The sequence below is a fragment of the Stegostoma tigrinum genome, chromosome 34 (genome assembly GCF_030684315.1).
Source record: "Stegostoma tigrinum isolate sSteTig4 chromosome 34, sSteTig4.hap1, whole genome shotgun sequence".
Classification (NCBI taxonomy): Eukaryota; Metazoa; Chordata; class Chondrichthyes; order Orectolobiformes; family Stegostomatidae; genus Stegostoma; species Stegostoma tigrinum.
Genome location: NC_081387.1, coordinates 30,337,940 through 30,402,696, shown reverse-complemented (window position 1 = coordinate 30,402,696; position 64,757 = coordinate 30,337,940).

Genomic DNA, 64,757 nt, shown 5'->3' with positions numbered 1-64,757 from the left:
TGTTTCAGCCCCTCTGTTTCTCGCTCTCTGTTTCTCGCCCTCTGTTTCAGCCCCTCTGTTTCTCGCCCTCTGTTTCAGCCCCTCTGTTTCTCGCCCTCTGTTTCTCGCCCTCTGTTTCAGCCCCTCTGTTTCAGCCCCTCTGTTTCAGCCCCTCTGTTTCTCGCCCTCTGTTTCCCGCCCTCTGTTTCTCGCCCTCTGTTTCTCGCCCTCTGTTTCAGCCCCTCTGTTTCAGCCCCTCTGTTTCAGCCCCTCTGTTACACCCCCTCTGTTTCAGCCCCTCTGTTTCTCGCCCTCTGTTTCAGCCCCTCTGTTTCAGCTCCTCTGTTTCAGCCCCTCTGTTTCTCGCCCTCTGTTTCAGCCCCTCTGTTTCAGGCCCTCTGTTTCACCCCCTCTGTTTCAGCCCCTCTGTTTCACCCCCTCTGTTTCAGCCCCACTCTTTCTCGCCCTCTGTTTCTCGCCCTCTGTTTCTCGCCCTCTGTTTCAGCCCCTCTGTTTCAGCCCCTCTGTTTTAGATCCTCAGTTTCAGCCCCTCTGTTTCAGCCCCTATGTTTCAGCCCCTCTGTTTCTCGCCCTCTGTTTCAGCCCCTCTGTTTCAGCCCCTCTGTTTCACCCCTCTGTTTCTCGCCCTCTGTTTCTCGCCCTCTGTTTCTCGCCCTCTGTTTCTCGCCTTCTGTTTCTCGCCCTCTGTTTCAGCCCCTCTGTTTCAGCCCCTCTGTTTCTCGCCCTCTGTTTCAGCCCCTCTGTTTCAGCCCCTCTGTTTCACCCCCTCTGTTTCAGCCGCTCTGTTTTAGCCCCACACTTTCTCGTCCTCAGTTTCTCGCCCTCTGTTTGTCGCACTCTGTTTCAGCCCCTCTGTTTCAGCCCCTCTGTTTCAGCCCCTCTGTTTATGCCCCTCTGTTTCAGCCCCACTGTTTCAGCCCCACTGTTTCTCGCCCTCTGTTTCAGCCCCTCTGTTTCTCGCCCTCTGTTTCAGCCACTTTGATTCAGCCCCTCTGTTTCAGCCCCTCTGTTTATGCCCCTCTGTTTCAGCCCCACTGTTTCAGCCCCTCTGTTTCTCGCCCTCTGTTTCAGCCCCTCTGTTTCTCGCCCTCTGTTTCTCGCTCTCTGTTTCTCGCCCTCTGTTTCAGCCCCTCTGTTTCTCGCCCACTGTTTCAGCCCCTCTGTTTCTCGCCCTCTGTTTCAGCCCCTCTGTTTCAGCCCCTCTGTTTCAGACCCTCTGTTTCAGCCCCTCTGTTCCTCGCCCTCTGTTTCAGCCCCTCTGTTTCAGCCCCTCTGTTTCTCGCCCTCTGTTTCTGCCCCTCTCTTTCAGCCCCTCTGTTTCAGCCCCTCTGTTTCTCGCCCTCTGTTTCTCGCCAACTGTTTCAGCCCCTCTGTTTCAGCCCCTCTGTTTCAGCCCCTCTGTTTCAGCCCCTCTGTTTCAGCCCCTCTGTTTCTCGCCCTCTGTTTCTCGCCCTCTGTTTCTCGCTCTCTGTTTCTCGCCCTCTGTTTCAGCCCCTCTGTTTCAGCCCCTCTGTTTCACCCCTCTGTTTCTCGCCCTCTGTTTCTCGCCATCTGTTTCTCGCCCTCTGTTTCTCGCCTTCTGTTTCTCGCCCTCTGTTTCAGCCCCTCTGTTTCAGCCCCTCTGTTTCTCGCCCTCTGTTTCAGCCCCTCTGTTTCACCCCCTCTGTTTCAGCCGCTCTGTTTTAGCCCCACACTTTCTCGTCCTCAGTTTCTCGCCCTCTGTTTGTCGCCCTCTGTTTCAGCCCCTCTGTTTCAGCCCCTCTGTTTCAGCCCCTCTGTTTCAGCCCCTCTGTTTCAGCTCCACTGTTTCAACCCCTCTGTTTCTCGCACTCTGTTTCTCGCCCTCTGTTTCAGCCCCTCTGTTTCAGCCCCTCTGTTTCAGACCCTTTGTTTCAGCCCCTCTGTTTCAGCCCCTCTGTTTCAGCCCCTCTGTTTCTCGCCCTCTGTTTCAGCCCCTCTGTTTCAGCCCCTCTGTTTCATCCCTCTGTTTCTCGCCCTCTGTTTCTCGCCCTCTGTTTCAGCCCCTCTGTTTCAGCCCCTCTGTTTCTGCCCCTCTGTTTCAGCCCCTCTGTTTCTCGCAATCTGTTTCTCGCCCTCTGTTTCTCGCCCTCTGTTTCTCGCCCAATGTTTCAGCCCCTCTGTTTCAGCCCCTCTGTTTCAGCCCCTCTGTTTCAGCCCCACTGTTTAATACCCTCTGTTTCTCGCCCTCTGATCAGCCCCTCTGTTTCTCGGCCTCTGTTTCTCGCCCTCTGTTTCAGCCCCTCTGTTTCAGCCCCTCTGTTTCAGCCCCTCTGTTTCAGCCCCTCTTTTTCAGCCCCTCTGTTTCAGTCCCTCTGTTTCAGCCCCTCTGCTTCCGGCCCTTTGTTTCAGCCCCTCTGTTTCTCGCCCTCTGTTTCAGCCCCTCTGTTTCAGCCCCTCTGTTTCAGCCCATCTGTTTCAGCCCCTCTGTTTCTCGCCCTCTGATTCAGCCCCTCTCTTTCAGCCCCTCTGTTTCAGCCCCTCTGTTTCAGCCCCTCTGTTTTAGACCCTCTGTTTCAGCCCCTCTGTTTCAGCCCCTCTGTTTCAGCCCCTCTGTTTCTCGCCCTCTGTTTCAGCCCCTCTGTTTCAGCCCCTCTGTTTCACCCCTCTGTTTCTCGCGCTCTGTTTCTCGCCCTCTGTTTCTCGCCCTCTGTTTCTCGCCTTGTGTTTCTCGCCCTCTGTTTCAGCCCCTCTGTTTCAGCCCCTCTGTTTCTCGCCCTCTGTTTCAGCCCCTCTGTTTCAGCCCCTCTGTTTCACCCCCTCTGTTTCAGCCGCTCTGTTTTAGCCCCACACTTTCTCGTCCTCAGTTTCTCGCCCTCTGTTTGTCGCCCTCTGTTTCAGCCCCTCTGTTTCAGCCCCTCTGTTTCAGCCCCTCTGTTTATGCTCCTCTCTTTCAGCCCCACTGTTTCAGCCCCTCTGTTTCTCGCTCTCTGTTTCTCGCCCTCTGTTTCAGCCCCTCTGTTTCTCGCCCTCTGTTTCAGCCACTCTGATTCAGCCCCTCTGTTTCAGCCCCTCTGTTTATGCCCCTCTGTTTCAGCCCCACTGTTTCAGCCCCTCTGTTTCTCGCCCTCTGTTTCAGCCCCTCTGTTTCTCGCCTTCTGTTTCTCGCACTCTGTTTCAGCCCCTCTGTTTCAGCCCCACTGTTTCAGCCACTCTGTTTCACCCCCTCTTTTTCAGCCGCTCTGTTTCAGCCCGTCTTTTTCAGCCCCTCTGTTTCTCGCCCTCTGTTTCAGCCCCTCTGTTTCTCGCCCACTGTTTCAGCCCCTCTGTTTCAGCCCCTCTGTTTCAGCCCCTCTGTTTCTCGCCCTCTGTTTCTCGCCCTCTGTTTCAGCCCCTCTGTTTCTCGACCTTTGTTTCAGCCCCTCTGTTTCTCGCCCTCTCTTTCAGCACCTCTGTTTCAGCCCCTCTGTTTCAGCCACTCTGTTTCCGCCCCTCTGTTTCTCGCCCTCTGTTTCAGCCCCTCTGTTTCTCGCCCTCTGTTTCAGCCCCTCTGTTTCAGCCCCTCTGTTTCTCGCCCTCTGTTTTAGCCCCTTTGTTTCAGCCCCTCTGTTTCTCGCCCTCTGTTTCAGGCCCTCTGTTTCAGCCCCTCTGTTTCAGCCCCTCTGCTTCAGCCCCTCTGTTTCAGCCCCTCTGTTTCTCGCCCTCTGTTTCTCGCCCTCTGTTTCAGCCCCTCTGTTTCTCGACCTTTGTTTCAGCCCCTCTGTTTCTCGCCCTCTGTTTCAGCCCCTCTGTTTCAGCCCCTCTGTTTCAGCCCCTCTGTTTCAGCCCCTCTGTTTCTCGCCCTCTGTGTCAGGCCCTCTGTTTCTCGCCCTCTGTTTCAGCCCCTCTGTTTCAGCCCCTCTGTATCAGCCCCTCTGTTTCAGCCCCTCTGTTTCTCGACCTTTGTTTCAGCCCCTCTGTTTCTCGCCCTCTGTTTCAGCCCCTCTGTTTCAGCCCCTCTGTATCAGCCCCTCTGTTTCAGCCCCTCTGTTTCTCGCCCTCTGTTTCAGCCCCTCTGTTTCTCACCCTCTCTTTCAGCACCTCTGTTTCAGCCCCTCTGTTTCAGCCACTCTGTTTCCGCCCCTCTGTTTCTCGCCCTCTGTTTCAGCCCCTCTGTTTCTCGCCCTCTGTTTCAGCCCCTCTGTTTCAGCCCCGCTGTATCAGCCCCTCTGTTTCAGCCCCTCTGTTTCAGCCCCTCTGTTTCTCGCCCTCTGTTTCTCGCCCTCTGTTTCTCGCCTTCTGTTTCACGCCCTCTGTTTCAGCCCCTCTGTTTCAGCCCCTCTGTTTCACCCCCTCTGTTTCAGCCCCTCTGTTTCAGCCCCTCTGTTTCAGCCCCACTCTTTCTCGCCCTCTGTTTCTCGCACTCTGTTTCTCGCCCTCTGTTTCAGCCCCTCTGTTTCAGCCCCTCTGTTTCAGACCCTTTGTTTCAGCCCCTCTGTTTCAGCCCCTCTGTTTCAGCCCCTCTGTTTCTCGCCCTCTGTTTCAGCCCCTCTGTTTCAGCCCCTCTGTTTCATCCCTCTGTTTCTCGCCCTCTGTTTCTCGCCCTCTGTTTCAGCCCCTCTGTTTCAGCCCCTCTGTTTCTGCCCCTCTGTTTCAGCCCCTCTGTTTCTCGCAATCTGTTTCTCGCCCTCTGTTTCTCGCCCTCTGTTTCTCGCCCAATGTTTCAGCCCCTCTGTTTCAGCCCCTCTGTTTCAGCCCCTCTGTTTCAGCCCCACTGTTTAATACCCTCTGTTTCTCGCCCTCTGATCAGCCCCTCTGTTTCTCGGCCTCTGTTTCTCGCCCTCTGTTTCAGCCCCTCTGTTTCAGCCCCTCTGTTTCAGCCCCTCTGTTTCAGCCCCTCTTTTTCAGCCCCTCTGTTTCAGTCCCTCTGTTTCAGCCCCTCTGTTTCCGGCCCTTTGTTTCAGCCCCTCTGTTTCTCGCCCTCTGTTTCAGCCCCTCTGTTTCAGCCCCTCTGTTTCAGCCCGTCTGTTTCAGCCCCTCTGTTTCTCGCCCTCTGTTTCAGCCCCTCTCTTTCAGCCCCTCTGTTTCAGCCCCTCTGTTTCAGCCCCTCTGTTTTAGACCCTCTGTTTCAGCCCCTCTGTTTCAGCCCCTCTGTTTCAGCCCCTCTGTTTCTCGCCCTCTGTTTCAGCCCCTCTGTTTCAGCCCCTCTGTTTCACCCCTCTGTTTCTCGCGCTCTGTTTCTCGCCCTCTGTTTCTCGCCCTCTGTTTCTCGCCTTGTGTTTCTCGCCCTCTGTTTCAGCCCCTCTGTTTCAGCCCCTCTGTTTCTCGCCCTCTGTTTCAGCCCCTCTGTTTCAGCCCCTCTGTTTCACCCCCTCTGTTTCAGCCGCTCTGTTTTAGCCCCACACTTTCTCGTCCTCAGTTTCTCGCCCTCTGTTTGTCGCCCTCTGTTTCAGCCCCTCTGTTTCAGCCCCTCTGTTTCAGCCCCTCTGTTTATGCTCCTCTGTTTCAGCCCCACTGTTTCAGCCCCTCTGTTTCTCGCTCTCTGTTTCTCGCCCTCTGTTTCAGCCCCTCTGTTTCTCGCCCTCTGTTTCAGCCCCTCTGTTTCTCGCCCTCTGTTTCTCGCCCTCTGTTTCAGCCCCTCTGTTTCAGCCCCTCTGTTTCAGCCCCTCTGTTTCTCGCCCTCTGTTTCCCGCCCTCTGTTTCTCGCCCTCTGTTTCTCGCCCTCTGTTTCAGCCCCTCTGTTTCAGCCCCTCTGTTTCAGCCCCTCTGTTACACCCCCTCTGTTTCAGCCCCTCTGTTTCTCGCCCTCTGTTTCAGCCCCTCTGTTTCAGCTCCTCTGTTTCAGCCCCTCTGTTTCTCGCCCTCTGTTTCAGCCCCTCTGTTTCAGGCCCTCTGTTTCACCCCCTCTGTTTCAGCCCCTCTGTTTCACCCCCTCTGTTTCAGCCCCACTCTTTCTCGCCCTCTGTTTCTCGCCCTCTGTTTCTCGCCCTCTGTTTCAGCCCCTCTGTTTCAGCCCCTCTGTTTTAGATCCTCAGTTTCAGCCCCTCTGTTTCAGCCCCTATGTTTCAGCCCCTCTGTTTCTCGCCCTCTGTTTCAGCCCCTCTGTTTCAGCCCCTCTGTTTCACCCCTCTGTTTCTCGCCCTCTGTTTCTCGCCCTCTGTTTCTCGCCCTCTGTTTCTCGCCTTCTGTTTCTCGCCCTCTGTTTCAGCCCCTCTGTTTCAGCCCCTCTGTTTCTCGCCCTCTGTTTCAGCCCCTCTGTTTCAGCCCCTCTGTTTCACCCCCTCTGTTTCAGCCGCTCTGTTTTAGCCCCACACTTTCTCGTCCTCAGTTTCTCGCCCTCTGTTTGTCGCACTCTGTTTCAGCCCCTCTGTTTCAGCCCCTCTGTTTCAGCCCCTCTGTTTATGCCCCTCTGTTTCAGCCCCACTGTTTCAGCCCCACTGTTTCTCGCCCTCTGTTTCAGCCCCTCTGTTTCTCGCCCTCTGTTTCAGCCACTTTGATTCAGCCCCTCTGTTTCAGCCCCTCTGTTTATGCCCCTCTGTTTCAGCCCCACTGTTTCAGCCCCTCTGTTTCTCGCCCTCTGTTTCAGCCCCTCTGTTTCTCGCCCTCTGTTTCTCGCTCTCTGTTTCTCGCCCTCTGTTTCAGCCCCTCTGTTTCTCGCCCACTGTTTCAGCCCCTCTGTTTCTCGCCCTCTGTTTCAGCCCCTCTGTTTCAGCCCCTCTGTTTCAGACCCTCTGTTTCAGCCCCTCTGTTCCTCGCCCTCTGTTTCAGCCCCTCTGTTTCAGCCCCTCTGTTTCTCGCCCTCTGTTTCTGCCCCTCTCTTTCAGCCCCTCTGTTTCAGCCCCTCTGTTTCTCGCCCTCTGTTTCTCGCCAACTGTTTCAGCCCCTCTGTTTCAGCCCCTCTGTTTCAGCCCCTCTGTTTCAGCCCCTCTGTTTCAGCCCCTCTGTTTCTCGCCCTCTGTTTCTCGCCCTCTGTTTCTCGCTCTCTGTTTCTCGCCCTCTGTTTCAGCCCCTCTGTTTCAGCCCCTCTGTTTCACCCCTCTGTTTCTCGCCCTCTGTTTCTCGCCATCTGTTTCTCGCCCTCTGTTTCTCGCCTTCTGTTTCTCGCCCTCTGTTTCAGCCCCTCTGTTTCAGCCCCTCTGTTTCTCGCCCTCTGTTTCAGCCCCTCTGTTTCACCCCCTCTGTTTCAGCCGCTCTGTTTTAGCCCCACACTTTCTCGTCCTCAGTTTCTCGCCCTCTGTTTGTCGCCCTCTGTTTCAGCCCCTCTGTTTCAGCCCCTCTGTTTCAGCCCCTCTGTTTCAGCCCCTCTGTTTCAGCTCCACTGTTTCAACCCCTCTGTTTCTCGCACTCTGTTTCTCGCCCTCTGTTTCAGCCCCTCTGTTTCAGCCCCTCTGTTTCAGACCCTTTGTTTCAGCCCCTCTGTTTCAGCCCCTCTGTTTCAGCCCCTCTGTTTCTCGCCCTCTGTTTCAGCCCCTCTGTTTCAGCCCCTCTGTTTCATCCCTCTGTTTCTCGCCCTCTGTTTCTCGCCCTCTGTTTCAGCCCCTCTGTTTCAGCCCCTCTGTTTCTGCCCCTCTGTTTCAGCCCCTCTGTTTCTCGCAATCTGTTTCTCGCCCTCTGTTTCTCGCCCTCTGTTTCTCGCCCAATGTTTCAGCCCCTCTGTTTCAGCCCCTCTGTTTCAGCCCCTCTGTTTCAGCCCCACTGTTTAATACCCTCTGTTTCTCGCCCTCTGATCAGCCCCTCTGTTTCTCGGCCTCTGTTTCTCGCCCTCTGTTTCAGCCCCTCTGTTTCAGCCCCTCTGTTTCAGCCCCTCTGTTTCAGCCCCTCTTTTTCAGCCCCTCTGTTTCAGTCCCTCTGTTTCAGCCCCTCTGCTTCCGGCCCTTTGTTTCAGCCCCTCTGTTTCTCGCCCTCTGTTTCAGCCCCTCTGTTTCAGCCCCTCTGTTTCAGCCCATCTGTTTCAGCCCCTCTGTTTCTCGCCCTCTGTTTCAGCCCCTCTCTTTCAGCCCCTCTGTTTCAGCCCCTCTGTTTCAGCCCCTCTGTTTTAGACCCTCTGTTTCAGCCCCTCTGTTTCAGCCCCTCTGTTTCAGCCCCTCTGTTTCTCGCCCTCTGTTTCAGCCCCTCTGTTTCAGCCCCTCTGTTTCACCCCTCTGTTTCTCGCGCTCTGTTTCTCGCCCTCTGTTTCTCGCCCTCTGTTTCTCGCCTTGTGTTTCTCGCCCTCTGTTTCAGCCCCTCTGTTTCAGCCCCTCTGTTTCTCGCCCTCTGTTTCAGCCCCTCTGTTTCAGCCCCTCTGTTTCACCCCCTCTGTTTCAGCCGCTCTGTTTTAGCCCCACACTTTCTCGTCCTCAGTTTCTCGCCCTCTGTTTGTCGCCCTCTGTTTCAGCCCCTCTGTTTCAGCCCCTCTGTTTCAGCCCCTCTGTTTATGCTCCTCTCTTTCAGCCCCACTGTTTCAGCCCCTCTGTTTCTCGCTCTCTGTTTCTCGCCCTCTGTTTCAGCCCCTCTGTTTCTCGCCCTCTGTTTCAGCCACTCTGATTCAGCCCCTCTGTTTCAGCCCCTCTGTTTATGCCCCTCTGTTTCAGCCCCACTGTTTCAGCCCCTCTGTTTCTCGCCCTCTGTTTCAGCCCCTCTGTTTCTCGCCTTCTGTTTCTCGCACTCTGTTTCAGCCCCTCTGTTTCAGCCCCACTGTTTCAGCCACTCTGTTTCACCCCCTCTTTTTCAGCCGCTCTGTTTCAGCCCGTCTTTTTCAGCCCCTCTGTTTCTCGCCCTCTGTTTCAGCCCCTCTGTTTCTCGCCCACTGTTTCAGCCCCTCTGTTTCAGCCCCTCTGTTTCAGCCCCTCTGTTTCTCGCCCTCTGTTTCTCGCCCTCTGTTTCAGCCCCTCTGTTTCTCGACCTTTGTTTCAGCCCCTCTGTTTCTCGCCCTCTCTTTCAGCACCTCTGTTTCAGCCCCTCTGTTTCAGCCACTCTGTTTCCGCCCCTCTGTTTCTCGCCCTCTGTTTCAGCCCCTCTGTTTCTCGCCCTCTGTTTCAGCCCCTCTGTTTCAGCCCCTCTGTTTCTCGCCCTCTGTTTTAGCCCCTTTGTTTCAGCCCCTCTGTTTCTCGCCCTCTGTTTCAGGCCCTCTGTTTCAGCCCCTCTGTTTCAGCCCCTCTGCTTCAGCCCCTCTGTTTCAGCCCCTCTGTTTCTCGCCCTCTGTTTCTCGCCCTCTGTTTCAGCCCCTCTGTTTCTCGACCTTTGTTTCAGCCCCTCTGTTTCTCGCCCTCTGTTTCAGCCCCTCTGTTTCAGCCCCTCTGTTTCAGCCCCTCTGTTTCAGCCCCTCTGTTTCTCGCCCTCTGTGTCAGGCCCTCTGTTTCTCGCCCTCTGTTTCAGCCCCTCTGTTTCAGCCCCTCTGTATCAGCCCCTCTGTTTCAGCCCCTCTGTTTCTCGACCTTTGTTTCAGCCCCTCTGTTTCTCGCCCTCTGTTTCAGCCCCTCTGTTTCAGCCCCTCTGTATCAGCCCCTCTGTTTCAGCCCCTCTGTTTCTCGCCCTCTGTTTCAGCCCCTCTGTTTCTCACCCTCTCTTTCAGCACCTCTGTTTCAGCCCCTCTGTTTCAGCCACTCTGTTTCCGCCCCTCTGTTTCTCGCCCTCTGTTTCAGCCCCTCTGTTTCTCGCCCTCTGTTTCAGCCCCTCTGTTTCAGCCCCGCTGTATCAGCCCCTCTGTTTCAGCCCCTCTGTTTCAGCCCCTCTGTTTCTCGCCCTCTGTTTCTCGCCCTCTGTTTCTCGCCTTCTGTTTCTCGCCCTCTGTTTCTCGCCCTTTGTTTCAGCCCCTCTGTTTCAGCCCCTCTTTTTCAGCCCGTCTGTTTCTCGCCCTCTGTTTCTCGCCCACTGTTTCTCGCAAGCTTTTTCAGCCCCTCTGTTTCAGCCCCTCTGTTTCAGCCCCTCTGTTTCAGCTCCTCTGTTTCTCGCCCTCTGTTTCAGCCCCTCTGTTTCAGCCTCTCTGTTTCAGCCCCACTGTTTCAGCCCTTCTGTTTCAGCCCCTCTGTATCAGCCCCTCTGTTTCAGCCCCTCTGTTTCAGCCCCTCTGTTTCTCGCTCTCTGTTTCAGCCCCTCTGTTTCAGCCCCTCTGTTTCTCGCCCTCTGTTTCTGCCCCTCTCTTTCAGCCACTCTGTTTCAGCCCCTCTGTTTCTCGCCCTCTGTTTCTCGCCCTCTGTTTCAGCTTCTCTGTTTCACCCCCTCTGTTTCAGCCCCTCTGTTTCTCGCCCTCTGTTTCTCGCCCTCTGTTTCAGCCCCTCTGTTTCAGCCCCTCTGTTTCAGCCCCTCTGTTTCAGCCCCTCTGTTTTTCCCCCTCTGTTTCAGCCCCTCTGTTTCTCGCCCTCTGTTTCAGCCCCTCTGTTTCAGGCCCTCTGTTTCAGCCCCTCTGTTTCACGCCCTCTGTTTCAGCCCCTCTGTTTCAGCCCCTCTGTTTCACCCCCTCTGTTTCAGCCCCTCTGTTTCAGCCCCTCTGTTTCAGCCCCACTCTTTCTCGCCCTCTGTTTCTCGCTCTCTGTTTCTCGCCCTCTGTTTCAGCCCCTCTGTTTCAGCCCCTCTGATTCAGACCCTTTGTTTCAGCCCCTCTGTTTCAGCCCCTCTGTTTCAGCCCCTCTGTTTCTCGCCCTCTGTTTCAGCCCCTCTGTTTCAGCCCCTCTGTTTCATCCCTCTGTTTCTCGCCCTCTGTTTCTCGCCCTCTGTTTCAGCCCCTCTGTTTCAGCCCCTCTGTTTCTGCCCCTCTGTTTCAGCCCCTCTGTTTCTCGCAATCTGTTTCTCGCCCTCTGTTTCTCGCCCTCTGTTTCTCGCCCAATGTTTCAGCCCCTCTGTTTCAGCCCCACTGTTTAATACCCTCTGTTTCTCGCCCTCTGATCAGCCCCTCTGTTTCTCGGCCTCTGTTTCTCGCCCTCTGTTTCAGCCCCTCTGTTTCAGCCCCTCTGTTTCAGCCCCTCTGTTTCAGCCCCTCTTTTTCACCCCCTCTGTTTCAGTCCCTCTGTTTCAGCCCCTCTGTTTCCGGCCCTCTGTTTCAGCCCCTCTGTTTCTCGCCCTCTGTTTCAGCCCCTCTGTTTCAGCCCCTCTGTTTCAGCCCATCTGTTTCAGCCCCTCTGTTTCTCGCCCTCTGTTTCAGCCCCTCTCTTTCAGCCCCTCTGTTTCAGCCCCTCTGTTTCAGCCCCTCTGTTTTAGACCCTCTGTTTCAGCCCCTCTGTTTCAGCCCCTCTGTTTCAGCCCCTCTGTTTCTCGCCCTCTGTTTCAGCCCCTCTGTTTCAGCCCCTCTGTTTCACCCCTCTGTTTCTCGCCCTCTGTTTCTCGCCCTCTGTTTCTCGCACTCTGTTTCTCGCCTTGTGTTTCTCGCCCTCTGTTTCAGCCCCTCTGTTTCAGCCCCTCTGTTTCTCGCCCTCTGTTTCAGCCCCTCTGTTTCAGCCCCTCTGTTTCACCCCCTCTGTTTCAGCCGCTCTGTTTTAGCCCCACACTTTCTCGTCCTCAGTTTCTCGCCCTCTGTTTGTCGCCCTCTGTTTCAGCCCCTCTGTTTCAGCCCCTCTGTTTCAGCCCCTCTGTTTATGCCCCTCTGTTTCAGCCCCACTGTTTCAGCCCCTCTGTTTCTCGCTCTCTGTTTCTCGCCCTCTGTTTCAGCCCCTCTTTTTCTCGCCCTCTGTTTCAGCCACTCTGATTCAGCCCCTCTGTTTCAGCCCCTCTGTTTATGCCCCTCTGTTTCAGCCCCACTGTTTCAGCCCCTCTGTTTCTCGCCCTCTGTTTCAGCCCCTCTGTTTCTCGCCTTCTGTTTCTCGCCCTCTGTTTCAGCCCCTCTGTTTCAGCCCCTCTGTTTCAGCCCCTCTGTTTCAGCCCCTCTTTTTCAGCCGCTCTGTTTCAGCCCGTCTTTTTCAGCCCCTCTGTTTCTCGCCCTCTGTTTCTCGCTCTCTGTTTCTCGCCCTCTGTTTCAGCCCCTCTGTTTCTCGCCCACTGTTTCAGCCCCTCTGTTTCTCGCCCTCTGTTTCAGCCCCTCTGTTTCAGCCCCTCTGTTTCAGCCCCTCTGTTTCAGCCCCTCTGTTTCTCGCCCTCTGTTTCTCGCCCTCTGTTTCAGCCCCTCTGTTTCTCGACCTTTGTTTCAGCCCCTCTGTTTCTCGCCCTCTCTTTCAGCACCTCTGTTTCAGCCCCTCTGTTTCAGCCACTCTGTTTCCGCCCCTCTGTTTCTCGCCCTCTGTTTCAGCCCCTCTGTTTCTCGCCCTCTGTTTCAGCCCCTCTGTTTCTTGCCCTCTGTTTTAGCCCCTTTGTTTCAGCCCCTCTGTTTCTCGCCCTCTGTTTCAGGCCCTCTGTTTCAGCCCCTCTGTTTCAGCCCCTCTGCTTCAGCCCCACTGTTTCAGCCCCTCTGTTTCTCGCCCTCTGTTTCTCGCCCTCTGTTTCAGCCCCTCTGTTTCTCGACCTTTGTTTCAGCCCCTCTGTTTCTCGCCCTCTGTTTCAGCCCCTCTGTTTCAGCCCCTCTGTTTCAGCCCCTCTGTTTCAGCCCCTCTGTTTCTCGCCCTCTGTGTCAGCCCCTCTGTTTCTCGCCCTCTGTTTCAGCCCCTCTGTTTCAGCCCCTCTGTATCAGCCCCTCTGTTTCAGCCCCTCTGTTTCTCGACCTTTGTTTCAGCCCCTCTGTTTCTCGCCCTCTGTTTCAGCCCCTCTGTTTCAGCCCCTCTGTATCAGCCCCTCTGTTTCAGCCCCTCTGCTTCTCGCCCTCTGTTTGAGCCCCTCTGTTTCTCACCCTCTCTTTCCGCACCTCTGTTTCAGCCCCTCTGTTTCAGCCACTCTGTTTCCGCCCCTCTGTTTCTCGCCCTCTGTTTCAGCCCCTCTGTTTCTCGCCCTCTGTTTCAGCCCCTCTGTTTCAGCCCCGCTGTATCAGCCCCTCTGTTTCAGCCCCTCTGTTTCAGCCCCTCTGTTTCTCGCTCTCTGTTTCTCGCCCTCTGTTTCTCGCCTTCTGTTTCTCGCCCTCTGTTTCTCGCCCTCTGTTTCAGCCCCTCTGTTTCAGCCCCTCTTTTTCAGCCCGTCTGTTTCTCGCCCTCTGTTTCTCGCCCACTGTTTCTCGCAAGCTTTTTCAGCCCCTCTGTTTCAGCCCCTCTGTTTCAGCCCCTCTGTTTCAGCTCCTCTGTTTCTCGCTCTCTGTTTCTCGCCCTCTGTTTCAGCCCCTCTGTTTCAGCCCCTCTGTTTCACCCCTCTGTTTCTCGCCCTCTGTTTCTCGCCCTCTGTTTCTCGCCCTCTGTTTCTCGCCTTCTGTTTCTCGCCCTCTGTTTCAGCCCCTCTGTTTCAGCCCCTCTGTTTCTCGCCCTCTGTTTCAGCCCCTCTGTTTCACCCCCTCTGTTTCAGCCGCTCTGTTTTAGCCCCACACTTTCTCGTCCTCAGTTTCTCGCCCTCTGTTTGTCGCCCTCTGTTTCAGCCCCTCTGTTTCAGCCCCTCTGTTTCAGCCCCTCTGTTTCAGCCCCTCTGTTTCAGCTCCACTGTTTCAACCCCTCTGTTTCTCGCACTCTGTTTCTCGCCCTCTGTTTCAGCCCCTCTGTTTCAGCCCCTCTGTTTCAGACCCTTTGTTTCAGCCCCTCTGTTTCAGCCCCTCTGTTTCAGCCCCTCTGTTTCTCGCCCTCTGTTTCAGCCCCTCTGTTTCAGCCCCTCTGTTTCATCCCTCTGTTTCTCGCCCTCTGTTTCTCGCCCTCTGTTTCAGCCCCTCTGTTTCAGCCCCTCTGTTTCTGCCCCTCTGTTTCAGCCCCTCTGTTTCTCGCAATCTGTTTCTCGCCCTCTGTTTCTCGCCCTCTGTTTCTCGCCCAATGTTTCAGCCCCTCTGTTTCAGCCCCTCTGTTTCAGCCCCTCTGTTTCAGCCCCACTGTTTAATACCCTCTGTTTCTCGCCCTCTGATCAGCCCCTCTGTTTCTCGGCCTCTGTTTCTCGCCCTCTGTTTCAGCCCCTCTGTTTCAGCCCCTCTGTTTCAGCCCCTCTGTTTCAGCCCCTCTTTTTCAGCCCCTCTGTTTCAGTCCCTCTGTTTCAGCCCCTCTGTTTCCGGCCCTTTGTTTCAGCCCCTCTGTTTCTCGCCCTCTGTTTCAGCCCCTCTGTTTCAGCCCCTCTGTTTCAGCCCATCTGTTTCAGCCCCTCTGTTTCTCGCCCTCTGTTTCAGCCCCTCTCTTTCAGCCCCTCTGTTTCAGCCCCTCTGTTTCAGCCCCTCTGTTTTAGACCCTCTGTTTCAGCCCCTCTGTTTCAGCCCCTCTGTTTCAGCCCCTCTGTTTCTCGCCCTCTGTTTCAGCCCCTCTGTTTCAGCCCCTCTGTTTCACCCCTCTGTTTCTCGCGCTCTGTTTCTCGCCCTCTGTTTCTCGCCCTCTGTTTCTCGCCTTGTGTTTCTCGCCCTCTGTTTCAGCCCCTCTGTTTCAGCCCCTCTGTTTCTCGCCCTCTGTTTCAGCCCCTCTGTTTCAGCCCCTCTGTTTCACCCCCTCTGTTTCAGCCGCTCTGTTTTAGCCCCACACTTTCTCGTCCTCAGTTTCTCGCCCTCTGTTTGTCGCCCTCTGTTTCAGCCCCTCTGTTTCAGCCCCTCTGTTTCAGCCCCTCTGTTTATGCTCCTCTCTTTCAGCCCCACTGTTTCAGCCCCTCTGTTTCTCGCTCTCTGTTTCTCGCCCTCTGTTTCAGCCCCTCTGTTTCTCGCCCTCTGTTTCAGCCACTCTGATTCAGCCCCTCTGTTTCAGCCCCTCTGTTTATGCCCCTCTGTTTCAGCCCCACTGTTTCAGCCCCTCTGTTTCTCGCCCTCTGTTTCAGCCCCTCTGTTTCTCGCCTTCTGTTTCTCGCACTCTGTTTCAGCCCCTCTGTTTCAGCCCCACTGTTTCAGCCACTCTGTTTCACCCCCTCTTTTTCAGCCGCTCTGTTTCAGCCCGTCTTTTTCAGCCCCTCTGTTTCTCGCCCTCTGTTTCAGCCCCTCTGTTTCTCGCCCACTGTTTCAGCCCCTCTGTTTCAGCCCCTCTGTTTCAGCCCCTCTGTTTCTCGCCCTCTGTTTCTCGCCCTCTGTTTCAGCCCCTCTGTTTCTCGACCTTTGTTTCAGCCCCTCTGTTTCTCGCCCTCTCTTTCAGCACCTCTGTTTCAGCCCCTCTGTTTCAGCCACTCTGTTTCCGCCCCTCTGTTTCTCGCCCTCTGTTTCAGCCCCTCTGTTTCTCGCCCTCTGTTTCAGCCCCTCTGTTTCAGCCCCTCTGTTTCTCGCCCTCTGTTTTAGCCCCTTTGTTTCAGCCCCTCTGTTTCTCGCCCTCTGTTTCAGGCCCTCTGTTTCAGCCCCTCTGTTTCAGCCCCTCTGCTTCAGCCCCTCTGTTTCAGCCCCTCTGTTTCTCGCCCTCTGTTTCTCGCCCTCTGTTTCAGCCCCTCTGTTTCTCGACCTTTGTTTCAGCCCCTCTGTTTCTCGCCCTCTGTTTCAGCCCCTCTGTTTCAGCCCCTCTGTTTCAGCCCCTCTGTTTCAGCCCCTCTGTTTCTCGCCCTCTGTGTCAGGCCCTCTGTTTCTCGCCCTCTGTTTCAGCCCCTCTGTTTCAGCCCCTCTGTATCAGCCCCTCTGTTTCAGCCCCTCTGTTTCTCGACCTTTGTTTCAGCCCCTCTGTTTCTCGCCCTCTGTTTCAGCCCCTCTGTTTCAGCCCCTCTGTATCAGCCCCTCTGTTTCAGCCCCTCTGTTTCTCGCCCTCTGTTTCAGCCCCTCTGTTTCTCACCCTCTCTTTCAGCACCTCTGTTTCAGCCCCTCTGTTTCAGCCACTCTGTTTCCGCCCCTCTGTTTCTCGCCCTCTGTTTCAGCCCCTCTGTTTCTCGCCCTCTGTTTCAGCCCCTCTGTTTCAGCCCCGCTGTATCAGCCCCTCTGTTTCAGCCCCTCTGTTTCAGCCCCTCTGTTTCTCGCCCTCTGTTTCTCGCCCTCTGTTTCTCGCCTTCTGTTTCTCGCCCTCTGTTTCTCGCCCTTTGTTTCAGCCCCTCTGTTTCAGCCCCTCTTTTTCAGCCCGTCTGTTTCTCGCCCTCTGTTTCTCGCCCACTGTTTCTCGCAAGCTTTTTCAGCCCCTCTGTTTCAGCCCCTCTGTTTCAGCCCCTCTGTTTCAGCTCCTCTGTTTCTCGCCCTCTGTTTCAGCCCCTCTGTTTCAGCCTCTCTGTTTCAGCCCCACTGTTTCAGCCCTTCTGTTTCAGCCCCTCTGTATCAGCCCCTCTGTTTCAGCCCCTCTGTTTCAGCCCCTCTGTTTCTCGCTCTCTGTTTCAGCCCCTCTGTTTCAGCCCCTCTGTTTCTCGCCCTCTGTTTCTGCCCCTCTCTTTCAGCCACTCTGTTTCAGCCCCTCTGTTTCTCGCCCTCTGTTTCTCGCCCTCTGTTTCAGCTTCTCTGTTTCACCCCCTCTGTTTCAGCCCCTCTGTTTCTCGCCCTCTGTTTCTCGCCCTCTGTTTCAGCCCCTCTGTTTCAGCCCCTCTGTTTCAGCCCCTCTGTTTCAGCCCCTCTGTTTTTCCCCCTCTGTTTCAGCCCCTCTGTTTCTCGCCCTCTGTTTCAGCCCCTCTGTTTCAGGCCCTCTGTTTCAGCCCCTCTGTTTCACGCCCTCTGTTTCAGCCCCTCTGTTTCAGCCCCTCTGTTTCACCCCCTCTGTTTCAGCCCCTCTGTTTCAGCCCCTCTGTTTCAGCCCCACTCTTTCTCGCCCTCTGTTTCTCGCTCTCTGTTTCTCGCCCTCTGTTTCAGCCCCTCTGTTTCAGCCCCTCTGATTCAGACCCTTTGTTTCAGCCCCTCTGTTTCAGCCCCTCTGTTTCAGCCCCTCTGTTTCTCGCCCTCTGTTTCAGCCCCTCTGTTTCAGCCCCTCTGTTTCATCCCTCTGTTTCTCGCCCTCTGTTTCTCGCCCTCTGTTTCAGCCCCTCTGTTTCAGCCCCTCTGTTTCTGCCCCTCTGTTTCAGCCCCTCTGTTTCTCGCAATCTGTTTCTCGCCCTCTGTTTCTCGCCCTCTGTTTCTCGCCCAATGTTTCAGCCCCTCTGTTTCAGCCCCACTGTTTAATACCCTCTGTTTCTCGCCCTCTGATCAGCCCCTCTGTTTCTCGGCCTCTGTTTCTCGCCCTCTGTTTCAGCCCCTCTGTTTCAGCCCCTCTGTTTCAGCCCCTCTGTTTCAGCCCCTCTTTTTCACCCCCTCTGTTTCAGTCCCTCTGTTTCAGCCCCTCTGTTTCCGGCCCTCTGTTTCAGCCCCTCTGTTTCTCGCCCTCTGTTTCAGCCCCTCTGTTTCAGCCCCTCTGTTTCAGCCCATCTGTTTCAGCCCCTCTGTTTCTCGCCCTCTGTTTCAGCCCCTCTCTTTCAGCCCCTCTGTTTCAGCCCCTCTGTTTCAGCCCCTCTGTTTTAGACCCTCTGTTTCAGCCCCTCTGTTTCAGCCCCTCTGTTTCAGCCCCTCTGTTTCTCGCCCTCTGTTTCAGCCCCTCTGTTTCAGCCCCTCTGTTTCACCCCTCTGTTTCTCGCCCTCTGTTTCTCGCCCTCTGTTTCTCGCACTCTGTTTCTCGCCTTGTGTTTCTCGCCCTCTGTTTCAGCCCCTCTGTTTCAGCCCCTCTGTTTCTCGCCCTCTGTTTCAGCCCCTCTGTTTCAGCCCCTCTGTTTCACCCCCTCTGTTTCAGCCGCTCTGTTTTAGCCCCACACTTTCTCGTCCTCAGTTTCTCGCCCTCTGTTTGTCGCCCTCTGTTTCAGCCCCTCTGTTTCAGCCCCTCTGTTTCAGCCCCTCTGTTTATGCCCCTCTGTTTCAGCCCCACTGTTTCAGCCCCTCTGTTTCTCGCTCTCTGTTTCTCGCCCTCTGTTTCAGCCCCTCTGTTTCTCGCCCTCTGTTTCAGCCACTCTGATTCAGCCCCTCTGTTTCAGCCCCTCTGTTTATGCCCCTCTGTTTCAGCCCCACTGTTTCAGCCCCTCTGTTTCTCGCCCTCTGTTTCAGCCCCTCTGTTTCTCGCCTTCTGTTTCTCGCCCTCTGTTTCAGCCCCTCTGTTTCAGCCCCTCTGTTTCAGCCCCTCTGTTTCAGCCCCTCTTTTTCAGCCGCTCTGTTTCAGCCCGTCTTTTTCAGCCCCTCTGTTTCTCGCCCTCTGTTTCTCGCTCTCTGTTTCTCGCCCTCTGTTTCAGCCCCTCTGTTTCTCGCCCACTGTTTCAGCCCCTCTGTTTCTCGCCCTCTGTTTCAGCCCCTCTGTTTCAGCCCCTCTGTTTCAGCCCCTCTGTTTCAGCCCCTCTGTTTCTCGCCCTCTGTTTCTCGCCCTCTGTTTCAGCCCCTCTGTTTCTCGACCTTTGTTTCAGCCCCTCTGTTTCTCGCCCTCTCTTTCAGCACCTCTGTTTCAGCCCCTCTGTTTCAGCCACTCTGTTTCCGCCCCTCTGTTTCTCGCCCTCTGTTTCAGCCCCTCTGTTTCTCGCCCTCTGTTTCAGCCCCTCTGTTTCTTGCCCTCTGTTTTAGCCCCTTTGTTTCAGCCCCTCTGTTTCTCGCCCTCTGTTTCAGGCCCTCTGTTTCAGCCCCTCTGTTTCAGCCCCTCTGCTTCAGCCCCTCTGTTTCAGCCCCTCTGTTTCTCGCCCTCTGTTTCTCGCCCTCTGTTTCAGCCCCTCTGTTTCTCGACCTTTGTTTCAGCCCCTCTGTTTCTCGCCCTCTGTTTCAGCCCCTCTGTTTCAGCCCCTCTGTTTCAGCCCCTCTGTTTCAGCCCCTCTGTTTCTCGCCCTCTGTGTCAGCCCCTCTGTTTCTCGCCCTCTGTTTCAGCCCCTCTGTTTCAGCCCCTCTGTATCAGCCCCTCTGTTTCAGCCCCTCTGTTTCTCGACCTTTGTTTCAGCCCCTCTGTTTCTCGCCCTCTGTTTCAGCCCCTCTGTTTCAGCCCCTCTGTATCAGCCCCTCTGTTTCAGCCCCTCTGCTTCTCGCCCTCTGTTTCAGCCCCTCTGTTTCTCACCCTCTCTTTCCGCACCTCTGTTTCAGCCCCTCTGTTTCAGCCACTCTGTTTCCGCCCCTCTGTTTCTCGCCCTCTGTTTCAGCCCCTCTGTTTCTCGCCCTCTGTTTCAGCCCCTCTGTTTCAGCCCCGCTGTATCAGCCCCTCTGTTTCAGCCCCTCTGTTTCAGCCCCTCTGTTTCTCGCTCTCTGTTTCTCGCCCTCTGTTTCTCGCCTTCTGTTTCTCGCCCTCTGTTTCTCGCCCTCTGTTTCAGCCCCTCTGTTTCAGCCCCTCTTTTTCAGCCCGTCTGTTTCTCGCCCTCTGTTTCTCGCCCACTGTTTCTCGCAAGCTTTTTCAGCCCCTCTGTTTCAGCCCCTCTGTTTCAGCCCCTCTGTTTCAGCTCCTCTGTTTCTCGCCCTCTGTTTCAGCCCCTCTGTTTCAGCCTCTCTGTTTCAGCCCCACTGTTTCAGCCCTTCTGTTTCAGCCCCTCTGTATCAGCCCCTCTGTTTCAGCCCCTCTGTTTCTCGCCCTCTGTTTCAGCCCCTCTGTTTCAGCCCCTCAGTTTCAGCCCCTCTGTTTCTCGCCCTCTGTTTCAGCCCCTCTGTTTCTCGCCCTCTCATTCAGCACCTCTGTTTCAGCCCCTCTGTTTCAGCCACTCTGTTTCCGCCCCTCTGTTTCTCGCCCTCTGTTTCAGCCCCTCTGTTTCTCGCCCTCTGTTTCAGCCCCTCTGTTTAAGCCCCGCTGAATCAGCACCTCTGTTTCAGCCCCTCTGTTTCAGCCCCTCTGTTTCTCGCCCTCTGTTTCTCGCCTTCTGTTTCTCGCACTCTGTTTCTCGCTCTCTGTTTGTCGCCCTCTGTTTCTCGCCCTCTGTTTCAGCCCCTCTGGTTCAGTTCCTCTGTTTCAGCCCCTCTGTTTCAGCCCCTCTGTTTCTCGCCCTCTGTTTCAGCCCCTCTGTTTCTCGCCCTCTGTTTCAGCCCATCTGTTTCAGCCCCTCTGTTTCAGCCCCTCTGTTTCAGCCCCTCTGTTTCTCGCCCTCTGTTTCAGGCCCTCTGTTTCAGCCCCTCTGTTTCAGCCCCTCTGCTTCAGCCCCTCTGTTTCAGCCCCTCTGTTTCTCGCCCTCTGTTTCTCGCCCTCTGTTTCAGCCCCTCTGTTTCTCGCCCTCTGTTTCAGCCCCTCTGTTTCTCGACCTTTGTTTCAGCCCCTCTGTTTCTCGCCCTCTCTTTCAGCACCTCTGTTTCAGCCCCTCTGTTTCAGCCACTCTGTTTCCGCCCCTCTGTTTTTCGCCCTCTGTTTCAGCCCCTCTGTTTCTCGCCCTCTGTTTCAGCCCCTCTGTTTCAGCCCCTCTGTTTCTCGCCCTCTGTTTTAGCCCCTTTGTTTCAGCCCCTCTGTTTCTCGCCCTCTGTTTCAGGCCCTCTGTTTCAGCCCCTCTGTTTCAGCCCCTCTGCTTCAGCCCCTCTGTTTCAGCCCCTCTGTTTCTCGCCCTCTGTTTCTCGCCCTTTGTTTCAACCCCTCTGTTTCTCGACCTTTGTTTCAGCCCCTCTGTTTCTCGCCCTCTGTTTCAGCCCCTCTGTTTCAGCCCCTCTGTTTCAGCCCCTCTGTTTCAGCCCCTCTGTTTCTCGCCCTCTGTGTCAGCCCCTCTGTTTCTCGCCCTCTGTTTCAGCCCCTCTGTTTCAGCCCCTCTGTATCAGCCCCTCTGTTTCAGCCCCTCTGTTTCTCGCCCTCTGTGTCTCGCCCTCTGTTTCTCGCCCTCTGTGTCTCGCCCTCTGTTTCAGCCCTTCTGTTTCATCCCCTCTGTATCAGCCCCTCTGTTTCAACCCCTCTGTGTCTCGCCGTCTGTTTCCCGCCGTCTGTTTCTCGCCCTCTGTTTCTCGCCCTTTGTTTCAGCCCCTCTGTTTCAGCCCCTCTGTTTCAGCCCCTCTGTTTCATCCCCTCTGTTTCTCGCTCTCTGTTTCAGCCCCTCTGTTTCAGCCCCTCTGTTTCAGCCCCTCTGTTTCAGCCCCTCTGTTTCTCGCCCTCTGTTTCTCGCCCTCTGTTTCAGCCCCTCTGTTTCTCGACCTCTGTTTCAGCCCCTCTGTTTCTCGCCCTCTGTTTCAGCCCCTCTGTTTCAGCCCCTCTGTTTCAGCCCCTCTGTTTCAGCCCCTCTGTTTCAGACCCTCTGTTTCTCGCCCTCTGTTTCTCGCCCTCTGTTTCAGCACCTCTGTTTCAGCCCCTCTGTTTCAGCCCCTCTGTTTCAGCCCCTCTGTTTCTCTCCCTCTGTTTCTCGCCTTCTGTTTCTCGCACTCTGTTTCTCGCTCTCTGTTTGTCGCCCTCTGTTTCTCGCCCTCTGTTTCAGCCCCTCTGTTTCAGTCCCTCTGTTTCAGCCCCTCTGTTTCAGCCACTCTGTTTCTCGCCCTCTCTTTCAGCCCCTCTGTTTCTCGCCCTCTGTTTCAGCCCATCTGTTTCAGCCCCTCTGTATCAGCCCCTCTGTTTCAGCCCCTCTGTTTCTCGCCCTCTTCATCTCGCCCTCTGTTTCAGCCCCTCTGTTTCAGCCCCTCTGTTTCTCGCCCTCTGTTTTAGCCCCTCTGTTTCAGCCCTCTGTTTCTCGCCCTCTGTTTCAGACCCTCTGTTTCAGCCCCTCTGTTTCTGCCCCTCTGCTTCAGCCCCTCTGTTTCAGCCCCTCTGTTTCTCGCCCACTGTTTCTCGCCCTCTGTTTCAGCCACTCTGTTTCTCGACCTTTGTTTCAGCCCCTCTGTTTCTCGCCCTCTGTTTCAGCCCCTCTGTTTCAGCCCCTCTGTTTCAGCCCCTCTGTTTCTCGCCCTCTGTGTCTGCCCCTCTGTTTCTCGCCCTCTGTTTCAGCCCCTCTGTTTCAGCCCCTCTGTATCAGCCCCTCTGTTTCAGCCCCTCTGTTTCTCGCCCTCTGTTTCTCGCCCTCTGTTTCTCGCCCTCTGTGTCTCGCCCTCTGTTTCAGCCCCTCTGTTTCATCCCCTCTGTATCAGCCCCTCTGTTTCAGCCCCTCTGTGTCTCGCCGTCTGTTTCCCGCCGTCTGTTTCTCGCCCTCTGTTTCTCGCCCTTTGTTTCAGCCCCTCTGTTTCAGCCCCTCTGTTTCAGCCCCTCTGTTTCAGCCCCACTGTTTCATCCCCTCTGTTTCTCGCCCTCTGTTTCAGCCCCTTGTTTCTCGCCTTCTGTTTCTCGCCCTCTGTTTCAGCCCCTCTGTTTCAGCCCCTCTGTTTCAGCCCCTCTGTTTCAGCCCCTCTTTTTCAGCCGCTCTGTTTCAGCCCCTCTTTTTCAGCCCCTCTGTTTCTCGCCCTCTGTTTCTCGCTCTCTGTTTCTCGCCCTCTGTTTCAGCCCCTCTGTTTCTCGCCCACTGTTTCAGCCCCTCTGTTTCTCGCCCTCTGTTTCAGCCCCTCTGTTTCAGCCCCTCTGTTTCAGCCCCTCTGTTTCAGCCCCTCTGTTTCTCGCCCTCTGTTTCTCGCCCTCTGTTTCAGCCCCTCTGTTTCTCGACCTTTGTTTCAGCCCCTCTGTTTCTCGCCCTCTCTTTCAGCACCTCTGTTTCAGCCCCTCTGTTTCAGCCACTCTGTTTCCGCCCCTCTGTTTCTCGCCCTCTGTTTCAGCCCCTCTGTTTCTCGCCCTCTGTTTCAACCCCTCTGTGTCTCGCCGTCTGTTTCCCGCCGTCTGTTTCTCGCCCTCTGTTTCTCGCCCTTTGTTTCAGCCCCTCTGTTTCAGACCCTCTGTTTCAGCCCCTCTGTTTCAGCCCCTCTGTTTCATCCCCTCTGTTTCTCGCTCTCTGTTTCAGCCCCTCTGTTTCAGCCCCTCTGTTTCAGCCCCTCTGTTTCAGCCCCTCTGTTTCTCGCCCTCTGTTTCTCGCCCTCTGTTTCAGCCCCTCTGTTTCTCGACCTCTGTTTCAGCCCCTCTGTTTCTCGCCCTCTGTTTCAGCCCCTCTGTTTCAGCCCCTCTGTTTCAGCCCCTCTGTTTCAGCCCCTCTGTTTCAGACCCTCTGTTTCTCGCCCGCTGTTTCTCGCCCTCTGTTTCAGCACCTCTGTTTCAGCCCCTCTGTTTCAGCCCCTCTGTTTCAGCCCCTCTGTTTCTCTCCCTCTGTTTCTCGCCTTCTGTTTCTCGCACTCTGTTTCTCGCTCTCTGTTTGTCGCCCTCTGTTTCTCGCCCTCTGTTTCAGCCCCTCTGTTTCAGTCCCTCTGTTTCAGCCCCTCTGTTTCAGCCACTCTGTTTCTCGCCCTCTCTTTCAGCCCCTCTGTTTCTCGCCCTCTGTTTCAGCCCATCTGTTTCAGCCCCTCTGTATCAGCCCCTCTGTTTCAGCCCCTCTGTTTCTCGCCCTCTTCATCTCGCCCTCTGTTTCAGCCCCTCTGTTTCAGCCCCTCTGTTTCTCGCCCTCTGTTTTAGCCCCTCTGTTTCAGCCCTCTGTTTCTCGCCCTCTGTTTCAGACCCTCTGTTTCAGCCCCTCTGTTTCTGCCCCTCTGCTTCAGCCCCTCTGTTTCAGCCCCTCTGTTAATCGCCCTCTGTTTCTCGCCCTCTGTTTCAGCCCCTCTGTTTCTCGACCTTTGTTTCAGCCCCTCTGTTTCTCGCCCTCTGTTTCAGCCCCTCTGTTTCAGCCCCTCTGTTTCAGCCCCTCTGTTTCTCGCCCTCTGTGTCTGCCCCTCTGTTTCTCGCCCTCTGTTTCAGCCCCTCTGTTTCAGCCCCTCTGTATCAGCCCCTCTGTTTCAGCCCCTCTGTTTCTCGCCCTCTGTTTCTCGCCCTCATTTTCTCGCCCTCTGTGTCTCGCCCTCTGTTTCAGCCCCTCTGTTTTATCCCCTCTGTATCAGCCCCTCTGTTTCAGCCCCTCTGTGTCTCGCCGTCTGTTTCCCGCCGTCTGTTTCTCGCCCTCTGTTTCTCGCCCTTTGTTTCAGCCCCTCTGTTTCAGCCCCTCTGTTTCAGCCCCTCTGTTTCAGCCCCTCTGTTTCATCCCCTCTGTTTCTCGCCCTCTGTTTCAGCCCCTTGTTTCTCGCCTTCTGTTTCTCGCCCTCTGTTTCAGCCCCTCTGTTTCAGCCCCTCTGTTTCAGCCCCTCTTTTTCAGCCGCTCTGTTTCAGCCCCTCTTTTTCAGCCCCTCTGTTTCTCGCCCTCTGTTTCTCGCTCTCTGTTTCTCGCCCTCTGTTTCAGCCCCTCTGTTTCTCGCCCACTGTTTCAGCCCCTCTGTTTCTCGCCCTCTGTTTCAGCCCCTCTGTTTCAGCCCCTCTGTTTCAGCCCCTCTGTTTCAGCCCCTCTGTTTCTCGCCCTCTGTTTCTCGCCCTCTGTTTCAGCCCCTCTGTTTCACGACCTTTGTTTCAGCCCCTCTGTTTCTCGCCCTCTCTTTCAGCACCTCTGTTTCAGCCCCTCTGTTTCAGCCACTCTGTTTCCGCCCCTCTGTTTCTCGCCCTCTGTTTCAGCCCCTCTGTTTCTCGCCCTCTGTTTCAGCCCCTCTGTTTCAGCCCCTCTGTTTCTTGCCCTCTGTTTTAGCCCCTTTGTTTCAGCCCCTCTGTTTCTCGCCCTCTGTTTCAGGCCCTCTGTTTCAGCCCCTCTGTTTCAGCCCCTCTGCTTCAGCCCCTCTGTTTCAGCCCCTCTGTTTCTCGCCCTCTGTTTCTCGCCCTCTGTTTCAGCCCCTCTGTTTCTCGACCTTTGTTTCAGCCCCTCTGTTTCTCGCCCTCTGTTTCAGCCCCTCTGTTTCAGCCCCTCTGTTTCAGCCCCTCTGTTTCAGCCCCTCTGTTTCTCGCCCTCTGTGTCAGCCCCTCTGTTTCTCGCCCTCTGTTTCAGCCCCTCTGTTTCATCCCCTCTGTATCAGCCCCTCTGTTTCAGCCCCTCTGTTTCTCGACCTTTGTTTCAGCCCCTCTGTTTCTCGCCCTCTGTTTCAGCCCCTCTGTTTCAGCCCCTCTGTATCAGCCCCTCTGTTTCAGCCCCTCTGTTTCTCGACCTTTGTTTCAGCCCCTCTGTTTCTCGCCCTCTCTTTCAGCACCTCTGTTTCAGCCCCTCTGTTTCAGCCACTCTGTTTCCGCCCCTCTGTTTCTCGCCCTCTGTTTCAGCCCCTCTGTTTCTCGCCCTCTGTTTCAACCCCTCTGTGTCTCGCCGTCTGTTTCCCGCCGTCTGTTTCTCGCCCTCTGTTTCTCGCCCTTTGTTTCAGCCCCTCTGTTTCAGACCCTCTGTTTCAGCCCCTCTGTTTCAGCCCCTCTGTTTCATCCCCTCTGTTTCTCGCTCTCTGTTTCAGCCCCTCTGTTTCAGCCCCTCTGTTTCAGCCCCTCTGTTTCAGCCCCTCTGTTTCTCGCCCTCTGTTTCTCGCCCTCTGTTTCAGCCCCTCTGTTTCTCGACCTCTGTTTCAGCCCCTCTGTTTCTCGCCCTCTGTTTCAGCCCCTCTGTTTCAGCCCCTCTGTTTCAGCCCCTCTGTTTCAGCCCCTCTGTTTCAGACCCTCTGTTTCTCGCCCGCTGTTTCTCGCCCTCTGTTTCAGCACCTCTGTTTCAGCCCCTCTGTTTCAGCCCCTCTGTTTCAGCCCCTCTGTTTCTCTCCCTCTGTTTCTCGCCTTCTGTTTCTCGCACTCTGTTTCTCGCTCTCTGTTTGTCGCCCTCTGTTTCTCGCCCTCTGTTTCAGCCCCTCTGTTTCAGTCCCTCTGTTTCAGCCCCTCTGTTTCAGCCACTCTGTTTCTCGCCCTCTCTTTCAGCCCCTCTGTTTCTCGCCCTCTGTTTCAGCCCATCTGTTTCAGCCCCTCTGTATCAGCCCCTCTGTTTCAGCCCCTCTGTTTCTCGCCCTCTTCATCTCGCCCTCTGTTTCAGCCCCTCTGTTTCAGCCCCTCTGTTTCTCGCCCTCTGTTTTAGCCCCTCTGTTTCAGCCCTCTGTTTCTCGCCCTCTGTTTCAGACCCTCTGTTTCAGCCCCTCTGTTTCTGCCCCTCTGCTTCAGCCCCTCTGTTTCAGCCCCTCTGTTAATCGCCCTCTGTTTCTCGCCCTCTGTTTCAGCCCCTCTGTTTCTCGACCTTTGTTTCAGCCCCTCTGTTTCTCGCCCTCTGTTTCAGCCCCTCTGTTTCAGCCCCTCTGTTTCAGCCCCTCTGTTTCTCGCCCTCTGTGTCTGCCCCTCTGTTTCTCGCCCTCTGTTTCAGCCCCTCTGTTTCAGCCCCTCTGTATCAGCCCCTCTGTTTCAGCCCCTCTGTTTCTCGCCCTCTGTTTCTCGCCCTCATTTTCTCGCCCTCTGTGTCTCGCCCTCTGTTTCAGCCCCTCTGTTTCATCCCCTCTGTATCAGCCCCTCTGTTTCAGCCCCTCTGTGTCTCGCCGTCTGTTTCCCGCCGTCTGTTTCTCGCCCTCTGTTTCTCGCCCTTTGTTTCAGCCCCTCTGTTTCTCGCCCTCTCTTTCAGCACCTCTGTTTCAGCCCCTCTGTTTCAGCCACTCTGTTTCCGCCCCTCTGTTTCTCGCCCTCTGTTTCAGCCCCTCTGTTTCTCGCCCTCTGTTTCAACCCCTCTGTGTCTCGCCGTCTGTTTCCCGCCGTCTGTTTCTCGCCCTCTGTTTCTCGCCCTTTGTTTCAGCCCCTCTGTTTCAGACCCTCTGTTTCAGCCCCTCTGTTTCAGCCCCTCTGTTTCATCCCCTCTGTTTCTCGCTCTCTGTTTCAGCCCCTCTGTTTCAGCCCCTCTGTTTCAGCCCCTCTGTTTCAGCCCCTCTGTTTCTCGCCCTCTGTTTCTCGCCCTCTGTTTCAGCCCCTCTGTTTCTCGACCTCTGTTTCAGCCCCTCTGTTTCTCGCCCTCTGTTTCAGCCCCTCTGTTTCAGCCCCTCTGTTTCAGCCCCTCTGTTTCAGCCCCTCTGTTTCAGACCCTCTGTTTCTCGCCCGCTGTTTCTCGCCCTCTGTTTCAGCACCTCTGTTTCAGCCCCTCTGTTTCAGCCCCTCTGTTTCAGCCCCTCTGTTTCTCTCCCTCTGTTTCTCGCCTTCTGTTTCTCGCACTCTGTTTCTCGCTCTCTGTTTGTCGCCCTCTGTTTCTCGCCCTCTGTTTCAGCCCCTCTGTTTCAGTCCCTCTGTTTCAGCCCCTCTGTTTCAGCCACTCTGTTTCTCGCCCTCTCTTTCAGCCCCTCTGTTTCTCGCCCTCTGTTTCAGCCCATCTGTTTCAGCCCCTCTGTATCAGCCCCTCTGTTTCAGCCCCTCTGTTTCTCGCCCTCTTCATCTCGCCCTCTGTTTCAGCCCCTCTGTTTCAGCCCCTCTGTTTCTCGCCCTCTGTTTTAGCCCCTCTGTTTCAGCCCTCTGTTTCTCGCCCTCTGTTTCAGACCCTCTGTTTCAGCCCCTCTGTTTCTGCCCCTCTGCTTCAGCCCCTCTGTTTCAGCCCCTCTGTTAATCGCCCTCTGTTTCTCGCCCTCTGTTTCAGCCCCTCTGTTTCTCGACCTTTGTTTCAGCCCCTCTGTTTCTCGCCCTCTGTTTCAGCCCCTCTGTTTCAGCCCCTCTGTTTCAGCCCCTCTGTTTCTCGCCCTCTGTGTCTGCCCCTCTGTTTCTCGCCCTCTGTTTCAGCCCCTCTGTTTCAGCCCCTCTGTATCAGCCCCTCTGTTTCAGCCCCTCTGTTTCTCGCCCTCTGTTTCTCGCCCTCATTTTCTCGCCCTCTGTGTCTCGCCCTCTGTTTCAGCCCCTCTGTTTCATCCCCTCTGTATCAGCCCCTCTGTTTCAGCCCCTCTGTGTCTCGCCGTCTGTTTCCCGCCGTCTGTTTCTCGCCCTCTGTTTCTCGCCCTTTGTTTCAGCCCCTCTGTTTCAGCCCCTCTGTTTCAGCCCCTCTGTTTCAGCCCCTCTGTTTCATCCCCTCTGTTTCTCGCCCTCTGTTTCAGCCCCTTGTTTCTCGCCTTCTGTTTCTCGCCCTCTGTTTCAGCCCCTCTGTTTCAGCCCCTCTGTTTCAGCCCCTCTGTTTCAGCCCCTCTTTTTCAGCCGCTCTGTTTCAGCCCCTCTTTTTCAGCCCCTCTGTTTCTCGCCCTCTGTTTCTCGCTCTCTGTTTCTCGCCCTCTGTTTCAGCCCCTCTGTTTCTCGCCCACTGTTTCAGCCCCTCTGTTTCTCGCCCTCTGTTTCAGCCCCTCTGTTTCAGCCCCTCTGTTTCAGCCCCTCTGTTTCAGCCCCTCTGTTTCTCGCCCTCTGTTTCTCGCCCTCTGTTTCAGCCCCTCTGTTTCTCGACCTTTGTTTCAGCCCCTCTGTTTCTCGCCCTCTCTTTCAGCACCTCTGTTTCAGCCCCTCTGTTTCAGCCACTCTGTTTCCGCCCCTCTGTTTCTCGCCCTCTGTTTCAGCCCCTCTGTTTCTCGCCCTCTGTTTCAGCCCCTCTGTTTCAGCCCCTCTGTTTCTTGCCCTCTGTTTTAGCCCCTTTGTTTCAGCCCCTCTGTTTCTCGCCCTCTGTTTCAGGCCCTCTGTTTCAGCCCCTCTGTTTCAGCCCCTCTGCTTCAGCCCCTCTGTTTCAGCCCCTCTGTTTCTCGCCCTCTGTTTCTCGCCCTCTGTTTCAGCCCCTCTGTTTCTCGACCTTTGTTTCAGCCCCTCTGTTTCTCGCCCTCTGTTTCAGCCCCTCTGTTTCAGCCCCTCTGTTTCAGCCCCTCTGTTTCAGCCCCTCTGTTTCTCGCCCTCTGTGTCAGCCCCTCTGTTTCTCGCCCTCTGTTTCAGCCCCTCTGTTTCATCCCCTCTGTATCAGCCCCTCTGTTTCAGCCCCTCTGTTTCTCGACCTTTGTTTCAGCCCCTCTGTTTCTCGCCCTCTGTTTCAGCCCCTCTGTTTCAGCCCCTCTGTATCAGCCCCTCTGTTTCAGCCCCTCTGTTTCTCGCCCTCTGTTTCAGCCCCTCTGTTTCTCGCCCTCTCTTTCAGCACCTCTGTTTCAGCCCCTCTGTTTCAGCCACTCTGTTTCCGCCCCTCTGTTTCTCGCCCTCTGTTTCAGCCCCTCTGTTTCTCGGCCTCTGTTTCAGCCCCTCTGTTTCAGCCCCTCTGTTTCAGCCCCTCTGTTTCAGCCCCTCTGTATCAGCCCCTCTGTTTCTCGCCCTCTGTTTTAGCCCCTCTGTTTCAGGCCCTCTGTTTCAGCCCCTCTGTTTCAGCCCCTCTGCTTCAGCCCCTCTGTTTCAGCCCCTCTGTTTCTCGCCCTCTGTTTCTCGCCCTCTGTTTCAGCCCCTCTGTTTCTCGACCTTTGTTTCAGCCCCTCTGTTTCTCGCCCTCTGTTTCAGCCCCTCTGTTTCAGCCCCTCTGTTTCAGCCCCTCTGTTTCAGCCCCTCTGTTTCTCGCCCTCTGTGTCAGCCCCTCTGTTTCTCGCCCTCTGTTTCAGCCCCTCTGTTTCAGCCCCTCTGTATCAGCCCCTCTGTTTCAGCCCCTCTGTTTCTCGACCTTTGTTTCAGCCCCTCTGTTTCTCGCCCTCTGTTTCAGCCCCTCTGTTTCAGCCCCTCTGTATCAGCCCCTCTGTTTCAGCCCCTCTGTTTCTCGCCCTCTGTTTAAGCCCCTCTGTTTCTCGCCCTCTCTTTCAGCACCTCTGTTTCAGCCCCTCTGTTTCAGCCACTCTGTTTCCGCCCCTCTGTTTCTCGCCCTCTGTTTCAGCCCCTCTGTTTCTCGGCCTCTGTTTCAGCCCCTCTGTTTCAGCCCCGCTGTATCAGCCCCTCTGTTTCAGCCCCTCTGTTTCAGCCCCTCTGTTTCTCGCCCTCTGTTTCTCGCCCTCTGTTTCTCGCCTTCTGTTTCTCGCCCTCTGTTTCTCGCCCTCTGTTTCAGCCCCTCTGTTTCAGCCCCTCTTTTTCAGCCCGTCTGTTTCTCGCCCTCTGTTTCTCGCCCACTGTTTCTCGCAAGCTTTTTCAGCCCCTCTGTTTCAGCCCCTCTGTTTCAGCCCCTCTGTTTCAGCTCCTCTGTTTCTCGCCCTCTGTTTCAGCCCCTCTGTTTCAGCCTCTCTGTTTCAGCCCCACTGTTTCAGCCCTTCTGTTTCAGCCCCTCTGTATCAGCCCCTCTGTTTCAGCCCCTCTGTTTCTCGCCCTCTGTTTCAGCCCCTCTGTTTCAGCCCCTCAGTTTCAGCCCCTCTGTTTCTCGCCCTCTGTTTCAGCCCCTCTGTTTCTCGCCCTCTCTTTCAGCACCTCTGTTTCAGCCCCTCTGTTTCAGCCACTCTGTTTCCGCCCCTCTGTTTCTCGCCCTCTGTTTCAGCCCCTCTGTTTCTCGCCCTCTGTTTCAGCCCCTCTGTTTAAGCCCCGCTGAATCAGCACCTCTGTTTCAGCCCCTCTGTTTCAGCCCCTCTGTTTCTCGCCCTCTGTTTCTCGCCTTCTGTTTCTCGCACTCTGTTTCTCGCTCTCTGTTTGTCGCCCTCTGTTGCTCGCCCTCTGTTTCAGCCCCTCTGTTTCAGTCCCTCTGTTTCAGCCCCTCTGTTTCAGCCCCTCTGTTTCTCGCCCTCTGTTTCATTCCCTCTGTTTCTCGCCCTCTGTTTCAGCCCATCTGTTTCAGCCCCTCTGTATCAGCCCCTCTGTTTCAGCCCCTCTGTTTCTCGCCCTCTGTTTCAGGCCATCTGTTTCAGCCCCTCTGTTTCAGCCCCTCTGCTTCAGCCCCTCTGTTTCAGCCCCTCTGTTTCTCGCCCTCTGTTTCTCGCCCTCTGTTTCAGCCCCTCTGTTTCTCGCCCTCTGTTTATCGCCCTCTGTTTCAGCCCCTCTGTTTCTCGACCTTTGTTTCAGCCCCTCTGTTTCTCGCACTCTCTTTCAGCACCTCTGTTTCAGCCCCTCTGTTTCAGCCACTCTGTTTCCGCCCCTCTGTTTCTCGCCCTCTGTTTCAGCCCCTCTGTTTCTCGCCCTCTGTTTCAGCCCCTCTGTTTCAGCCCCTCTGTTTCTCGCCCTCTGTTTTAGCCCCTTTGTTTCAGCCCCTCTGTTTCTCGCCCTCTGTTTCAGGCCCTCTGTTTCAGCCCCTCTGTTTCAGCCCCTCTGCTTCAGCCCCTCTGTTTCAGCCCCTCTGTTTCTCGCCCTCTGTTTCTCGCCCTCTGTTTCAGCCCCTCTGTTTCTCGACCTTTGTTTCAGCCCCTCTGTTTCTCGCCCTCTGTTTCAGCCCCTCTGTTTCAGCCCCTCTGTTTCAGCCCCTCTGTTTCTCGCCCTCTGTGTCAGCCCCTCTGTTTCTCGCCCTCTGTTTCAGCCCCTCTGTTTCAGCCCCTCTGTATCAGCCCCTCTGTTTCAGCCCCTCTGTTTCTCGCCCTCTGTGTCTCGCCCTCTGTTTCTCGCCCTCTGTGTCTCGCCCTCTGTTTCAGCCCTTCTGTTTCATCCCCTCTGTATCAGCCCCTCTGTTTCAACCCCTCTGTGTCTCGCCGTCTGTTTCCCGCCGTCTGTTTCTCGCCCTCTGTTTCTCGCCCTTTGTTTCAGCCCCTCTGTTTCAGCCCCTCTGTTTCAGCCCCTCTGTTTCAGCCCCTCTGTTTCATCCCCTCTGTTTCTCGCTCTCTGTTTCAGCCCCTCTGTTTCAGCCCCTCTGTTTCAGCCCCTCTGTTTCAGCCCCTCTGTTTCTCGCCCTCTGTTTCTCGCCCTCTGTTTCAGCCCCTCTGTTTCTCGACCTCTGTTTCAGCCCCTCTGTTTCTCGCCCTCTGTTTCAGCCCCTCTGTTTCAGCCCCTCTGTTTCAGCCCCTCTGTTTCAGCCCCTCTGTTTCAGACCCTCTGTTTCTCGCCCTCTGTTTCTCGCCCTCTGTTTCAGCACCTCTGTTTCAGCCCCTCTGTTTCAGCCCCTCTGTTTCAGCCCCTCTGTTTTTCTCCCTCTGTTTCTCGCCTTCTGTTTCTCGCACTCTGTTTCTCGCTCTCTGTTTGTCGCCCTCTGTTTCTCGCCCTCTGTTTCAGCCCCTCTGTTTCAGTCACTCTGTTTCAGCCCCTCTGTTTCAGCCACTCTGTTTCTCGCCCTCTCTTTCAGCCCCTCTGTTTCTCGCCCTCTCTTTCAGCCCATCTGTTTCAGCCCCTCTGTATCAGCCCCTCTGTTTCAGCCCCTCTGTTTCTCGCCCTCTTCATCTCGCCCTCTGTTTCAGCCCCTCTGTTTCTCGCCCTCTGTTTTAGCCCCTCTGTTTCAGCCCTCTGTTTCTCGCCCTCTGTTTCAGACCCTCTGTTTCAGCCCCTCTGTTTCTGCCCCTCTGCTTCAGCCCCTCTGTTTCAGCCCCTCTGTTTCTCGCCCTCTGTTTCTCGCCCTCTGTTTCAGCCCCTCTGTTTCTCGACCTTTGTTTCAGACCCTCTGTTTCTCGCCCTCTGTTTCTCGCCCTCTGTTTCAGCACCTCTGTTTCAGCCCCTCTGTTTCAGCCCCTCTGTTTCAGCCCCTCTGTTTCTCTAACTCTGTTTCTCGCCCTCTGTTTCTCGCCCTCTGTTTCTCGCTCTCTGTTTGTCGCCCTCTGTTTCTCGCCCTCTGTTTCAGCACCTCTGTTTCAGTCCCTCTGTTTCAGCCCCTCTGTTTCAGCCGCTCTGTTTCTCGCCCTCTGTTTCAGCCCCTCTGTTTCTCGCCCTCTGTTTCAGCCCCTCTGTTTCTCGCCCTCTGTTTCAGTCCCTCTGTTTCAGCCCCTCTGTATCAGCCCCTCAGTTTCAGCCCCTCTGTTTCTCGCCCTCTGTTTCTCGCCCTCTGTTTCAGCACCTCTGTTTCAGCCCCTCTGTTTCAGCCCCTCTGTTTCAGCCCCTCTGTTTCAGCCCCTCTGTTTCTCGACCTCTGTTTCTCGCCTTCTGTTTCTCGCCCTCTGTTTCTCGCCCTCTGTTTCAGCCCCTCTGTTTCTCGCACTCTGTTTCTCGCCAACTGTTTCTCGCCCTCTGTTTCAGTCCCTCTGTTTCAGCCCCTCTGTTTCAGCCCCTATGTTTGAGCTCCTCTGTTTCTCGCCCTCTGTTTCAGCCCCTCTGTTTCAGCCTCTCTGTTTCAGCCCCTCTGTTTCAGCCCCTCTGTTTCAGCCCCACTGTTTCTGCCCCTCTGTTTCTCGCCCTCTGTTTCAGCCCCTCTGTTTCTCGCCCTCTGTTTCAGCCCCTCTGTTTCTCGCCCTCTGTTGCAGCCCGTCTGTTTCAGCCCCTCTGTTTCAGCCCCTCTGTTTCAGCCCCTCTGTTTCTCGCCCTCTTTTTCTCGCCCTCTGTTTCAGCCCATCTGTTTCAGCCCCTCTGTTTCAGCCCCTCTGTTTCAGCCCCTCTGTTTCTCGCCCTCTGTTTCTCGCTAACTGTTTCTCGCCCTCTGTTTCTCGCCCTCTGTTTCTCGCCCTCTGTTTCAGCCCCTCTGTTTCAGCCCCTCTGTTTCAGCCCCTCTGTTTCTCGCCCTCTGTTTCACCCCCTCTGTTTCAGCCCCTCTGTTTCTCGCCCTCTGTATCAGACCCTCTGTTCCAGCCCCTCTGTTTCAGCCCCTCTATTTCTCGCCCTCTGCTTCTCGCCCTCTGTTTCAGCCCCTCTGTTTCTCGACCTCTGTTTCAGCCCCTTTGTTTCTCGCCCTCTGTTTCAGCCCCTCTGTTTCAGTCCCTCTGTTTCAGCCCCTCTGTTTCAGCCCCTCTGTTTCACCCCCTCTCTTTCAGCCCCTCTGTTTCTCGCCCTCTGTTTCAGCCCCACTGTTTCAGCCCTTCTGTTTCAGCCCCTCTGTATCAGCCCCTCTGTTTCAGCCCCTCTGTTTCTCGCCCTCATTTTCTCGCCCTCTGTGTCTCGCCCTCTGTTTCAGCCCCTCTGTTTCATCCCCTCTGTATCAGCCCCTCTGTTTCAGCCCCTCTGTGTCTCGCCGTCTGTTTCCCGCCGTCTGTTTCTCGCCCTCTGTTTCTCGCCCTTTGTTTCAGCCCCTCTGTTTCAGCCCCTCTGTTTCAGCCCCTCTGTTTCAGCCCCTCTGTTTCATCCCCTCTGTTTCTCGCCCTCTGTTTCAGCCCCTTGTTTCTCGCCTTCTGTTTCTCGCCCTCTGTTTCAGCCCCTCTGTTTCAGCCCCTCTGTTTCAGCCCCTCTGTTTCAGCCCCTCTTTTTCAGCCGCTCTGTTTCAGCCCCTCTTTTTCAGCCCCTCTGTTTCTCGCCCTCTGTTTCTCGCTCTCTGTTTCTCGCCCTCTGTTTCAGCCCCTCTGTTTCTCGCCCACTGTTTCAGCCCCTCTGTTTCTCGCCCTCTGTTTCAGCCCCTCTGTTTCAGCCCCTCTGTTTCAGCCCCTCTGTTTCAGCCCCTCTGTTTCTCGCCCTCTGTTTCTCGCCCTCTGTTTCAGCCCCTCTGTTTCTCGACCTTTGTTTCAGCCCCTCTGTTTCTCGCCCTCTCTTTCAGCACCTCTGTTTCAGCCCCTCTGTTTCAGCCACTCTGTTTCCGCCCCTCTGTTTCTCGCCCTCTGTTTCAGCCCCTCTGTTTCTCGCCCTCTGTTTCAGCCCCTCTGTTTCAGCCCCTCTGTTTCTTGCCCTCTGTTTTAGCCCCTTTGTTTCAGCCCCTCTGTTTCTCGCCCTCTGTTTCAGGCCCTCTGTTTCAGCCCCTCTGTTTCAGCCCCTCTGCTTCAGCCCCTCTGTTTCAGCCCCTCTGTTTCTCGCCCTCTGTTTCTCGCCCTCTGTTTCAGCCCCTCTGTTTCTCGACCTTTGTTTCAGCCCCTCTGTTTCTCGCCCTCTGTTTCAGCCCCTCTGTTTCAGCCCCTCTGTTTCAGCCCCTCTGTTTCAGCCCCTCTGTTTCTCGCCCTCTGTGTCAGCCCCTCTGTTTCTCGCCCTCTGTTTCAGCCCCTCTGTTTCATCCCCTCTGTATCAGCCCCTCTGTTTCAGCCCCTCTGTTTCTCGACCTTTGTTTCAGCCCCTCTGTTTCTCGCCCTCTGTTTCAGCCCCTCTGTTTCAGCCCCTCTGTATCAGCCCCTCTGTTTCAGCCCCTCTGTTTCTCGCGCTCTGTTTCAGCCCCTCTGTTTCTCGCCCTCTCTTTCAGCACCTCTGTTTCAGCCCCTCTGTTTCAGCCACTCTGTTTCCGCCCCTCTGTTTCTCGCCCTCTGTTTCAGCCCCTCTGTTTCTCGGCCTCTGTTTCAGCCCCTCTGTTTCAGCCCCTCTGTTTCAGCCCCTCTGTTTCAGCCCCTCTGTATCAGCCCCTCTGTTTCTCGCCCTCTGTTTTAGCCCCTCTGTTTCAGGCCCTCTGTTTCAGCCCTTCTGTTTCAGCCCCTCTGCTTCAGCCCCTCTGTTTCAGCCCCTCTGTTTCTCGCCCTCTGTTTCTCGCCCTCTGTTTCAGCCCCTCTGTTTCTCGACCTCTGTTTCAGCCCCTCTGTTTCTCGCCCTCTGTTTCAGCCCCTCTGTTTCAGCCCCTCTGTTTCAGCCCCTCTGTTTCAGCCCCTCTGTTTCTCGCCCTCTGTGTCAGCCCCTCTGTTTCTCGCCCTCTGTTTCAGCCCCTCTGTTTCAGCCCCTCTGTATCAGCCCCTCTGTTTCAGCCCCTCTGTTTCTCGACCTTTGTTTCAGCCCCTCTGTTTCTCGCCCTCTGTTTCAGCCCCTCTGTTTCAGCCCCTCTGTATCAGCCCCTCTGTTTCAGCCCCTCTGTTTCTCGCCCTCTGTTTAAGCCCCTCTGTTTCTCGCCCTCTCTTTCAGCACCTCTGTTTCAGCCCCTCTGTTTCAGCCACTCTGTTTCCGCCCCTCTGTTTCTCGCCCTCTGTTTCAGCCCCTCTGTTTCTCGGCCTCTGTTTCAGCCCCTCTGTTTCAGCCCCGCTGTATCAGCCCCTCTGTTTCAGCCCCTCTGTTTCAGCCCCTCTGTTTCTCGCCCTCTGTTTCTCGCCCTCTGTTTCTCGCCTTCTGTTTCTCGCCCTCTGTTTCTCGCCCTCTGTTTCAGCCCCTCTGTTTCAGCCCCTCTTTTTCAGCCCGTCTGTTTCTCGCCCTCTGTTTCTCGCCCACTGTTTCTCGCAAGCTTTTTCAGCCCCTCTGTTTCAGCCCCTCTGTTTCAGCCCCTCTGTTTCAGCTCCTCTGTTTCTCGCCCTCTGTTTCAGCCCCTCTGTTTCAGCCTCTCTGTTTCAGCCCCACTGTTTCAGCCCTTCTGTTTCAGCCCCTCTGTATCAGCCCCTCTGTTTCAGCCCCTCTGTTTCTCGCCCTCTGTTTCAGCCCCTCTGTTTCAGCCCCTCAGTTTCAGCCCCTCTGTTTCTCGCCCTCTGTTTCAGCCCCTCTGTTTCTCGCCCTCTCTTTCAGCACCTCTGTTTCAGCCCCTCTGTTTCAGCCACTCTGTTTCCGCCCCTCTGTTTCTCGCCCTCTGTTTCAGCCCCTCTGTTTCTCGCCCTCTGTTTCAGCCCCTCTGTTTAAGCCCCGCTGAATCAGCACCTCTGTTTCAGCCCCTCTGTTTCAGCCCCTCTGTTTCATCCCCTCTGTTTCTCGCCTTCTGTTTCTCGCACTCTGTTTCTCGCTCTCTGTTTGTCGCCCTCTGTTGCTCGCCCTCTGTTTCAGCCCCTCTGTTTCAGTCCCTCTGTTTCAGCCCCTCTGTTTCAGCCCCTCTGTTTCTCGCCCTCTGTTTCATTCCCTCTGTTTCTCGCCCTCTGTTTCAGCCCATCTGTTTCAGCCCCTCTGTATCAGCCCCTCTGTTTCAGCCCCTCTGTTTCTCGCCCTCTGTTTCAGGCCATCTGTTTCAGCCCCTCTGTTTCAGCCCCTCTGCTTCAGCCCCTCTGTTTCAGCCCCTCTGTTTCTCGCCCTCTGTTTCTCGCCCTCTGTTTCAGCCCCTCTGTTTCTCGCCCTCTGTTTATCGCCCTCTGTTTCAGCCCCTCTGTTTCTCGACCTTTGTTTCAGCCCCTCTGTTTCTCGCACTCTCTTTCAGCACCTCTGTTTCAGCCCCTCTGTTTCAGCCACTCTGTTTCCGCCCCTCTGTTTCTCGCCCTCTGTTTCAGCCCCTCTGTTTCTCGCCCTCTGTTTCAGCCCCTCTGTTTCAGCCCCTCTGTTTCTCGCCCTCTGTTTTAGCCCCTTTGTTTCAGCCCCTCTGTTTCTCGCCCTCTGTTTCAGGCCCTCTGTTTCAGCCCCTCTGTTTCAGCCCCTCTGCTTCAGCCCCTCTGTTTCAGCCCCTCTGTTTCTCGCCCTCTGTTTCTCGCCCTCTGTTTCAGCCCCTCTGTTTCTCGACCTTTGTTTCAGCCCCTCTGTTTCTCGCCCTCTGTTTCAGCCCCTCTGTTTCAGCCCCTCTGTTTCAGCCCCTCTGTTTCTCGCCCTCTGTGTCAGCCCCTCTGTTTCTCGCCCTCTGTTTCAGCCCCTCTGTTTCAGCCCCTCTGTATCAGCCCCTCTGTTTCAGCCCCTCTGTTTCTCGCCCTCTGTGTCTCGCCCTCTGTTTCTCGCCCTCTGTGTCTCGCCCTCTGTTTCAGCCCTTCTGTTTCATCCCCTCTGTATCAGCCCCTCTGTTTCAACCCCTCTGTGTCTCGCCGTCTGTTTCCCGCCGTCTGTTTCTCGCCCTCTGTTTCTCGCCCTTTGTTTCAGCCCCTCTGTTTCAGCCCCTCTGTTTCAGCCCCTCTGTTTCAGCCCCTCTGTTTCATCCCCTCTGTTTCTCGCTCTCTGTTTCAGCCCCTCTGTTTCAGCCCCTCTGTTTCAGCCCCTCTGTTTCAGCCCCTCTGTTTCTCGCCCTCTGTTTCTCGCCCTCTGTTTCAGCCCCTCTGTTTCTCGACCTCTGTTTCAGCCCCTCTGTTTCTCGCCCTCTGTTTCAGCCCCTCTGTTTCAGCCCCTCTGTTTCAGCCCCTCTGTTTCAGCCCCTCTGTTTCAGACCCTCTGTTTCTCGCCCTCTGTTTCTCGCCCTCTGTTTCAGCACCTCTGTTTCAGCCCCTCTGTTTCAGCCCCTCTGTTTCAGCCCCTCTGTTTCTCTCCCTCTGTTTCTCGCCTTCTGTTTCTCGCACTCTGTTTCTCGCTCTCTGTTTGTCGCCCTCTGTTTCTCGCCCTCTGTTTCAGCCCCTCTGTTTCAGTCACTCTGTTTCAGCCCCTCTGTTTCAGCCACTCTGTTTCTCGCCCTCTCTTTCAGCCCCTCTGTTTCTCGCCCTCTCTTTCAGCCCATCTGTTTCAGCCCCTCTGTATCAGCACCTCTGTTTCAGCCCCTCTGTTTCTCGTCCTCTTCATCTCGCCCTCTGTTTCTCGCTCTCTGTTTCTCGCCCTCTGTTTCAGCCCCTCTGTTTCAGCCCCTCTGTTTCACCCCTCTGTTTCTCGCCCTCTGTTTCTCGCCCTCTGTTTCTCGCCCTCTGTTTCTCGCCTTCTGTTTCTCGCCCTCTGTTTCAGCCCCTCTGTTTCAGCCCCTCTGTTTCTCGCCCTCTGTTTCAGCCCCTCTGTTTCAGCCCCTCTGTTTCAGCCCCTCTGTTTCTCGACCTCTGTTTCTCGCCTTCTGTTTCTCGCCCTCTGTTTCTCGCCCTCTGTTTCAGCCCCTCTGTTTCTCGCACTCTGTTTCTCGCCAACTGTTTCTCGCCCTCTGTTTCAGTCCCTCTGTTTCAGCCCCTCTGTTTCAGCCCCTATGTTTGAGCTCCTCTGTTTCTCGCCCTCTGTTTCAGCCCCTCTGTTTCAGCCTCTCTGTTTCAGCCCCTCTGTTTCAGCCCCTCTGTTTCAGCCCCACTGTTTCTGCCCCTCTGTTTCTCGCCCTCTGTTTCAGCCCCTCTGTTTCTCGCCCTCTGTTTCAGCCCCTCTGTTTCTCGCCCTCTGTTGCAGCCCGTCTGTTTCAGCCCCTCTGTTTCAGCCCCTCTGTTTCAGCCCCTCTGTTTCTCGCCCTCTTTTTCTCGCCCTCTGTTTCAGCCCATCTGTTTCAGCCCCTCTGTTTCAGCCCCTCTGTTTCAGCCCCTCTGTTTCTCGCCCTCTGTTTCTCGCTAACTGTTTCTCGCCCTCTGTTTCTCGCCCTCTGTTTCTCGCCCTCTGTTTCAGCCCCTCTGTTTCAGCCCCTCTGTTTCAGCCCCTCTGTTTCTCGCCCTCTGTTTCACCCCCTCTGTTTCAGCCCCTCTGTTTCTCGCCCTCTGTATCAGACCCTCTGTTCCAGCCCCTCTGTTTCAGCCCCTCTATTTCTCGCCCTCTGCTTCTCGCCCTCTGTTTCAGCCCCTCTGTTTCTCGACCTCTGTTTCAGCCCCTTTGTTTCTCGCCCTCTGTTTCAGCCCCTCTGTTTCAGTCCCTCTGTTTCAGCCCCTCTGTTTCAGCCCCTCTGTTTCACCCCCTCTCTTTCAGCCCCTCTGTTTCTCGCCCTCTGTTTCAGCCCCACTGTTTCAGCCCTTCTGTTTCAGCCCCTCTGTATCAGCCCCTCTGTTTCAGCCCCTCTGTTTCTCGCCCTCATTTTCTCGCCCTCTGTGTCTCGCCCTCTGTTTCAGCCCCTCTGTTTCATCCCCTCTGTATCAGCCCCTCTGTTTCAGCCCCTCTGTGTCTCGCCGTCTGTTTCCCGCCGTCTGTTTCTCGCCCTCTGTTTCTCGCCCTTTGTTTCAGCCCCTCTGTTTCAGCCCCTCTGTTTCAGCCCCTCTGTTTCAGCCCCTCTGTTTCATCCCCTCTGTTTCTCGCCCTCTGTTTCAGCCCCTTGTTTCTCGCCTTCTGTTTCTCGCCCTCTGTTTCAGCCCCTCTGTTTCAGCCCCTCTGTTTCAGCCCCTCTGTTTCAGCCCCTCTTTTTCAGCCGCTCTGTTTCAGCCCCTCTTTTTCAGCCCCTCTGTTTCTCGCCCTCTGTTTCTCGCTCTCTGTTTCTCGCCCTCTGTTTCAGCCCCTCTGTTTCTCGCCCACTGTTTCAGCCCCTCTGTTTCTCGCCCTCTGTTTCAGCCCCTCTGTTTCAGCCCCTCTGTTTCAGCCCCTCTGTTTCAGCCCCTCTGTTTCTCGCCCTCTGTTTCTCGCCCTCTGTTTCAGCCCCTCTGTTTCTCGACCTTTGTTTCAGCCCCTCTGTTTCTCGCCCTCTCTTTCAGCACCTCTGTTTCAGCCCCTCTGTTTCAGCCACTCTGTTTCCGCCCCTCTGTTTCTCGCCCTCTGTTTCAGCCCCTCTGTTTCTCGCCCTCTGTTTCAGCCCCTCTGTTTCAGCCCCTCTGTTTCTTGCCCTCTGTTTTAGCCCCTTTGTTTCAGCCCCTCTGTTTCTCGCCCTCTGTTTCAGGCCCTCTGTTTCAGCCCCTCTGTTTCAGCCCCTCTGCTTCAGCCCCTCTGTTTCAGCCCCTCTGTTTCTCGCCCTCTGTTTCTCGCCCTCTGTTTCAGCCCCTCTGTTTCTCGACCTTTGTTTCAGCCCCTCTGTTTCTCGCCCTCTGTTTCAGCCCCTCTGTTTCAGCCCCTCTGTTTCAGCCCCTCTGTTTCAGCCCCTCTGTTTCTCGCCCTCTGTGTCAGCCCCTCTGTTTCTCGCCCTCTGTTTCAGCCCCTCTGTTTCATCCCCTCTGTATCAGCCCCTCTGTTTCAGCCCCTCTGTTTCTCGACCTTTGTTTCAGCCCCTCTGTTTCTCGCCCTCTGTTTCAGCCCCTCTGTTTCAGCCCCTCTGTATCAGCCCCTCTGTTTCAGCCCCTCTGTTTCTCGCGCTCTGTTTCAGCCCCTCTGTTTCTCGCCCTCTCTTTCAGCACCTCTGTTTCAGCCCCTCTGTTTCAGCCACTCTGTTTCCGCCCCTCTGTTTCTCGCCCTCTGTTTCAGCCCCTCTGTTTCTCGGCCTCTGTTTCAGCCCCTCTGTTTCAGCCCCTCTGTTTCAGCCCCTCTGTTTCAGCCCCTCTGTATCAGCCCCTCTGTTTCTCGCCCTCTGTTTTAGCCCCTCTGTTTCAGGCCCTCTGTTTCAGCCCTTCTGTTTCAGCCCCTCTGCTTCAGCCCCTCTGTTTCAGCCCCTCTGTTTCTCGCCCTCTGTTTCTCGCCCTCTGTTTCAGCCCCTCTGTTTCTCGACCTCTGTTTCAGCCCCTCTGTTTCTCGCCCTCTGTTTCAGCCCCTCTGTTTCAGCCCCTCTGTTTCAGCCCCTCTGTTTCAGCCCCTCTGTTTCTCGCCCTCTGTGTCAGCCCCTCTGTTTCTCGCCCTCTGTTTCAGCCCCTCTGTTTCAGCCCCTCTGTATCAGCCCCTCTGTTTCAGCCCCTCTGTTTCTCGACCTTTGTTTCAGCCCCTCTGTTTCTCGCCCTCTGTTTCAGCCCCTCTGTTTCAGCCCCTCTGTATCAGCCCCTCTGTTTCAGCCCCTCTGTTTCTCGCCCTCTGTTTAAGCCCCTCTGTTTCTCGCCCTCTCTTTCAGCACCTCTGTTTCAGCCCCTCTGTTTCAGCCACTCTGTTTCCGCCCCTCTGTTTCTCGCCCTCTGTTTCAGCCCCTCTGTTTCTCGGCCTCTGTTTCAGCCCCTCTGTTTCAGCCCCGCTGTATCAGCCCCTCTGTTTCAGCCCCTCTGTTTCAGCCCCTCTGTTTCTCGCCCTCTGTTTCTCGCCCTCTGTTTCTCGCCTTCTGTTTCTCGCCCTCTGTTTCTCGCCCTCTGTTTCAGCCCCTCTGTTTCAGCCCCTCTTTTTCAGCCCGTCTGTTTCTCGCCCTCTGTTTCTCGCCCACTGTTTCTCGCAAGCTTTTTCAGCCCCTCTGTTTCAGCCCCTCTGTTTCAGCCCCTCTGTTTCAGCTCCTCTGTTTCTCGCCCTCTGTTTCAGCCCCTCTGTTTCAGCCTCTCTGTTTCAGCCCCACTGTTTCAGCCCTTCTGTTTCAGCCCCTCTGTATCAGCCCCTCTGTTTCAGCCCCTCTGTTTCTCGCCCTCTGTTTCAGCCCCTCTGTTTCAGCCCCTCAGTTTCAGCCCCTCTGTTTCTCGCCCTCTGTTTCAGCCCCTCTGTTTCTCGCCCTCTCTTTCAGCACCTCTGTTTCAGCCCCTCTGTTTCAGCCACTCTGTTTCCGCCCCTCTGTTTCTCGCCCTCTGTTTCAGCCCCTCTGTTTCTCGCCCTCTGTTTCAGCCCCTCTGTTTAAGCCCCGCTGAATCAGCACCTCTGTTTCAGCCCCTCTGTTTCAGCCCCTCTGTTTCATCCCCTCTGTTTCTCGCCTTCTGTTTCTCGCACTCTGTTTCTCGCTCTCTGTTTGTCGCCCTCTGTTGCTCGCCCTCTGTTTCAGCCCCTCTGTTTCAGTCCCTCTGTTTCAGCCCCTCTGTTTCAGCCCCTCTGTTTCTCGCCCTCTGTTTCATTCCCTCTGTTTCTCGCCCTCTGTTTCAGCCCATCTGTTTCAGCCCCTCTGTATCAGCCCCTCTGTTTCAGCCCCTCTGTTTCTCGCCCTCTGTTTCAGGCCATCTGTTTCAGCCCCTCTGTTTCAGCCCCTCTGCTTCAGCCCCTCTGTTTCAGCCCCTCTGTTTCTCGCCCTCTGTTTCTCGCCCTCTGTTTCAGCCCCTCTGTTTCTCGCCCTCTGTTTATCGCCCTCTGTTTCAGCCCCTCTGTTTCTCGACCTTTGTTTCAGCCCCTCTGTTTCTCGCACTCTCTTTCAGCACCTCTGTTTCAGCCCCTCTGTTTCAGCCACTCTGTTTCCGCCCCTCTGTTTCTCGCCCTCTGTTTCAGCCCCTCTGTTTCTCGCCCTCTGTTTCAGCCCCTCTGTTTCAGCCCCTCTGTTTCTCGCCCTCTGTTTTAGCCCCTTTGTTTCAGCCCCTCTGTTTCTCGCCCTCTGTTTCAGGCCCTCTGTTTCAGCCCCTCTGTTTCAGCCCCTCTGCTTCAGCCCCTCTGTTTCAGCCCCTCTGTTTCTCGCCCTCTGTTTCTCGCCCTCTGTTTCAGCCCCTCTGTTTCTCGACCTTTGTTTCAGCCCCTCTGTTTCTCGCCCTCTGTTTCAGCCCCTCTGTTTCAGCCCCTCTGTTTCAGCCCCTCTGTTTCTCGCCCTCTGTGTCAGCCCCTCTGTTTCTCGCCCTCTGTTTCAGCCCCTCTGTTTCAGCCCCTCTGTATCAGCCCCTCTGTTTCAGCCCCTCTGTTTCTCGCCCTCTGTGTCTCGCCCTCTGTTTCTCGCCCTCTGTGTCTCGCCCTCTGTTTCAGCCCTTCTGTTTCATCCCCTCTGTATCAGCCCCTCTGTTTCAACCCCTCTGTGTCTCGCCGTCTGTTTCCCGCCGTCTGTTTCTCGCCCTCTGTTTCTCGCCCTTTGTTTCAGCCCCTCTGTTTCAGCCCCTCTGTTTCAGCCCCTCTGTTTCAGCCCCTCTGTTTCATCCCCTCTGTTTCTCGCTCTCTGTTTCAGCCCCTCTGTTTCAGCCCCTCTGTTTCAGCCCCTCTGTTTCAGCCCCTCTGTTTCTCGCCCTCTGTTTCTCGCCCTCTGTTTCAGCCCCTCTGTTTCTCGACCTCTGTTTCAGCCCCTCTGTTTCTCGCCCTCTGTTTCAGCCCCTCTGTTTCAGCCCCTCTGTTTCAGCCCCTCTGTTTCAGCCCCTCTGTTTCAGACCCTCTGTTTCTCGCCCTCTGTTTCTCGCCCTCTGTTTCAGCACCTCTGTTTCAGCCCCTCTGTTTCAGCCCCTCTGTTTCAGCCCCTCTGTTTCTCTCCCTCTGTTTCTCGCCTTCTGTTTCTCGCACTCTGTTTCTCGCTCTCTGTTTGTCGCCCTCTGTTTCTCGCCCTCTGTTTCAGCCCCTCTGTTTCAGTCACTCTGTTTCAGCCCCTCTGTTTCAGCCACTCTGTTTCTCGCCCTCTCTTTCAGCCCCTCTGTTTCTCGCCCTCTCTTTCAGCCCATCTGTTTCAGCCCCTCTGTATCAGCACCTCTGTTTCAGCCCCTCTGTTTCTCGTCCTCTTCATCTCGCCCTCTGTTTCAGCCCCTCTGTTTCTCGCCCTCTGTTTTAGCCCCTCTGTTTCAGCCCTCTGTTTCTCGCCCTCTGTTTCAGACCCTCTGTTTCAGCCCCTCTGTTTCTGCCCCTCTGCTTCAGCCCCTCTGTTTCAGCCCCTCTGTTTCTCGCCCTCTGTTTCTCGCCCTCTGTTTCAGCCCCTCTGTTTCTCGACCTTTGTTTCAGCCCCTCTGTTTCTCGCCCTCTGTTTCAGCCCCTCTGTTTCAGCCCCTCTGTTTCTCGCCCTCTGTGTCTGCCCCTCTGTTTCTCGCCCTCTGTTTCAGCCCCTCTGTTTCAGCCCCTCTGTATCAGCCCCTCTGTTTCAGCCCCTCTGTTTCTCGCCCTCTGTTTCTCGCCCTCTGTTTCTCGCCCTCTGTGTCCCGCCCTCTGTTTCAGCCCCTCTGTTTCATCCCCTCTGTATCAGCCCCTCTGTTTCAGCCCCTCTGTGTCTCGCCGTCTGTTTCCCGCCGTCTGTTTCTCGCCCTCTGTTTCTCGCCCTTTGTTTCAGCCCCTCTGTTTCAGCCCCTCTGTTTCAGCCCCTCTGTTTCATCCCCTCTGTTTCTCGCCCTCTTCATCTCGCCCTCTGTTTCAGCCCCTCTGTTTCAGCCCCTCTGTTTCTCGCCCTCTGTTTTAGCCCCTCTGTTTCAGCCCCTCTGTTTCTCGCCCTCTGTTTCAGACCCTCTGTTTCAGCCCCTCTGTTTCAGCCCCTCTGCTTCAGCTCCTCTGTTTCAGCCCCTCTGTTTCTCGCCCTCTGTTTCTAGCCCTCTGTTTCAGCCCCTCTGTTTCTCGACCTTTGTTTCAGCCCCTCTGTTTCTCGCCCTCTGTTTCAGCCCCTCTGTTTCAGCCCCTCTGTTTCAGCCCCTCTGTTTCTCGCCCTCTGTGTCAGCCCCTCTGTTTCTCCCCCTCTGTTTCAGCCCCTCTGTTTCAGCCCCTCTGTATCAGCCCCTCTGTTTCAGCCCCTCTGTTTCTCGCCCTCTGTGTCTCGCCCTCTGTTTCTCGCCCTCTGTGTCTCGCCCTCTGTTTCAGCCCTTCTGTTTCATCCCCTCTGTATCAGCCCCTCTGTTTCAACCCCTCTGTGTCTCGCCGTCTGTTTCCCGCCGTCTGTTTCTCGCCCTCTGTTTCTCGCCCTTTGTTTCAGCCCCTCTGTTTCAGCCCCACTGTTTCAGCCCCTCTGTTTCAGCCCCTCTGTTTCAACCCCTCTGTTTCTCGCTCTCTGTTTCAGCCCCTCTGTTTCAGCCCCTCTGTTTCAGCCCCTCTGTTTCAGCCCCTCTGTTTCTCGCCCTCTGTTTCTCGCCCTCTGTTTCAGCCCCTCTGTTTCTCGACCTCTGTTTCAGCCCCTCTGTTTCTCGCCCTCTGTTTTAGCCCCTCTGTTTCAGCCCCTCTGTTTCAGCCCCTCTGTTTCTCGCCCTCTGTTTCAGCCCCTCTGTTTCAGCCCCTCTGTTTCTCGCCCTCTGTTTCAGCCCCTCTGTTTCAGCCCCTCTGTATCAGCCCCTCTGTTTCAGACCCTCTGTTTCTCGCCCTCTGTTTCTCGCCCTCTGTTTCAGCACCTCTGTTTCAGCCCCTCTGTTTCAGCCCCTCTGTTTCAGCCCCTCTGTTTCTCTAACTCTGTTTCTCGCCCTCTGTTTCTCGCCCTCTGTTTCTCGCTCTCTGTTTGTCGCCCTCTGTTTCTCGCCCTCTGTTTCAGCACCTCTGTTTCAGTCCCTCTGTTTCAGCCCCTCTGTTTCAGCCGCTCTGTTTCTCGCCCTCTGTTTCAGCCCCTCTGTTTCTCGCCCTCTGTTTCAGCCCCTCTGTTTCTCGCCCTCTGTTTCAGTCCCTCTGTTTCAGCCCCTCTGTATCAGCCCCTCAGTTTCAGCCCCTCTGTTTCTCGCCCTCTGTTTCTCGCCCTCTGTTTCAGCACCTCTGTTTCAGCCCCTCTGTTTCAGCCCCTCTGTTTCAGCCCCTCTGTTTCAGCCCCTCTGTTTCTCGACCTCTGTTTCTCGCCTTCTGTTTCCCGCCCTCTGTTTCTCGCCCTCTGTTTCAGCCCCTCTGTTTCTCGCACTCTGTTTCTCGCCAACTGTTTCTCGCCCTCTGTTTCAGTCCCTCTGTTTCAGCCCCTCTGTTTCAGCCCCTATGTTTGAGCTCCTCTGTTTCTCGCCCTCTGTTTCAGCCCCTCTGTTTCAGCCTCTCTGTTTCAGCCCCTCTGTTTCAGCCCCTCTGTTTCAGCCCCACTGTTTCTGCCCCTCTGTTTCTCGCCCTCTGTTTCAGCCCCTCTGTTTCTCGCCCTCTGTTTCAGCCCCTCTGCTTCTCGCCCTCTGTTGCAGCCCCTCTGTTTCAGCCCCTCTGTTTCAGCCCCTCTGTTTCAGCCCCTCTGTTTCTCGCCCTCTTTTTCTCGCCCTCTGTTTCAGCCCATCTGTTTCAGCCCCTCTGTTTCAGCCCCTCTGTTTCAGCCCCTCTGTTTCTCGCCCTCTGTTTCTCGCTAACTGTTTCTCGCCCTCTGTTTCTCGCCCTCTGTTTCTCGCCCTCTGTTTCAGCCCCTCTGTTTCAGCCCCTCTGTTTCAGCCCCTCTGTTTCTCGCCCTCTGTTTCACCCCCTCTGTTTCAGCCCCTCTGTTTCTCGCCCTCTGTTTCAGACCCTCTGTTCCAGCCCCTCTGTTTCAGCCCCTCTATTTCTCGCCCTCTGCTTCTCGCCCTCTGTTTCAGCCCCTCTGTTTCTCAACCTCTGTTTCAGCCCCTTTGTTTCTCGCCCTCTGTTTCAGCCCCTCTGTTTCAGTCCCTCTGTTTCAGCCCCTCTGTTTCAGCCCCTCTGTTTCACCCCCTCTCTTTCAGCCCCTCTGTTTCTCGCCCTCTGTTTCAGCCCATCTGTTTCAGCCCCTCTGTATCAGCCCCTCTGTTTCAGCCCCTCTGTTTCAGCCCCTCTGTTTCAGCCCCTCTGTTTCTCGCCCTCTGTTTTAGCCCCTCTGTTTCAGCCCTCTGTTTCTCGCCCTCTGTTTCAGACCCTCTGTTTCAGCCCCTCTGTTTCTGCCCCTCTGCTTCAGCCCCTCTGTTTCAGCCCCTCTGTTTCTCGCCCACTGTTTCTCGCCCTCTGTTTCAGCCCCTCTGTTTCTCGACCTTTGTTTCAGCCCCTCTGTTTCTCGCCCTCTGTTTCAGCCCCTCTGTTTCAGCCCCTCTGTTTCAGCCCCTCTGTTTCTCGCCCTCTGTGTCTGCCCCTCTGTTTCTCGCCCTCTGTTTCAGCCCCTCTGTTTCAGCCCCTCTGTATCAGCCCCTCTGTTTCAGCCCCTCTGTTTCTCGCCCTCTGTTTCTCGCCCTCTGTTTCTCGCCCTCTGTGTCTCGCCCTCTGTTTCAGCCCCTCTGTTTCATCCCCTCTGTATCAGCCCCTCTGTTTCAGCCCCTCTGTGTCTCGCCGTCTGTTTCCCGCCGTCTGTTTCTCGCCCTCTGTTTCTCGCCCTTTGTTTCAGCCCCTCTGTTTCAGCCCCTCTGTTTCAGCCCCTCTGTTTCAGCCCCTCTGTTTCATCCCCTCTGTTTCTCGCCCTCTGTTTCAGCCCCTTGTTTCTCGCCTTCTGTTTCTCGCCCTCTGTTTCAGCCCCTCTGTTTCAGCCCCTCTGTTTCAGCCCCTCTGTTTCAGCCCCTCTTTTTCAGCCGCTCTGTTTCAGCCCCTCTTTTTCAGCCCCTCTGTTTCTCGCCCTCTGTTTCTCGCTCTCTGTTTCTCGCCCTCTGTTTCAGCCCCTCTGTTTCTCGCCCACTGTTTCAGCCCCTCTGTTTCTCGCCCTCTGTTTCAGCCCCTCTGTTTCAGCCCCTCTGTTTCAGCCCCTCTGTTTCAGCCCCTCTGTTTCTCGCCCTCTGTTTCTCGCCCTCTGTTTCAGCCCCTCTGTTTCTCGACCTTTGTTTCAGCCCCTCTGTTTCTCGCCCTCTCTTTCAGCACCTCTGTTTCAGCCCCTCTGTTTCAGCCACTCTGTTTCCGCCCCTCTGTTTCTCGCCCTCTGTTTCAGCCCCTCTGTTTCTCGCCCTCTGTTTCAACCCCTCTGTGTCTCGCCGTCTGTTTCCCGCCGTCTGTTTCTCGCCCTCTGTTTCTCGCCCTTTGTTTCAGCCCCTCTGTTTCAGCCCCTCTGTTTCAGCCCCTCTGTTTCAGCCCCTCTGTTTCATCCCCTCTGTTTCTCGCTCTCTGTTTCAGCCCCTCTGTTTCAGCCCCTCTGTTTCAGCCCCTCTGTTTCAGCCCCTCTGTTTCTCGCCCTCTGTTTCTCGCCCTCTGTTTCAGCCCCTCTGTTTCTCGACCTCTGTTTCAGCCCCTCTGTTTCTCGCCCTCTGTTTCAGCCCCTCTGTTTCAGCCCCTCTGTTTCAGCCCCTCTGTTTCAGCCCCTCTGTTTCTCTCCCTCTGTTTCTCGCCTTCTGTTTCTCGCACTCTGTTTCTCGCTCTCTGTTTGTCGCCCTCTGTTTCTCGCCCTCTGTTTCAGCCCCTCTGTTTCAGTCCCTCTGTTTCAGCCCCTCTGTTTCAGCCACTCTGTTTCTCGCCCTCTCTTTCAGCCCCTCTGTTTCTCGCCCTCTGTTTCAGCCCATCTGTTTCAGCCCCTCTGTATCAGCCCCTCTGTTTCAGCCCCTCTGTTTCTCGCCCTCTTCATCTCGCCCTCTGTTTCTGCCCCTCTGTTTCAGCCCCTCTGTTTCTCGCCCTCTGTTTTAGCCCCTCTGTTTCAGCCCTCTGTTTCTCGCCCTCTGTTTCAGACCCTCTGTTTCAGCCCCTCTGTTTCTGCCCCTCTGCTTCAGCCCCTCTGTTTCAGCCCCTCTGTTAATCGCCCTCTGTTTCTCGCCCTCTGTTTCAGCCCCTCTGTTTCTCGACCTTTGTTTCAGCCCCTCTGTTTCTCGCCCTCTGTTTCAGCCCCACTGTTTCAGCCCCTCTGTTTCAGCCCCTCTGTTTCTCGCCCTCTGTGTCTGCCCCTCTGTTTCTCGCCCTCTGTTTCAGCCCCTCTGTTTCAGCCCCTCTGTATCAGCCCCTCTGTTTCAGCCCCTCTGTTTCTCGCCCTCTGTTTCTCGCCCTCTGTTTCTCGCCCTCTGTGTCTCGCCCTCTGTTTCAGCCCCTCTGTTTCATCCCCTCTGTATCAGCCCCTCTGTTTCAGCCCCTCTGTGTCTCGCCGTCTGTTTCCCGCCGTCTGTTTCTCGCCCTCTGTTTCTCGCCCTTTGTTTCAGCCCCTCTGTTTCAGCCCCTCTGTTTCAGCCCCTCTGTTTCAGCCCCTCTGTTTCATCCCCTCTGTTTCTCGCCCTCTGTTTCAGCCCCTTGTTTCTCGCCTTCTGTTTCTCGCCCTCTGTTTCAGCCCCTCTGTTTCAGCCCCTCTGTTTCAGCCCCTCTGTTTCAGCCCCTCTTTTTCAGCCGCTCTGTTTCATCCCCTCTTTTTCAGCCCCTCTGTTTCTCGCCCTCTGTTTCTCGCTCTCTGTTTCTCGCCCTCTGTTTCAGCCCCTCTGTTTCTCGCCCACTGTTTCAGCCCCTCTGTTTCTCGCCCTCTGTTTCAGCCCCTCTGTTTCAGCCCCTCTGTTTCAGCCCCTCTGTTTCAGCCCCTCTGTTTCTCGCCCTCTGTTTCTCGCCCTCTGTTTCAGCCCCTCTGTTTCTCGACCTTTGTTTCAGCCCCTCTGTTTCTCGCCCTCTCTTTCAGCACCTCTGTTTCAGCCCCTCTGTTTCAGCCACTCTGTTTCCGCCCCTCTGTTTCTCGCCCTCTGTTTCAGCCCCTCTGTTTCTCGCCCTCTGTTTCAGCCCCTCTGTTTCAGCCCCTCTGTTTCTTGCCCTCTGTTTTAGCCCCTTTGTTTCAGCCCCTCTGTTTCTCGCCCTCTGTTTCAGGCCCTCTGTTTCAGCCCCTCTGTTTCAGCCCCTCTGCTTCAGCCCCTCTGTTTCAGCCCCTCTGTTTCTCGCCCTCTGTTTCTCGCCCTCTGTTTCAGCCCCTCTGTTTCTCGACCTTTGTTTCAGCCCCTCTGTTTCTCGCCCTCTGTTTCAGCCCCTCTGTTTCAGCCCCTCTGTTTCAGCCCCTCTGTTTCAGCCCCTCTGTTTCTCGCCCTCTGTGTCAGCCCCTCTGTTTCTCGCCCTCTGTTTCAGCCCCTCTGTTTCAGCCCCTCTGTATCAGCCCCTCTGTTTCAGCCCCTCTGTTTCTCGACCTTTGTTTCAGCCCCTCTGTTTCTCGCCCTCTGTTTCAGCCCCTCTGTTTCAGCCCCTCTGTATCAGCCCCTCTGTTTCAGCCCCTCTGTTTCTCGCCCTCTGTTTCAGCCCCTCTGTTTCTCGCCCTCTCTTTCAGCACCTCTGTTTCAGCCCCTCTGTTTCAGCCACTCTGTTTCCGCCCCTCTGTTTCTCGCCCTCTGTTTCAGCCCCTCTGTTTCTCGGCCTCTGTTTCAGCCCCTCTGTTTCAGCCCCTCTGTTTCAGCCCCTCTGTTTCAGCCCCTCTGTATCAGCCCCTCTGTTTCTCGCCCTCTGTTTCAGCCCCTCTGTTTCTCGCCCTCTCTTTCAGCACCTCTGTTTCAGCCCCTCTGTTTCAGCCACTCTGTTTCCGCCCCTCTGTTTCTCGCCCTCTGTTTCAGCCCCTCTGTTTCTCGGCCTCTGTTTCAGCCCCTCTGTTTCAGCCCCTCTGTTTCAGCCCCTCTGTTTCAGCCCCTCTGTATCAGCCCCTCTGTTTCTCGCCCTCTGTTTTAGCCCCTCTGTTTCAGGCCCTCTGTTTCAGCCCCTCTGTTTCAGCCCCTCTGCTTCAGCCCCTCTGTTTCAGCCCCTCTGTTTCTCGCCCTCTGTTTCTCGCCCTCTGTTTCAGCCCCTCTGTTTCTCGACCTTTGTTTCAGCCCCTCTGTTTCTCGCCCTCTGTTTCAGCCCCTCTGTTTCAGCCCCTCTGTTTCAGCCCCTCTTTTTCAGCCCCTCTGTTTCTCGCCCTCTGTGTCAGCCCCTCTGTTTCTCGCCCTCTGTTTCAGCCCCTCTGTTTCAGCCCCTCTGTATCAGCCCCTCTGTTTCAGCCCCTCTGTTTCTCGACCTTTGTTTCAGCCCCTCTGTTTCTCGCCCTCTGTTTCAGCCCCTCTGTTTCAGCCCCTCTGTATCAGCCCCTCTGTTTCAGCCCCTCTGTTTCTCGCCCTCTGTTTAAGCCCCTCTGTTTCTCGCCCTCTCTTTCAGCACCTCTGTTTCAGCCCCTCTGTTTCAGCCACTCTGTTTCCGCCCCTCTGTTTCTCGCCCTCTGTTTCAGCCCCTCTGTTTCTCGGCCTCTGTTTCAGCCCCTCTGTTTCAGCCCCGCTGTATCAGCCCCTCTGTTTCAGCCCCTCTGTTTCAGCCCCTCTGTTTCTCGCCCTCTGTTTCTCGCCCTCTGTTTCTCGCCTTCTGTTTCTCGCCCTCTGTTTCTCGCCCTCTGTTTCAGCCCCTCTGTTTCAGCCCCTCTTTTTCAGCCCGTCTGTTTCTCGCCCTCTGTTTCTCGCCCACTGTTTCTCGCAAGCTTTTTCAGCCCCTCTGTTTCAGCCCCTCTGTTTCAGCCCCTCTGTTTCAGCTCCTCTGTTTCTCGCCCTCTGTTTCAGCCCCTCTGTTTCAGCCTCTCTGTTTCAGCCCCACTGTTTCAGCCCTTCTGTTTCAGCCCCTCTGTATCAGCCCCTCTGTTTCAGCCCCTCTGTTTCTCGCCCTCTGTTTCAGCCCCTCTGTTTCAGCCCCTCAGTTTCAGCCCCTCTGTTTCTCGCCCTCTGTTTCAGCCCCTCTGTTTCTCGCCCTCTCTTTCAGCACCTCTGTTTCAGCCCCTCTGTTTCAGCCACTCTGTTTCCGCCCCTCTGTTTCTCGCCCTCTGTTTCAGCCCCTCTGTTTCTCGCCCTCTGTTTCAGCCCCTCTGTTTAAGCCCCGCTGAATCAGCACCTCTGTTTCAGCCCCTCTGTTTCAGCCCCTCTGTTTCTCGCCCTCTGTTTCTCGCCTTCTGTTTCTCGCACTCTGTTTCTCGCTCTCTGTTTGTCGCCCTCTGTTGCTCGCCCTCTGTTTCAGCCCCTCTGTTTCAGTCCCTCTGTTTCAGCCCCTCTGTTTCAGCCCCTCTGTTTCTCGCCCTCTGTTTCATTCCCTCTGTTTCTCGCCCTCTGTTTCAGCCCATCTGTTTCAGCCCCTCTGTATCAGCCCCTCTGTTTCAGCCCCTCTGTTTCTCGCCCTCTGTTTCAGGCCATCTGTTTCAGCCCCTCTGTTTCAGCCCCTCTGCTTCAGCCCCTCTGTTTCAGCCCCTCTGTTTCTCGCCCTCTGTTTCTCGCCCTCTGTTTCAGCCCCTCTGTTTCTCGCCCTCTGTTTCTCGCCCTCTGTTTCAGCCCCTCTGTTTCTCGACCTTTGTTTCAGCCCCTCTGTTTCTCGCCCTCTCTTTCAGCACCTCTGTTTCAGCCCCTCTGTTTCAGCCACTCTGTTTCCGCCCCTCTGTTTCTCGCCCTCTGTTTCAGCCCCTCTGTTTCTCGCCCTCTGTTTCAGCCCCTCTGTTTCAGCCCCTCTGTTTCTCGCCCTCTGTTTTAGCCCCTTTGTTTCAGCCCCTCTGTTTCTCGCCCTCTGTTTCAGGCCCTCTGTTTCAGCCCCTCTGTTTCAGCCCCTCTGCTTCAGCCCCTCTGTTTCAGCCCCTCTGTTTCTCGCCCTCTGTTTCTCGCCCTCTGTTTCAGCCCCTCTGTTTCTCGACCTTTGTTTCAGCCCCTCTGTTTCTCGCCCTCTGTTTCAGCCCCTCTGTTTCAGCCCCTCTGTTTCAGCCCCTCTGTTTCTCGCCCTCTGTGTCAGCCCCTCTGTTTCTCGCCCTCTGTTTCAGCCCCTCTGTTTCAGCCCCTCTGTATCAGCCCCTCTGTTTCAGCCCCTCTGTTTCTCGCCCTCTGTGTCTCGCCCTCTGTTTCTCGCCCTCTGTGTCTCGCCCTCTGTTTCAGCCCTTCTGTTTCATCCCCTCTGTATCAGCCCCTCTGTTTCAACCCCTCTGTGTCTCGCCGTCTGTTTCCCGCCGTCTGTTTCTCGCCCTCTGTTTCTCGCCCTTTGTTTCAGCCCCTCTGTTTCAGCCCCTCTGTTTCAGCCCCTCTGTTTCAGCCCCTCTGTTTCATCCCCTCTGTTTCTCGCTCTCTGTTTCAGCCCCTCTGTTTCAGCCCCTCTGTTTCAGCCCCTCTGTTTCAGCCCCTCTGTTTCTCGCCCTCTGTTTCTCGCACTCTGTTTCAGCCCCTCTGTTTCTCGACCTCTGTTTCAGCCCCTCTGTTTCTCGCCCTCTGTTTCAGCCCCTCTGTTTCAGCCCCTCTGTTTCAGCCCCTCTGTTTCAGCCCCTCTGTTTCAGACCCTCTGTTTCTCGCCCTCTGTTTCTCGCCCTCTGTTTCAGCACCTCTGTTTCAGCCCCTCTGTTTCAGCCCCTCTGTTTCAGCCCCTCTGTTTCTCTCCCTCTGTTTCTCGCCTTCTGTTTCTCGCACTCTGTTTCTCGCTCTCTGTTTGTCGCCCTCTGTTTCTCGCCCTCTGTTTCAGCCCCTCTGTTTCAGTCACTCTCTTTCAGCCCCTCTGTTTCAGCCACTCTGTTTCTCGCCCTCTCTTTCAGCCCCTCTGTTTCTCGCCCTCTCTTTCAGCCCATCTGTTTCAGCCCCTCTGTATCAGCCCCTCTGTTTCAGCCCCTCTGTTTCTCGCCCTCTTCATCTCGCCCTCTGTTTCAGCCCCTCTGTTTCTCGCCCTCTGTTTTAGCCCCTCTGTTTCAGCCCTCTGTTTCTCGCCCTCTGTTTCAGACCCTCTGTTTCAGCCCCTCTGTTTCTGCCCCTCTGCTTCAGCCCCTCTGTTTCAGCCCCTCTGTTTCTCGCCCTCTGTTTCTCGCCCTCTGTTTCAGCCCCTCTGTTTCTCGACCTTTGTTTCAGCCCCTCTGTTTCTCGCCCTCTGTTTCAGCCCCTCTGTTTCAGCCCCTCTGTTTCAGCCCCTCTGTTTCTCGCCCTCTGTGTCTGCCCCTCTGTTTCTCGCCCTCTGTTTCAGCCCCTCTGTTTCAGCCCCTCTGTATCAGCCCCTCTGTTTCAGCCCCTCTGTTTCTCGCCCTCTGTTTCTCGCCCTCTGTTTGTCGCCCTCTGTGTCCCGCCCTCTGTTTCAGCCCCTCTGTTTCATCCCCTCTGTATCAGCCCCTCTGTTTCAGCCCCTCTGTGTCTCGCCGTCTGTTTCCCGCCGTCTGTTTCTCGCCCTCTGTTTCTCGCCCTTTGTTTCAGCCCCTCTGTTTCAGCCCCTCTGTTTCAGCCCCTCTGTTTCATCCCCTCTGTTTCTCGCCCTCTTCATCTCGCCCTCTGTTTCAGCCCCTCTGTTTCAGCCCCTCTGTTTCTCGCCCTCTGTTTTAGCCCCTCTGTTTCAGCCCCTCTGTTTCTCGCCCTCTGTTTCAGACCCTCTGTTTCAGCCCCTCTGTTTCAGCCCCTCTGCTTCAGCTCCTCTGTTTCAGCACCTCTGTTTCTCGCCCTCTGTTTCTAGCCCTCTGTTTCAGCCCCTCTGTTTCTCGACCTTTGTTTCAGCCCCTCTGTTTCTCGCCCTCTGTTTCAGCCCCTCTGTTTCAGCCCCTCTGTTTCAGCCCCTCTGTTTCTCGCCCTCTGTGTCAGCCCCTCTGTTTCTCGCCCTCTGTTTCAGCCCCTCTGTTTCAGCCCCTCTGTATCAGCCCCTCTGTTTCAGCCCCTCTGTTTCTCGCCCTCTGTGTCTCGCCCTCTGTTTCTCGCCCTCTGTGTCTCGCCCTCTGTTTCAGCCCTTCTGTTTCATCCCCTCTGTATCAGCCCCTCTGTTTCAACCCCTCTGTGTCTCGCCGTCTGTTTCCCGCCGTCTGTTTCTCGCCCTCTGTTTCTCGCCCTTTGTTTCAGACCCTCTGTTTCAGCCCCTCTGTTTCAGCCCCTCTGTTTCAGCCCCTCTGTTTCATCCCCTCTGTTTCTCGCTCTCTGTTTCAGCCCCTCTGTTTCAGCCCCTCTGTTTCAGCCCCTCTGTTTCTCGCCCTCTGTTTCTCGCCCTCTGTTTCAGCCCCTCTGTTTCTCGACCTCTGTTTCAGCCCCTCTGTTTCTCGCCCTCTGTTTCAGCCCCTCTGTTTCAGCCCCTCTGTTTCAGCCCCTCTGTTTCTCGCCCTCTGTTTCAGCCCCTCTGTTTCAGCCCCTCTGTTTCTCGCCCTCTGTTTCAGCCCCTCTGTTTCAGCCCCTCTGTATCAGCCCCTCTGTTTCAGACCCTCTGTTTCTCGCCCTCTGTTTCTCGCCCTCTGTTTCAGCACCTCTGTTTCAGCCCCTCTGTTTCAGCCCCTCTGTTTCAGCCCCTCTGTTTCTCTAACTCTGTTTCTCGCCCTCTGTTTCTCGCCCTCTGTTTCTCGCTCTCTGTTTGTCGCCCTCTGTTTCTCGCCCTCTGTTTCAGCACCTCTGTTTCAGTCCCTCTGTTTCAGCCCCTCTGTTTCAGCCGCTCTGTTTCTCGCCCTCTGTTTCAGCCCCTCTGTTTCTCGCCCTCTGTTTCAGCCCCTCTGTTTCTCGCCCTCTGTTTCAGTCCCTCTGTTTCAGCCCCTCTGTATCAGCCCCTCAGTTTCAGCCCCTCTGTTTCTCGCCCTCTGTTTCTCGCCCTCTGTTTCAGCACCTCTGTTTCAGCCCCTCTGTTTCAGCCCCTCTGTTTCAGCCCCTCTGTTTCAGCCCCTCTGTTTCTCGACCTCTGTTTCTCGCCTTCTGTTTCTCGCCCTCTGTTTCTCGCCCACTGTTTCAGCCCCTCTGTTTCTCGACCTTTGTTTCAGCCCCTCTGTTTCTCGCCATCTGTTTCAGCCCCTCTGTTTCAGCCCCTCTGTTTCTCGCCCTCTGTTTCTCGCCCTCTGTTTCAGCCCCTCTGTTTCTCGACCTTTGTTTCAGCCCCTCTGTTTCTCGCCCTCTGTTTCAGCCCCTCTGTTTCAGCCCCTCTGTTTCAGCCCCTCTGTTTCAGCCCCTCTGTTTCTCGCCCTCTGTGTCAGCCCCTCTGTTTCTCGCCCTCTGTTTCAGCCCCTCTGTTTCATCCCCTCTGTATCAGCCCCTCTGTTTCAGCCCCTCTGTTTCTCGACCTTTGTTTCAGCCCCTCTGTTTCTCGCCCTCTGTTTCAGCCCCTCTGTTTCAGCCCCTCTGTATCAGCCCCTCTGTTTCAGCCCCTCTGTTTCTCGCGCTCTGTTTCAGCCCCTCTGTTTCTCGCCCTCTCTTTCAGCACCTCTGTTTCAGCCCCTCTGTTTCAGCCACTCTGTTTCCGCCCCTCTGTTTCTCGCCCTCTGTTTCAGCCCCTCTGTTTCTCGGCCTCTGTTTCAGCCCCTCTGTTTCAGCCCCTCTGTTTCAGCCCCTCTGTTTCAGCCCCTCTGTATCAGCCCCTCTGTTTCTCGCCCTCTGTTTTAGCCCCTCTGTTTCAGGCCCTCTGTTTCAGCCCTTCTGTTTCAGCCCCTCTGCTTCAGCCCCTCTGTTTCAGCCCCTCTGTTTCTCGCCCTCTGTTTCTCGCCCTCTGTTTCAGCCCCTCTGTTTCTCGACCTCTGTTTCAGCCCCTCTGTTTCTCGCCCTCTGTTTCAGCCCCTCTGTTTCAGCCCCTCTGTTTCAGCCCCTCTGTTTCAGCCCCTCTGTTTCTCGCCCTCTGTGTCAGCCCCTCTGTTTCTCGCCCTCTGTTTCAGCCCCTCTGTTTCAGCCCCTCTGTATCAGCCCCTCTGTTTCAGCCCCTCTGTTTCTCGACCTTTGTTTCAGCCCCTCTGTTTCTCGCCCTCTGTTTCAGCCCCTCTGTTTCAGCCCCTCTGTATCAGCCCCTCTGTTTCAGCCCCTCTGTTTCTCGCCCTCTGTTTAAGCCCCTCTGTTTCTCGCCCTCTCTTTCAGCACCTCTGTTTCAGCCCCTCTGTTTCAGCCACTCTGTTTCCGCCCCTCTGTTTCTCGCCCTCTGTTTCAGCCCCTCTGTTTCTCGGCCTCTGTTTCAGCCCCTCTGTTTCAGCCCCGCTGTATCAGCCCCTCTGTTTCAGCCCCTCTGTTTCAGCCCCTCTGTTTCTCGCCCTCTGTTTCTCGCCCTCTGTTTCTCGCCTTCTGTTTCTCGCCCTCTGTTTCTCGCCCTCTGTTTCAGCCCCTCTGTTTCAGCCCCTCTTTTTCAGCCCGTCTGTTTCTCGCCCTCTGTTTCTCGCCCACTGTTTCTCGCAAGCTTTTTCAGCCCCTCTGTTTCAGCCCCTCTGTTTCAGCCCCTCTGTTTCAGCTCCTCTGTTTCTCGCCCTCTGTTTCAGCCCCTCTGTTTCAGCCTCTCTGTTTCAGCCCCACTGTTTCAGCCCTTCTGTTTCAGCCCCTCTGTATCAGCCCCTCTGTTTCAGCCCCTCTGTTTCTCGCCCTCTGTTTCAGCCCCTCTGTTTCAGCCCCTCAGTTTCAGCCCCTCTGTTTCTCGCCCTCTGTTTCAGCCCCTCTGTTTCTCGCCCTCTCTTTCAGCACCTCTGTTTCAGCCCCTCTGTTTCAGCCACTCTGTTTCCGCCCCTCTGTTTCTCGCCCTCTGTTTCAGCCCCTCTGTTTCTCGCCCTCTGTTTCAGCCCCTCTGTTTAAGCCCCGCTGAATCAGCACCTCTGTTTCAGCCCCTCTGTTTCAGCCCCTCTGTTTCATCCCCTCTGTTTCTCGCCTTCTGTTTCTCGCACTCTGTTTCTCGCTCTCTGTTTGTCGCCCTCTGTTGCTCGCCCTCTGTTTCAGCCCCTCTGTTTCAGTCCCTCTGTTTCAGCCCCTCTGTTTCAGCCCCTCTGTTTCTCGCCCTCTGTTTCATTCCCTCTGTTTCTCGCCCTCTGTTTCAGCCCATCTGTTTCAGCCCCTCTGTATCAGCCCCTCTGTTTCAGCCCCTCTGTTTCTCGCCCTCTGTTTCAGGCCATCTGTTTCAGCCCCTCTGTTTCAGCCCCTCTGCTTCAGCCCCTCTGTTTCAGCCCCTCTGTTTCTCGCCCTCTGTTTCTCGCCCTCTGTTTCAGCCCCTCTGTTTCTCGCCCTCTGTTTATCGCCCTCTGTTTCAGCCCCTCTGTTTCTCGACCTTTGTTTCAGCCCCTCTGTTTCTCGCACTCTCTTTCAGCACCTCTGTTTCAGCCCCTCTGTTTCAGCCACTCTGTTTCCGCCCCTCTGTTTCTCGCCCTCTGTTTCAGCCCCTCTGTTTCTCGCCCTCTGTTTCAGCCCCTCTGTTTCAGCCCCTCTGTTTCTCGCCCTCTGTTTTAGCCCCTTTGTTTCAGCCCCTCTGTTTCTCGCCCTCTGTTTCAGGCCCTCTGTTTCAGCCCCTCTGTTTCAGCCCCTCTGCTTCAGCCCCTCTGTTTCAGCCCCTCTGTTTCTCGCCCTCTGTTTCTCGCCCTCTGTTTCAGCCCCTCTGTTTCTCGACCTTTGTTTCAGCCCCTCTGTTTCTCGCCCTCTGTTTCAGCCCCTCTGTTTCAGCCCCTCTGTTTCAGCCCCTCTGTTTCTCGCCCTCTGTGTCAGCCCCTCTGTTTCTCGCCCTCTGTTTCAGCCCCTCTGTTTCAGCCCCTCTGTATCAGCCCCTCTGTTTCAGCCCCTCTGTTTCTCGCCCTCTGTGTCTCGCCCTCTGTTTCTCGCCCTCTGTGTCTCGCCCTCTGTTTCAGCCCTTCTGTTTCATCCCCTCTGTATCAGCCCCTCTGTTTCAACCCCTCTGTGTCTCGCCGTCTGTTTCCCGCCGTCTGTTTCTCGCCCTCTGTTTCTCGCCCTTTGTTTCAGCCCCTCTGTTTCAGCCCCTCTGTTTCAGCCCCTCTGTTTCAGCCCCTCTGTTTCATCCCCTCTGTTTCTCGCTCTCTGTTTCAGCCCCTCTGTTTCAGCCCCTCTGTTTCAGCCCCTCTGTTTCAGCCCCTCTGTTTCTCGCCCTCTGTTTCTCGCCCTCTGTTTCAGCCCCTCTGTTTCTCGACCTCTGTTTCAGCCCCTCTGTTTCTCGCCCTCTGTTTCAGCCCCTCTGTTTCAGCCCCTCTGTTTCAGCCCCTCTGTTTCAGCCCCTCTGTTTCAGACCCTCTGTTTCTCGCCCTCTGTTTCTCGCCCTCTGTTTCAGCACCTCTGTTTCAGCCCCTCTGTTTCAGCCCCTCTGTTTCAGCCCCTCTGTTTCTCTCCCTCTGTTTCTCGCCTTCTGTTTCTCGCACTCTGTTTCTCGCTCTCTGTTTGTCGCCCTCTGTTTCTCGCCCTCTGTTTCAGCCCCTCTGTTTCAGTCACTCTGTTTCAGCCCCTCTGTTTCAGCCACTCTGTTTCTCGCCCTCTCTTTCAGCCCCTCTGTTTCTCGCCCTCTCTTTCAGCCCATCTGTTTCAGCCCCTCTGTATCAGCCCCTCTGTTTCAGCCCCTCTGTTTCTCGTCCTCTTCATCTCGCCCTCTGTTTCAGCCCCTCTGTTTCTCGCCCTCTGTTTTAGCCCCTCTGTTTCAGCCCTCTGTTTCTCGCCCTCTGTTTCAGACCCTCTGTTTCAGCCCCTCTGTTTCTGCCCCTCTGCTTCAGCCCCTCTGTTTCAGCCCCTCTGTTTCTCGCCCTCTGTTTCTCGCCCTCTGTTTCAGCCCCTCTGTTTCTCGACCTTTGTTTCAGCCCCTCTGTTTCTCGCCCTCTGTTTCAGCCCCTCTGTTTCAGCCCCTCTGTTTCTCGCCCTCTGTGTCTGCCCCTCTGTTTCTCGCCCTCTGTTTCAGCCCCTCTGTTTCAGCCCCTCTGTATCAGCCCCTCTGTTTCAGCCCCTCTGTTTCTCGCCCTCTGTTTCTCGCCCTCTGTTTCTCGCCCTCTGTGTCCCGCCCTCTGTTTCAGCCCCTCTGTTTCATCCCCTCTGTATCAGCCCCTCTGTTTCAGCCCCTCTGTGTCTCGCCGTCTGTTTCCCGCCGTCTGTTTCTCGCCCTCTGTTTCTCGCCCTTTGTTTCAGCCCCTCTGTTTCAGCCCCTCTGTTTCAGCCCCTCTGTTTCATCCCCTCTGTTTCTCGCCCTCTTCATCTCGCCCTCTGTTTCAGCCCCTCTGTTTCAGCCCCTCTGTTTCTCGCCCTCTGTTTTAGCCCCTCTGTTTCAGCCCCTCTGTTTCTCGCCCTCTGTTTCAGACCCTCTGTTTCAGCCCCTCTGTTTCAGCCCCTCTGCTTCAGCTCCTCTGTTTCAGCCCCTCTGTTTCTCGCCCTCTGTTTCTAGCCCTCTGTTTCAGCCCCTCTGTTTCTCGACCTTTGTTTCAGCCCCTCTGTTTCTCGCCCTCTGTTTCAGCCCCTCTGTTTCAGCCCCTCTGTTTCAGCCCCTCTGTTTCTCGCCCTCTGTGTCAGCCCCTCTGTTTCTCCCCCTCTGTTTCAGCCCCTCTGTTTCAGCCCCTCTGTATCAGCCCCTCTGTTTCAGCCCCTCTGTTTCTCGCCCTCTGTGTCTCGCCCTCTGTTTCTCGCCCTCTGTGTCTCGCCCTCTGTTTCAGCCCTTCTGTTTCATCCCCTCTGTATCAGCCCCTCTGTTTCAACCCCTCTGTGTCTCGCCGTCTGTTTCCCGCCGTCTGTTTCTCGCCCTCTGTTTCTCGCCCTTTGTTTCAGCCCCTCTGTTTCAGCCCCACTGTTTCAGCCCCTCTGTTTCAGCCCCTCTGTTTCAACCCCTCTGTTTCTCGCTCTCTGTTTCAGCCCCTCTGTTTCAGCCCCTCTGTTTCAGCCCCTCTGTTTCAGCCCCTCTGTTTCTCGCCCTCTGTTTCTCGCCCTCTGTTTCAGCCCCTCTGTTTCTCGACCTCTGTTTCAGCCCCTCTGTTTCTCGCCCTCTGTTTTAGCCCCTCTGTTTCAGCCCCTCTGTTTCAGCCCCTCTGTTTCTCGCCCTCTGTTTCAGCCCCTCTGTTTCAGCCCCTCTGTTTCTCGCCCTCTGTTTCAGCCCCTCTGTTTCAGCCCCTCTGTATCAGCCCCTCTGTTTCAGACCCTCTGTTTCTCGCCCTCTGTTTCTCGCCCTCTGTTTCAGCACCTCTGTTTCAGCCCCTCTGTTTCAGCCCCTCTGTTTCAGCCCCTCTGTTTCTCTAACTCTGTTTCTCGCCCTCTGTTTCTCGCCCTCTGTTTCTCGCTCTCTGTTTGTCGCCCTCTGTTTCTCGCCCTCTGTTTCAGCACCTCTGTTTCAGTCCCTCTGTTTCAGCCCCTCTGTTTCAGCCGCTCTGTTTCTCGCCCTCTGTTTCAGCCCCTCTGTTTCTCGCCCTCTGTTTCAGCCCCTCTGTTTCTCGCCCTCTGTTTCAGTCCCTCTGTTTCAGCCCCTCTGTATCAGCCCCTCAGTTTCAGCCCCTCTGTTTCTCGCCCTCTGTTTCTCGCCCTCTGTTTCAGCACCTCTGTTTCAGCCCCTCTGTTTCAGCCCCTCTGTTTCAGCCCCTCTGTTTCAGCCCCTCTGTTTCTCGACCTCTGTTTCTCGCCTTCTGTTTCCCGCCCTCTGTTTCTCGCCCTCTGTTTCAGCCCCTCTGTTTCTCGCACTCTGTTTCTCGCCAACTGTTTCTCGCCCTCTGTTTCAGTCCCTCTGTTTCAGCCCCTCTGTTTCAGCCCCTATGTTTGAGCTCCTCTGTTTCTCGCCCTCTGTTTCAGCCCCTCTGTTTCAGCCTCTCTGTTTCAGCCCCTCTGTTTCAGCCCCTCTGTTTCAGCCCCACTGTTTCTGCCCCTCTGTTTCTCGCCCTCTGTTTCAGCCCCTCTGTTTCTCGCCCTCTGTTTCAGCCCCTCTGCTTCTCGCCCTCTGTTGCAGCCCCTCTGTTTCAGCCCCTCTGTTTCAGCCCCTCTGTTTCAGCCCCTCTGTTTCTCGCCCTCTTTTTCTCGCCCTCTGTTTCAGCCCATCTGTTTCAGCCCCTCTGTTTCAGCCCCTCTGTTTCAGCCCCTCTGTTTCTCGCCCTCTGTTTCTCGCTAACTGTTTCTCGCCCTCTGTTTCTCGCCCTCTGTTTCTCGCCCTCTGTTTCAGCCCCTCTGTTTCAGCCCCTCTGTTTCAGCCCCTCTGTTTCTCGCCCTCTGTTTCACCCCCTCTGTTTCAGCCCCTCTGTTTCTCGCCCTCTGTTTCAGACCCTCTGTTCCAGCCCCTCTGTTTCAGCCCCTCTATTTCTCGCCCTCTGCTTCTCGCCCTCTGTTTCAGCCCCTCTGTTTCTCGACCTCTGTTTCAGCCCCTTTGTTTCTCGCCCTCTGTTTCAGCCCCTCTGTTTCAGTCCCTCTGTTTCAGCCCCTCTGTTTCAGCCCCTCTGTTTCACCCCCTCTCTTTCAGCCCCTCTGTTTCTCGCCCTCTGTTTCAGCCCATCTGTTTCAGCCCCTCTGTATCAGCCCCTCTGTTTCAGCCCCTCTGTTTCAGCCCCTCTGTTTCAGCCCCTCTGTTTCTCGCCCTCTGTTTTAGCCCCTCTGTTTCAGCCCTCTGTTTCTCGCCCTCTGTTTCAGACCCTCTGTTTCAGCCCCTCTGTTTCTGCCCCTCTGCTTCAGCCCCTCTGTTTCAGCCCCTCTGTTTCTCGCCCACTGTTTCTCGCCCTCTGTTTCAGCCCCTCTGTTTCTCGACCTTTGTTTCAGCCCCTCTGTTTCTCGCCCTCTGTTTCAGCCCCTCTGTTTCAGCCCCTCTGTTTCAGCCCCTCTGTTTCTCGCCCTCTGTGTCTGCCCCTCTGTTTCTCGCCCTCTGTTTCAGCCCCTCTGTTTCAGCCCCTCTGTATCAGCCCCTCTGTTTCAGCCCCTCTGTTTCTCGCCCTCTGTTTCTCGCCCTCTGTTTCTCGCCCTCTGTGTCTCGCCCTCTGTTTCAGCCCCTCTGTTTCATCCCCTCTGTATCAGCCCCTCTGTTTCAGCCCCTCTGTGTCTCGCCGTCTGTTTCCCGCCGTCTGTTTCTCGCCCTCTGTTTCTCGCCCTTTGTTTCAGCCCCTCTGTTTCAGCCCCTCTGTTTCAGCCCCTCTGTTTCAGCCCCTCTGTTTCATCCCCTCTGTTTCTCGCCCTCTGTTTCAGCCCCTTGTTTCTCGCCTTCTGTTTCTCGCCCTCTGTTTCAGCCCCTCTGTTTCAGCCCCTCTGTTTCAGCCCCTCTGTTTCAGCCCCTCTTTTTCAGCCGCTCTGTTTCAGCCCCTCTTTTTCAGCCCCTCTGTTTCTCGCCCTCTGTTTCTCGCTCTCTGTTTCTCGCCCTCTGTTTCAGCCCCTCTGTTTCTCGCCCACTGTTTCAGCCCCTCTGTTTCTCGCCCTCTGTTTCAGCCCCTCTGTTTCAGCCCCTCTGTTTCAGCCCCTCTGTTTCAGCCCCTCTGTTTCTCGCCCTCTGTTTCTCGCCCTCTGTTTCAGCCCCTCTGTTTCTCGACCTTTGTTTCAGCCCCTCTGTTTCTCGCCCTCTCTTTCAGCACCTCTGTTTCAGCCCCTCTGTTTCAGCCACTCTGTTTCCGCCCCTCTGTTTCTCGCCCTCTGTTTCAGCCCCTCTGTTTCTCGCCCTCTGTTTCAACCCCTCTGTGTCTCGCCGTCTGTTTCCCGCCGTCTGTTTCTCGCCCTCTGTTTCTCGCCCTTTGTTTCAGCCCCTCTGTTTCAGCCCCTCTGTTTCAGCCCCTCTGTTTCAGCCCCTCTGTTTCATCCCCTCTGTTTCTCGCTCTCTGTTTCAGCCCCTCTGTTTCAGCCCCTCTGTTTCAGCCCCTCTGTTTCAGCCCCTCTGTTTCTCGCCCTCTGTTTCTCGCCCTCTGTTTCAGCCCCTCTGTTTCTCGACCTCTGTTTCAGCCCCTCTGTTTCTCGCCCTCTGTTTCAGCCCCTCTGTTTCAGCCCCTCTGTTTCAGCCCCTCTGTTTCAGCCCCTCTGTTTCTCTCCCTCTGTTTCTCGCCTTCTGTTTCTCGCACTCTGTTTCTCGCTCTCTGTTTGTCGCCCTCTGTTTCTCGCCCTCTGTTTCAGCCCCTCTGTTTCAGTCCCTCTGTTTCAGCCCCTCTGTTTCAGCCACTCTGTTTCTCGCCCTCTCTTTCAGCCCCTCTGTTTCTCGCCCTCTGTTTCAGCCCATCTGTTTCAGCCCCTCTGTATCAGCCCCTCTGTTTCAGCCCCTCTGTTTCTCGCCCTCTTCATCTCGCCCTCTGTTTCTGCCCCTCTGTTTCAGCCCCTCTGTTTCTCGCCCTCTGTTTTAGCCCCTCTGTTTCAGCCCTCTGTTTCTCGCCCTCTGTTTCAGACCCTCTGTTTCAGCACCTCTGTTTCTGCCCCTCTGCTTCAGCCCCTCTGTTTCAGCCCCTCTGTTAATCGCCCTCTGTTTCTCGCCCTCTGTTTCAGCCCCTCTGTTTCTCGACCTTTGTTTCAGCCCCTCTGTTTCTCGCCCTCTGTTTCAGCCCCACTGTTTCAGCCCCTCTGTTTCAGCCCCTCTGTTTCTCGCCCTCTGTGTCTGCCCCTCTGTTTCTCGCCCTCTGTTTCAGCCCCTCTGTTTCAGCCCCTCTGTATCAGCCCCTCTGTTTCAGCCCCTCTGTTTCTCGCCCTCTGTTTCTCGCCCTCTGTTTCTCGCCCTCTGTGTCTCGCCCTCTGTTTCAGCCCCTCTGTTTCATCCCCTCTGTATCAGCCCCTCTGTTTCAGCCCCTCTGTGTCTCGCCGTCTGTTTCCCGCCGTCTGTTTCTCGCCCTCTGTTTCTCGCCCTTTGTTTCAGCCCCTCTGTTTCAGCCCCTCTGTTTCAGCCCCTCTGTTTCAGCCCCTCTGTTTCATCCCCTCTGTTTCTCGCCCTCTGTTTCAGCCCCTTGTTTCTCGCCTTCTGTTTCTCGCCCTCTGTTTCAGCCCCTCTGTTTCAGCCCCTCTGTTTCAGCCCCTCTGTTTCAGCCCCTCTTTTTCAGCCGCTCTGTTTCAGCCCCTCTTTTTCAGCCCCTCTGTTTCTCGCCCTCTGTTTCTCGCTCTCTGTTTCTCGCCCTCTGTTTCAGCCCCTCTGTTTCTCGCCCACTGTTTCAGCCCCTCTGTTTCTCGCCCTCTGTTTCAGCCCCTCTGTTTCAGCCCCTCTGTTTCAGCCCCTCTGTTTCAGCCCCTCTGTTTCTCGCCCTCTGTTTCTCGCCCTCTGTTTCAGCCCCTCTGTTTCTCGACCTTTGTTTCAGCCCCTCTGTTTCTCGCCCTCTCTTTCAGCACCTCTGTTTCAGCCCCTCTGTTTCAGCCACTCTGTTTCCGCCCCTCTGTTTCTCGCCCTCTGTTTCAGCCCCTCTGTTTCTCGCCCTCTGTTTCAGCCCCTCTGTTTCAGCCCCTCTGTTTCTTGCCCTCTGTTTTAGCCCCTTTGTTTCAGCCCCTCTGTTTCTCGCCCTCTGTTTCAGGCCCTCTGTTTCAGCCCCTCTGTTTCAGCCCCTCTGCTTCAGCCCCTCTGTTTCAGCCCCTCTGTTTCTCGCCCTCTGTTTCTCGCCCTCTGTTTCAGCCCCTCTGTTTCTCGACCTTTGTTTCAGCCCCTCTGTTTCTCGCCCTCTGTTTCAGCCCCTCTGTTTCAGCCCCTCTGTTTCAGCCCCTCTGTTTCAGCCCCTCTGTTTCTCGCCCTCTGTGTCAGCCCCTCTGTTTCTCGCCCTCTGTTTCAGCCCCTCTGTTTCAGCCCCTCTGTATCAGCCCCTCTGTTTCAGCCCCTCTGTTTCTCGACCTTTGTTTCAGCCCCTCTGTTTCTCGCCCTCTGTTTCAGCCCCTCTGTTTCAGCCCCTCTGTATCAGCCCCTCTGTTTCAGCCCCTCTGTTTCTCGCCCTCTGTTTCAGCCCCTCTGTTTCTCGCCCTCTCTTTCAGCACCTCTGTTTCAGCCCCTCTGTTTCAGCCACTCTGTTTCCGCCCCTCTGTTTCTCGC